Consider the following 71,933-nt stretch of genomic DNA (forward strand, 5'->3'; position numbering starts at 1 on the left):
TTAAAACCTAGAAGTCCTTGTTAATATAGATAAGAGGTTTAATAGTAATTTCAAGTATTAATAATATTGTTTAATGCTCAGAAGGATGAAAGATGTTCTCCAACTTAAGGTTTTTATCCTGGAAGATTTACTTATGTTATTAGTCAGTTATTCCTGTTGTCATACCACAGACTTTACTGGGACTACTTGTGTCAATTGGGCTTGTACAATAAAACACTCACGCTAATAATTTAAAAATTTAATTGTTAAAGGAATCTACTTGTTTTCCACACTTGGCATTTGTAATCATCCAAATGCTTTAGAAACTACATTTAAATACACTTGAAGATGGAGGCAAACCTATGATTATTAATTTTTTTTAGAATTGAAAAATACAACATACTTTGTAGAGCTTTGCAATATAATTATACAAAATATTACATCAGTAGCTGGTATGCCAAGGACATGTTCTAATGACATCTGTGCTTGATTCATATCCTGCACATAATAGATACAAACAATTGCAATGAAAGTTGGGCAGAAGTTCAGTTATCATGTTCACTGCACATGCAAGTGAGACTTCAAGTATGTCTATACAGTAATGTTAAGTTAGAATATAATACACAGATAATATAATAGCACAGATGAACATGGACACAGCTTCACGAAGGGCTAAAAATGAGACTATACACCCTCCAAGATTGCTGGATTGGTCTGTGGTTGATATTTTGTGATGCGTTACTTCAATTAAAGTTAGCGTGGACAACCTAGCTGTGCTACACTTGCTTCCACAAAGTGCTGTGTATGCCTATTTTTCCTGTAAGTTATGTTTTATATCCAGCACTTTATTTTGCTTACTTTCATGTCCTCCACTTAGACATCGGTATTATACAAGGATTTATAGGGCCAGAATTATGCCTCGGCCTCTGTATTGGTAAGAATAAACAAGTTGTAAATCTAATGCAAGACTTTTCAACTTGGCAATTGGGCGTGCATGACATCAGTCCCATTTACACTAAGGCCAGTTGTCAGATCAGATGTATAATTTTACACCATAGTGGAAAATTGTCCTTGAGGCCACATGTGTCTTGCAAGCTGTCAGCTGGGCAGGCTTTGTTTCATGCATTAGTATTTGTAACTCCACTTTATGTTACAAATGATAGTGTTTACATTCAATTCCTCTGAGAACTTATCTTGTATCACTTTGTGTTTGTGAGCATCAGATAAAATTCCAAGGTGATATAAGTGATTTCTTTAACATAGGACATACGAGCAGGTCCTATTGACTGAACATTTTTATTTTAAATATCCAGGGTGTTTCAAAAAGATGGACCAAATTTCAAGTCATAGTGATTTCAAGTTATATTTATTGGGGCAGTAGAACTTTGAGACTAATGCAGAGAACTGTTATGAAAAAAAAGTAAATGTAATCTTTTGGATGGTATTTTAAAATTATTTTTATTCTGCTGCAAAGAGAATAAAATAGAAAATTTCAGTTGTAAGGGACCTACAGTGATCACCTAGTCCAACTGCCTGACCACAGGCATTTTCTAAATTACCTTTAGCTATTTAACTCAGCCCTAAGATGTTTACAGGTGTTCAGCCAACTTTGTTTTATAGTTGTGCCTTATGTATGTGCTTCTAAGTTGGCATCAGTCAAAAAGCAGGATGCCCAGAGCTCCACACTGTTGCACATTCATGTAACTTCAATAAAATGATGTGACAATAGCCTGTGGCTGGTTTTATTTCTCTGCATTTCCAGTCAGCCTCTCTGAGAAGAGGGGAACAGCACTAAAACTTGACGAGACACAGATTTGAGAACTTGGCTTCATCATGATCCTCCTTTGACATTGAACAAATTGCTTATATTTCAGTGTTTGTGTTGTGGATAATTGCACTGTGGAGTAGTCGGCTGCTATGAAAGCGAGGGGGATGTTCTGGGAGACCATGGCACTTCTGTTCCTCCTGTGCCAAGCAGGCAAGTTTGTAGAGCAGGATGCAGAAGACACAGGACAGACTGTCTTCTGTACATCTCCCATGTTCCCCTTTCCTGTTGATCAGCTACAAAACAGCTTTCAGTATGAAAAATACTTATTTTGCAGCTGGGTACAACCTAGCTGGGAGTCAGTGCAACAGATCCAGGCTGCTCTTGAAGCCCCCGCACGCCTTGTGCAGGCACAAATCCAGGCTTAGTCCTTCCCCATTAGGGAAGTTTCTTTTCCCTAGGTTTTCTGTAGCAGAGACTCAGGTGTGGATTCCAGAAGCTCTTCTTAAATAAATAATTTATTTGCAAAGTATAGTGTAGAGCAGCTCAAGCTGGATGCCTCCTAAAGAGGGACCCTCAGCGGAAAAAAAATTAAATTATACCCCCACAACCCAAGCCCCTGCTCCCTGTGAGTCACTCGGGGCCAAGTGCAAAATCAGAGCCTGGCACCTCCCTGTTCTTCATTGGATGTCTTCATTTTTGATAGGCAAGCTGTCAAAGTTCTGACCTTTAGCTGCCATTTTGCACCTGCAGAAAATACGTTCTCAGCAACAGCCAAAACATTCTTCTATTAGGTGCTGTTCTGCGCCTTGACTTATCTCCAGGGACAAAGCTCCCCTTATCTTCTAGCTTGAAGACTATGAGGCCTTTTTTACTTAATGAAGCAGAAACTTCAAAGGTTTGCAACTTGCAGAAGTTATGCTAAGGAAACTTATGCTAAGCGAATTGTATTTTAGTAGCTTCTAAAGAAGTTCTATAAGAATCAGCATACCAAATCATTCAATAGGGTAAGGCAGACTATTCCATGATACCCCTGCCCTCTGCACTGCTCAGTGTCCAAGAGCTTTGTAACAGCAGCCATGGCACTTGCCCTCTCTGACCCACCGAGTCAAGGTGCTTTTCATCTGCCTGAGTAACTGACTGATCAACCCGGCTGTGGGTGCCACGGTACCTTGTGAGGGAGCAGGAACGGTGACCAACACCCGCGGCCTCGGCTGGGGCCACCAGTTACCTCAGTGAGCAGCAACACCCGGGGCAGCTCTGAGGTTGGGGTAACTCTGGGGATATATTGGTGTAAGTTATACTAAAACCATGGTGCACAGACACTTTGGCATTCGCAAGGTTTCAGGTTTTCCTTCATGTATAAGCAGATATCACAGAATCATTCTGGTTGGAAGACACCCTCAGGATCATGGAGCCCAACCATAACCTCACTCTGGCACTAAACCACGTCACTAAGAACCTCATCTAAACACCTTTTAAACCCCTCCAGGGATGGTGACTCCACCACTGCCCTGGGCAGCCTGTTCCAATGCCTGACAACGCTTTACATGAAGAATTTTTTTCCTAATATCCAATCTGAACCTCTCCTCGTGCAACTTGAGGCCATTTCCTCTTGTCCTATCACTTCTCTCATCCTGTCACTTGCTACTTGGGAGAAGAGACCAACCCCCTCCATGCTCCAACCTCCTTTCAGGCAGTCGCAGACAGCGATCAGGTCTCCCCTCAGCCTCCTGTTCTCCAGGCTGAACAGCCCCAGCTCCCTCAGCTGTTCCTCATCACACCTGTGCTCCAGGCCCCTCACAACGTCATTGCCCTTCTCTGAACTCTCTCCAGCACCTCAGTGTTTCTCCTGCAGAAAACAGAACTCCGGATTCGATGAATTACCAGTGCTTTCTACCCGAGGCGAGTACGACTGCTAATCGCTGCGCCGGCAGTGGGAAACCCGCAGTCGCCCTCCGCACTCAGGGGCCCGCCCTCTGCCGCCGCTGCCGGCAGAGGAGCCGAGGAACCGGCCGGGAGGACCGGGCGGGAGGCGCCTGCGCAGTCCGCCACAGGGGCCACCGGGACCACCGGCCGCCACAGGGGCCACCGAGACCATCGGCCGCCACCTGGGCCACCGGCCGCCACCGCCTCAGCCCGCACCTCTGGGGGCGGGGCCAGAGTTTGGCTCCGCCCCAAAGGGGCGGGAACGCCCACGCCCGGCGGCAGCGGGCGGGCGGCGGCAAACGTGTGCTCCTCCCGGAAGTGGAGGAGCGCGAGCCCGGGGCGAGCTTCCGGCGGCCGTTGCCAGGGTGACGCGGTTACCAGGGAGGCCGCGCCGAGCCCGCCGCCGTGAGGAGCGGTGCGGGTCGGCCCCCCTCGCCTGCCCGCTCCTCCAGGATGTTAATCTACTTGTACAAGAAGGTGCTCCTGGGGCGTGGAGGAAAGTCGGGGTGGCGGGGGACAGGCAGCCCTCGGGGCAGCCGGGGGAGCCCTCGGGGATGGGGAGCGCAGAGGCCTCGGGGCGCTGAGGGGACCCTCGGAGCTGGATTTCGTGGTGCGGCCGTGAACTTGGGCCCTGCCCGGAGTGCTGCCCTGCCCGCTCCTGCCTGCGCCCTCTCGGCCTGGGCTGAGGGTTCGGGTTTCCTTCGGCCTTCAGCTGTCTCCTCAGCCACTGCTCCCCCAGGAGAGTCTGGACGTGGCTCTTCAGCTGGAGACCAACTCGTGGCAAAGACCTGCACACTGTGTGATTCCTGTTCTGTTGCTCATGTCACCTTCTCTGTGCATCTTTGAAGATGTCCCGTTATTATTATTTACCACATATGTAGTAATTTCCCTTTTCTCAAGTGCTGCGTTGGAGTTTCACTAGAGCTTGTAATGCTAATTGTCTTCTGTGTCTTTTTGCATTACTGATCTGTCAATAGAAATTAGTTTGTTTCCTATCATAGGTGTCTTTGAGATGTTCAAGTACAATATTTTAAAATAAAACATGATTCTTACAACTATGTAGAGATACAAAATATTTCTTTTTCAGATTGCAATTCCTGGTAATGTTCGATTAAGATCTATTGCCTGGAGTAAGGACCAAGGTTTCATAGCCTGTGGTGGGGACGATGGATTACTGAAAGTTTTAAAATTAGAAACACAGACAGGTAAATGAAACTTTTTTTTTCTTTTAAGAACAAAATCCACCACACTTCAGAATTCTGAAAGCATAACTCCTTCTGCAAGTTACTTGACAATATTGCATATGTTTTCAATCTGTACATATTTGTGTATTTGCATAAACATCAAATATGCTCTCACTTTTTTTTTTTGAATACTGTTTTCCTCCAGCTTCTCTTATGTGGCACACATGGAATTTATCTACTTATTATTATCTGCTGAAGTTCTCTTATTTTTTTCAGGGCATATGTTTCATTGTTGTTCTTTTTGTATAGGCTTCCAGTTTATTTTGGAACTTATTTCATTATTTCTTGATTTCGTTTGAATGTTTTCTACCTTAATAATTTTAGGGAGAAAGCTGTGTAACTTTGTTTTTAATGAATATGTTTCAAGAAAAGGAAAATCTAACATGTTTTCAAAATCTTTTATACCTTTTTTTATTATAACAATGTGATAACCATGATTTTTGTTGTTGTGAGTTTCGTTTGTTTCATTGGTATTTTCTTCCTGAAATACTGCTGGACCATAAAGAGTATATGAATTTGGATGCCAGACACAATGAGAACACATTGAACTGAGGGGTGGAAAATTAATCCTGCAGTTACACTTTACATGCTTTTAGGTGAATAATTTGATGTATTGAAACAGTGATTAGAGCTGCAGTATTGATAGAGACATAGTAATATGTATACTTTATTAGGTTTATTTTATAGCTGTTTTTGTTATTTTTAGATGAAGCAAAAATAAAGGGAATTACAGCTCCTAGCAATCTCTCTGTGAATCAGAATCTTGACGGTCATAGTGGTAAGTGTCATTGGGCATTTAATGAACATTTAATTAGAATTTAAAAAATACAAGATTTTGTGAAGATGATAGCGTAATTTTGCTATAACTTTTTATCATGAGCCTGAAATAAAGATTATCAGTATTCAATTCAGGTATATAACAGCTTGGCTATCTGTTTTTACCAAGTTATCTGATGAAAGACCTACACTTACTCTTTCATATCTGTGAGTGAGTTTCTGGATGGAGAATCAAACTGATCTGGCCTTACCTCAGTTCTCCTGGCTGATACCGTGTGTGTGATGCAGAATGCATTCTGCACAAACCAAGCTCTGCTCTGCCCGTTACAATTTAAAGTTCGCTTATGGATTTTGCAAGGTTGAGTCTGTGAACTTTGATATTACAGCCTAACTTGTGTTTTGTATTACCGAGACTTTGCTTTTTCCAAATTACTTGGTCCGCATTCATTATCCTGAAAAGGAAGTATTGATTTCTATTTAAGTGGATGATGCTACTGTATGTGTTATTAATATATTATGGAAGGACTATTTTTTGTTTTTTTCTAATCGTGCAGTGCTTCTGGTATAGTACTTGTTAGCTCTGACTTCAACATGGTTAGTCTGGAAGTTCTAATCAGTTGCGTGGGACTGGAATATATTTTTAGATATTTACATAAAAGATCGTAATACATTTGCTCCCACACATTTGTTCACATACTGCCTTGGTAGATGACCGATAAAGAGTGCTTTATAGCAGAAGAGGAAAACTAAACTGATAGGCAGTTGATGATGGAATTGTTGAGTTAACTGAACAATGATGTTCTACTGTGTTTAAAAAGAATAAAGGAGAAAAATTTTATTTTACACTGTATATATAAAGTTGTACACTCTGTACAATAAGCTAAAATGAGAAATGAGATTAAAAGTTTTCTTAAGCATTTTTTTTTAGTGACAAGTATGTGGATAAGCCTGTGTTGTTTTTTTTTTGTTTTTTGGGGTTTTTTGATAGTGTCTATGAAATTTACTTGTATGTTATGGTGGCTTTACATTTTCTTCTGCAGAAGTAGAAATCAGTTCAGTAAACTTGATCTCTGTGTTAAATAAGTCTTTATTTTCCCTTTATTGGCAAATTACAGGATGTGTACTTAGTATACAGACAGACTGCAGTATAGTATACAGACAAAGTTTAGAGAGGTTAGAAAACAGGCTATAAGAGGATGGTCCATGAAAGTAAAAATTGAATGCAGGGAAATTAGACAGTGAGGAATTAAACTCTTGCGTGAGAAATGCTACATGGTTATCATCTGTGGACAGTGGGACGTGAAGAGGGTGCTAAAATCCTTACATTATTTGAAGAAAGCGTCTTTTTCTGAGGATTTGCAATTGAAACCTGCCAACAGCCACATTATTTTAGGAGCTTAGTTAAATATGATTGAAAGAATGAATCGTGAGGAATTGAGTTAGTGGATATTTTGGATGGATGTCTGCAATTCTGAAAAAAGATTACTATTGCCTTAAAAAATCCCTGACATTTGGGATATCTTCAATTGCATTTGTTGATAAAGTTTGTGACTGAAATGCTGAAAAATGGAAAGGATACAGAGGAAAAGGATGACTAGCGGCGAAGGCATGAAAGTGTGTGATGTTTCAAGTGGCCAAGTTCATATCCAGTGTTGCACTGATGAAATAAGATGCTGCTTAGAAATGATTTGAAGATGATTCAAGTCAAGTCAAATATTTATGAGTAGGATCCCACATGAGACTTGAAGGTCTGAAGGAATTGTGTGTAGAGTGCTTTTTTTGGTAATTGTGAGGGAGATTTTGTTTTAAAAGTGCAACACTACTGAGGATCAAACTACTAAGAGGAAGAAAAAGCAAAACTTCTTGTGATAGTAATGTTTCGTCAGCTTCCAAGGCTAACGTGTCAGAGGCGGTGAGAAACTGTGAAACTGTGATTTGAGTTTTGTGTATTGAAGCAATATTTGAAGAGGATGTTACTCGAGTGAGTGATTACAGAAGCAAAAGGAACTGTTTAGCAGAATTTTGAAAGAGGAAATGAGTGATACTGAAAGAATGCCTAAAATGAAATCGAAGTCAGCAGTGTATATTTCTGAAAAGCTCCAAGTTAATTAAGTTGGAAGTGGTGGTTTTTATTAACTTATTTAAATAATGTAAATGTAAAAAATGTGTATAATTTTCTAGGTTCTGTGAAAGTGGTGGCATGGAATGAACAGTATCAAAAACTGACTACCAGTGATGAAAATGGACTCATCATTGTGTGGCTGCTGTATAAAGGTATTCTACAGGACAAATTAGAAATGGGATAATATTCCATGTTGTAAGAAATGTTATTTCCTTTTTTTCCCAGCAATTTTTACAATTCTTCTTCAGTCTTCCGTAAAGCTCAAAATAGACTTAAAACAATTTCCAAGATTTTATTGTAATGCTTGTCTACATATTCTGACTGGAGCGAAATATAAAAAGGCATTTATCCTGCAGAACTACCTTAGGAAAAGATATCAGTGCTTAGCCACATACTTCGTGAACTACTCTAAATTTCTTATTTTCTTATCATTGTTACTTTATTCCCTTGGAGGAAAATAGTATATTGAACAACAACAACAACAAAGCAGTGTTTCTTTATATAGGTTTTGTTCTGGGTATCATTGTAATATTTAAATAGTTCTGCGAAGTACATCAAACGCAGACATATTGGTAGAACTACAAGAACTTAGCAACCCTGCTTAGAACACCAGTTAAATACTTTCATAAAAACAAATTTTAAAAATGTTTAATTAAGGCAGTGAAACTAGTATGATGAACCAGTATATTGTTGTAATTGGCTTTTACTGTTCTTGACCTTTTCACATATACATATACTTCCAAATTCATTTGGAAACCAGCAAACCTCTCAGTCAAATTAACCACTTTCCAACACGTGGGAAAGAAAAACAGAATAAACGGTTTTATTTTTGTCTTGGGGATTTTTATTTAATGAAAAATGGAAACAAAATCTGAGCTCAGCTTCTTATTTCAGGAATAAAGAATATCACTTGGTGAGTCTTTCTGCCTGATATGTGGTGGCTACTATCACATAAATCATCTCTTAGTTTTGGAAAAGAACCAGAAAATTACTTAATACATATTAATATCAAAGATGGTTGTTCCGTCCATTTACGTTTCCTAGTGTTTTCTTGTCATTTCTGAAATTACATAATCACAGATCTCTTCTAGGGCCCTTCTTGGACTTTGCCTCCCCTCTCCTTTTCCTTTATAGTCAGGTTCTTTTTGGAAATAAGTAGCTCACATCTGAACACTGTGTTACACAATAATTATGTCTGTGTAGTCTGGGGGACACTGTAGTGTAATCTTGCTAGAGTTTTACTGAAAAGGCAGAACAACTTTGTGTTTAATTCCTTTCCAAAACTTACTGCTTCTGTAGCTTTTCGTTGTATATTACTTTGCAGAGTCATATGTAACCTACTGTTTCATGTTTAGTTATCAGCAGACCATTCTCAGGTTTCTCCATTTCATTGAACACCTAATTTGATTGCTTGGTAATTTTTATAAACTTTTTGTGTGTATTTGATTTGATTTGATTCTTTTTTACAACTTAGAAATTCATACTGCTAAGAAATGTCATTATTATCCTATTTGCACATAATTTTACTCTTTGAATTCAGTGTTTTGCATGTACCTTGAATCCACCAGAGGATTATCAAATCAGAAGTATAACTCAGATTTCATTCACTACTAATAGGTGCTTGGTATGAAGAGATGATTAACAACAGAAATAAATCTGTTGTTCGAAGCATAAGCTGGAATGCTGATGGACAAAAGATTTGTATTGTATATGAAGATGGAGCTGTGATTGTTGGATCAGTGGAAGGTGAAATTTAAGCTCTACTTATTGTTGTTGTATTAGATAGCGTTTGTTTTCAATATTATGTACATAGTGGCTCTGTTTCTCTAGATAAATACGATTAATAGTTATTTTTTAATTGTTGCTTTGACTTTCTTTAGCTGGTTTTGTTTCCACATTGGTAACTTGCATCCTGTTTAAAATTTTGTGGTATGTTTATTAGGTTAAATTTATGTTCTGTTACAGGCAATCGCATTTGGGGAAAAGACTTGAAAGGTATCCACCTGTGCCACGTGGCCTGGTCCTCCGATAGCAAAGTTTTACTTTTTGGAATAGCAAATGGAGACATTCACATTTATGACAGTCAAGGAAATTTTATTGTAAGTTCATGGTGGTATAATAAAGATATTAACTTCAACAGGCATAAAAACTTACTTCCTCTTAATTTCTTTCATGTTCGTTTGTTTCATTGGTGGACTTCAGTACTGAGAACTGGACAAGGTCTTGTACACAAAGTTTTTATTCAAGATTTATACAACTGCAGCTTTCCAATATAAATATTTATTTATTTGTAGCTGACGGAATATCACATCAACTAATACCTTTTTGCCTTGCAATAGTTATTGAAAATGTACAAATATTTATGGTAGCACTAATTGAGCCCTCTTCGATGTGATCCAGGTGCACTCTTATCTTTCAGAAAAAGCCCTTACCTGTGTTACCAGATGTACAAGGCTAATTATTACAAAAGTAAACTTATTTAAATAGTATTCTAATTTGAACACTAATTTTTTCAAATTACTTTTATATATTATTCTAGAGACTTTTATCAATAAAAAGCAGACAAAAGGTTTCTTTTTAAAAAAATCTCATGGCCAGGAATTGTCTGAACTTAATTTTATTTTTTGCAAAGTTTCAGTAAGGTTCCTTGTGTATTTTCTTTGTTTTTAAGTTACTTTTGAAAGAATGAAAATGCCAACATTAAAGTACTTCTTTGTAGTTAAAATATACATTTACATATGTCTCATCTGTCTTTGAATAAGGAGGTTTTTCAAACTCTTAAAATTTTGAGAATGTGAAAATTTTTCTTGGCTCAGGAAAAAAAAATTGCATAGACATCTGATCTTTTGCAAGGTATCAGTAGGAATCTAAATTGTTCTACATAGCATGTTGTATATGACTTTAAATAATTAACCCTTCTTGTCTAGGTGAAAATGAAACTGAGTTGTTTGGTTAACGTAACTGGACCATTCGAGATCGCTGGGATACATTGGTATCATGGCACAGAAGGCTACGTTGAACCAGATTGTCCTTGTCTTGCTGTCTGTTATCAGAATGGAAGATGCCAGATAATGAGAGATGAGAATGACCAGAGTAAGTACAATATGAGGGCTGCTGGTTACTGAGCTACTCTTGACCCAAAGTGTGTACTCATGTTTATATTCTTCATGTTTATTTCTTAAAAACTAGATCCTGTTTTGATTGACACTGGTATGAGTGTCGTATGTATTCAGTGGAACCACTGTGGAAGCGTATTGGCAGTGGCAGGCTCCATAAAAGCATCTCCTCAAGATGTAAACATTGTGCAGTTCTATACTCCGTTTGGCGAGGTAAAAATGTTTAATATACTTATATAACTTAAATGTTTTTTTAATCTTGGTATGTTTTGTCTATGTGGTCATTACTGGTGGAATTTGGATACCAAAATGTAGGTGTTTAGTGTGTTTAGTGTTCTCTAAGGTATCTAGGATATCCACCTGAATCTGGAAAGATCACACAGGACCAGGTTCCCTTCTAGAACAGCAAGTTAGTGGCCAGCTCAAAAATCACAGAATCACAGAATGTTAGGGATTGGAAGGGACCTCAAAAGATCATCTAGTCCAATCCCCCCGCTGGAGCAGGAACACCGAGATGAGGTTACACAGAAAGGCATCCAGGTGGGTTTTGAATGTCTCCAGAGAAGGAGACTCCACAACCTCCCTGGGCAGCCTGTTCCAGTGTTCTGTCACCCTCGCCGTGAAGAAGTTTCTTCTCAAATTTAAATGGAACCTCCTGTGTTCCAGTGTGTACCCATTGCCCCTTGTCCTGTCATTGGTTGTCACCGAGAAAAGCCTGGCTCCATCCTCGTGACACTCACCTTTTATATATTTATAAACATTAATGAGGTCACCTCTCAGTCTCCTCCAGACTAAAGAGCCCCAGCTCCCTCAGCCTTTCCTCATAAGGGAGATGCTCCACTCCCTTAATCATCTTGGTGGCTCTGTGCTGGACTCTCTCCAGCAGTTCCCTGTCCTTCTGGAACCTTCCTCTGCTTCTCCATGAGAATGTGCTCCTCTATTGATATCCAGCTGCTGGGATACAGGAGGAGAGCTGTGAGGCAGGGTGCCGAGGTTGGAGGCACTGGGACATTAATGAGGTCACCCCTCAGTCTCCTCTTCTCCAAGCTAAAGAGACCCAGCTCCTTCAGCCTTTCCTTATAATCTGTATGCATCTCATAAGACACTAGATAATGAGGTATGTCTAGTATCTAACTTTGAACACCTAACTCAGATAGCTGAGTTCAGGCTGTAGTCAATGAGTGATTTGGAATGTTTAGACAGCAGTTAAGATGCTAGCTTAACATCTGGGTATCAAATCTGGAAGTATTTGTCTCTCTCCACTGGCTGTGTAGGAGACACAGGCATCTCTAGATTAGGAGTTTAAAAGAAGGCAGTGAATGCTGCTCTCTATTTTTATGGAGTCAGTAAAACTGAGAAAATGGCACCTGGTATTAATAAAAGCAATGTCTCAGGAACCTCTGAAAAGGTAAACTGTTTCTAATCTTTGTTCATCTGTTGGGGATATTGTTTTGAATTTTTTTTTTGTAGCCCTTCCTGTCTTTTTTACAAGATATTAAATGTTTAACAGTCGAGAGGCAGGTTTCCTGTATATTTTTGTTCATGGTGCTACTCGGGCCTTACAAAGTAATTTTGGGTAATTTCACTTTCCTTACCAGTAATGTATCTGGGAATCTATAAATTAATGTTGAGTATCAGAGCATGAGGAAGTTTGTTTCTTGTACAGAGGAAGAAGTCACCAGTCCTGCGGTAACTGTGGTAAGGACAGAGCTGTGAGCTGTGCTGGGGAACGGGTTCAGATCCAATGTCATCTCTGGGGGTTTCCTTAGTTGGAAGCATTAAATGGAACCAAAGGTTTTGATAGTTATGTTGTGACATCTCTGGTTGCTGATGTCCTTCAGATTAACTGAAACAAGTGTTCCAGATTCTGTATCTAGTGTTTAGAAGTAAATTCTTTAGATTTTTAGAATTGCTTTGTGATTTAGAATTGCTTTCTGATATTCAGGTACCAACTTAACTTTTTGGAAGATGGTATCTTCTGTCAACAATGTGTGATGAGTATTTGGATTTAGTATTTGCATCTGATCAAAGACATGTAATGGGTACTAAACTGTTTAAGTTCATTGATAACGGTTTATTTTGGCACAAAGTTATGCCCTCAAAAGGAAAGTTGGATCTAAGCATGAGTGTTCTGCTCAGTAAAAAGTTGTATTATTTAAAAGCCTAAGATTATGCTAAATCTTACAGTAAATAGTAGATTGATATATCATTTATTACACACATCTATATTATTTTCAAACAAAAAGCTTCCCACAAATAAGTGCTCCGTGGGACTAAGTTTATATTTTTTGAAAACATTTTATTTCAATTGTTTCCTTCATACAACTTCAAAATCTACAGCAAAATAAAGATATGAAAAAGAAGGAAAGTGTATTTCTTTGCTAGCTCTTGAATTGTAAATGGATATCTAACTGCCTTTCTTAGACTTTTTTTGAAAGGGAATAGAGAAAAGGAGAAAGTCCGTTGCCTCACTGCAAATGGTGTGCCTCTGCAGCTGATTCATTATGTGCTTCTGACATAGATGAGCTATATGTCTTCATCTGTTTAAACTATCAGCTGTAGTTTTAAGGGCATTATACGTCAACTGACTGATATACTTCCAGCATAAATGAAACTTGTGAGGCATGTCAGGTGTCAGTACGGTTGTAGTGTTTATTTTAGTAGTGACTGAATTTATAAAGGTGATTCGAATTACCAACCAAGAGAAAAAACATTTATGCTGTCATTCTGCATCTATTATTTATTTTTGTACGTTTGAACTATCAGTGGGTCCTATTTTTTCTTTCTCTCTGACAAAAAAAGAATTGAGGCAAAAGAGCACTTTATGGTAATCCTTGTTAAATATCTCGTTCACATGTGTATTGTAATTTGGGAGGCATCATGGAGTAAAGAATATTTATGTTTGGTTTTCATCAGTTATCGAAACTGTTGTTATGTATTTTAGAGTAGTTTTCCTATGATAAATTCAGAATATTTGTCTTTCCTTGTTTTAAACAAGCATTTGCGCACACTGAAAGTTCCTGGCAAACAGATATCAGCCTTGTCTTGGGAGGGAAGTGGACTGAAAATTGCACTAGCTGTCGATTCTTACATATACTTTGCAAACATTCGTCCAGATTACAAGGTATGTAGTAATGTGGCACCGTATCAATAAGTTTCCTGTTATTTATTCTCTTTCTGAATGGGTTGAAAAAGCATCTTTCTCTAATATATAAATCAATGCCTAACTTATGATTACTGTGTGATCAACGCTACTGACTTGAAGTATTAGTGGAATGTGTCTGTCTTGCTGATGGAATGAATTAGCCATTGCTTTTGTGATGAATTTGTGATTTTATTTTCATTATAAGGAAACATATGCTTCGCTAATAGTAACAGAATTGGGCGTGATTCTAAATTTGGTAGTAATTAGGGCTGTCGTGTTGTCACACAACATGGACTCCAATGTTTTCATTGCTGTTTGGTTAAACCGAGTGGGCTGAGACAATGGCAATTATTTGAGCCTTACTTTTACTGTCATTTTTTTGGTGGTGAATTGCTAGTTTGAACAAAGAATTGTATAGAAACCTAAACAGTAGATATGAACGCAACCTGATAGGTGTACTTTCTACTTGTATTTCAATTCTCAATGCACTTCTTACAAGTGTGTATTCAGCTAATTTTAAATAATGTTTACATCTTGCCTATCATATGGGAGGGTTTTATTTGTTTTTAAAGAATTAGGGGTATTTCACATAAATTTACAGTTTAACAAAGAAAGTGATTACTGCCCAGTCTATAGTATAGTGTACTTTTTTTTTTTCTCCAACACAGGATATGTTCTTTAATCATCAGTGTGTAACCACTGTGATTAAAGAGACAGAGAGTGTCATGTCAGGAACATGCTGCAGTTATGTTGAAATGTATTGTTCCACTCATTTGTGAAAAATCATTGGTCAGGGAGTTATAAACACAAATCTGCTAGGAAGCAAACTCAAATAGTTTGTTGTAAATCTGCTGGAAAAGACTTTGTAATTTTGAGCCGAAAATTAATCTTGCAGGACATGCTACCTAATGTTTATTCTGGGAAATGTGTAACAGCTGGAACACAGGCCTATTGCTTTTCCTTAAACTCATCAGTATCTAAGAGACCATGTGTATTTCAAGATCTGGCACAGTTTGCAAATGAATAATATTTTTGAAACCCTAGTTTTAGAAACTACATGTGTAAGCTCTGTCTTTTTTTCCTTTTGCATATTTAAAGTGGAAAAAGATGTGGTCAAATTAATTTATTTCTGCAGCACACAAACTCTTAACCTGTTGGTAGTATATTCAGTTCAAATGTTAAATATTTTTGTGGTGAATGATGCCTCTTGTCCTTCAATAAATAATACACATTACTACCTCTATGTTCTTTCCGATTATATCAGTAACTCCCTTTTAGGAATTGGATATTTTAAAAGGTGACACTTATTAAATGGTAGCAATTCAAAGCTGTCATTAGCTTAGTCTGGATTGGAATTAATGACTTGGAAATTAAGTATTAGTATCACATTAACAATGTGCTGAATATTCTGGTTTCCTGTATTTTTCAAGTGTTACCATAATAAGAAAAAGGAGGTTCTAAAATAATATGACAGTAAAAACTATGAATTGAGCTGATCTTCTTTAAACTATTCATAGTTTGCATCATTTCTTTTTGGAGTTTTAGTACTAATTTAGAGTCTATAGCTCTAGTTGCATTTCTTCGGGTGTATATTACCTTGTTCAAATCTACGTTGGATTTCACTTTATATCCTCATCATCTGGCATTCTGGCATCCTTTGCCACTTCTTGGAATCAGTTTTAGATTTGACAAACGTGATTTACAGTTTACTGACTTGTTACCTCATAGCTTACTCCTTTCATATAAATTTTGAATACTCAGAATAGTATAAGTTCCAGTTTGCATCTCTGGGAAGGGTCCTGTGGGTAGTGCTCTTGGTTGTCCAGAAACTACCTTTATTCCAATCCTATTATTTTTCTTTCTGCATCCAACATGAGCTTGATTTTCTTGAAAATCCAGGTAGGTCATATTAGTTGGGTCATCTTCATTTGCATGCCTCTTGCCTCTCTGATAGATGATAAAAATAAATGAATGAGGTACAACTTCCAAGGCCAAAAGCATAATGACTGCCCAATGAGTTGCATTTATCTACGTCCATCTAATTCCATTATATATATATATCTGTGTATATCTTTTTTACAACTCTACCTTGTGCGAAAGCTGGATTTACGGATTTGTGATGCCCAGAATCATGACGCTTTTTACATCTACCCACTTCTGTTCCTCTGACTATACTCCACAGCATTGTGTTCGAATTCCTGTATAACTCTACTTGAGTGAAAACCTTTGGGTTCTGACACTTTATTACCTTTCCGTTTATAAATCTACTCTAAAAGTTCTTTTACTGATACTTCGGTTTATTGTCTTAGTTTCATTCCAGGTAGAGTGTGGTAACCCTTCTGGCCAGCTCTCTAACAAGCTTTCTTTTCTCTCTAGTAAATACTAATGCAGAAAATTCTATTAGTTTTTCTACAATTGCATCATCATCCTTAAGTGGTTTGCTTTGTATCTTGATAATTTTTCAGCTTCACCTCCTTTCTGAGATATTTTCTGATTCTGCTGTGTTAGAAAGGGTTTTCATTATTAATTTCTATACTTTAAGTCAGTTGAATGCAATAAAATAGCATCTTCATGGTTTTTACAGTATATGGATATTCCATTTCTTCTTTTGCCTTTTTGCCGTTTCTCTGACTTGTTACATGAATAATTATGTTCTGCTGGGGGAAGGGAGCGTTTTTATCATCTTACTAATGTGGAAGAGGTGACGCGAGTTATTATAGTGCTCCAACATAATTGCCTATTTTTGTCTGCTTCAGGAATTGCACTGTTTGAGGTGTTTATTATATTTCCCTTGGAAAATGAACTTTGGGTTTCCAAATCAATAGTCATTGAGCAAGCATTTTCCTGGCAAAAACCATCATCACAGTGGGTATTTCTGTGTACGTGCTGAAAAAGGAAGAAACAAGGGGAAGTGAGATCTTGTCACATTGTGAGGTTGATCCTCCAGTTCCGATTGTGATAGGTTATTCTGCATGATGGGAAGGATTCTTTTGCCAGTTTAATAATATGCAAATAACTTATTACCAGAGCTGTGTTCACGTACTTTTAATAAGTCAGGTCATTGCTTGACACATAAAGAACATTGAATGCTGATTGTGTATATGAAATAAGCACTTTCTGTCATAGCTATGAACGTTTTGTTATTGAATTTCTTATAATTTCTGATAGGCTTTATCAAAATTTTCTCTCATGGCAGTGGGGTTACTGCTCCAATACAGTTGTTTATGCATATACCCGACCTGATCGTCCAGAATACTGTGTAGTCTTTTGGGACACGAAAAACAATGAGAAGTATGTGAAATATGTCAAGAGCTTGATTTCCATAACAACTTATGGAGACTTCTGTGTTTTAGCAACTAAAGCAGACGAAAATCAACCTCAGGTAAAGTCTTTCGTTTTTCACTTGAAATGCTCCGTGCTTCACAGCCAGAATAAGATGAAATGTAAAATTCTGAATCTGTCTCAGAGTGTCATTCAGTTGTGATTTGACAGACTGGCACTTGAATGGGCTCAGTGTTTGAAAACAAAGAACCCCAACAAACAACAAAGTAATAGCAAAAATGTACAGAACTGATTAACCGCCTCTATATTTTAGCTTCTTGTGGCTGTTAGTAACTTACTGAAAACCGCAGCCTTCAAGATTAATGTTTCTTCAGAAATATTTATAACAGTTTTTCAAAGAAAAGGTAAAAGCATCAGAATAACAAATATTTAATCAGCCAGAAGTGGAAAAAAGGGGAACTTTTTAGGTAATATAAATCACACATCACTACAAACTGCTCAATTTGTTTGTTTAGTAACTTATTTTAAATCTAATGACAAACGATATGATAAATTTATCCTTTGGATAATTTCTGTTTGGTTAGCGTGATGCTAACTAACTGTTACACAGTTTTTCTTACCGTGTTCACTTCTGAATTATTTTCTGTATCACTTGTATATTGCTTACCAAGGAGGAGAATGAGACGGAGCCAATTGGTGCAACGGTAAAAAAAATGCTTCAATACTGCATTTTTTGATTGTGCAATAAATGGTGTACCGTCATATGGAGTGAAAATATGGTATACATGGCCAACCATTTGATGAAATTGAGTGCAATAAAATGAGATTTTTATGGGTTGTATTCTTAAAGTAGGAAACAAACAGTAGAGGGACTTCAGTGTAACTTTCTTGATCATAAATAAGAGATTTAATTTTAGCATCTGAAAATTACAGATAATAAGCATATTTCAATTATTTCTAAATTGCTCTGGTGTGATTATTAACACTGGGGGGGGGTGAGCTTTCAGGAAATGAAGTGAACAAGCTTATCCTTTGGGTAGCAGTTCATTAGAGTTGCTTTCTAAAAACCAGGTTCGTTTTACAATAGCTTTTGGTTATTAGAATTGTGATTTCAAGATGGCAGAATGCACAGCAATGGCTGCTGAGGCAAAAAAGACTTAATTTCATCAGGAACTGTTTAAAGGTTCTGCGAGCGGATGGGAATGTCAGTAAGTTACGAAAAAATTGCTGCTGATGCCCATAGCAAGGCCTGAGCTTTCTGCTTTGATCCACTCACGTGATGCAAACTCTCTTGTCCTGGCTCATGCAGCCTCTTGCTTGGACACTGTTACTCCATCACCCTGTGGCAGTCCCTGAGCTACTGACTTAGAGTCTCAGAAATAAGTAAAAAGGGCATGAAAGAGAAAGTGGTTAAAGAGTGAATGTTGGGGTAATTTACCAGAGAAGAATTGATATAAACAAAATGGAAACAAACAATAAATAGTTTAAAAAGCCAGGTGTGGTTTCCTACAGATGTGGAGGCTCAATGTATTTTTTGGAAAAGAGAAATTTGAGAATGCTGGTGGAAAGTTTAACTCATGAACAAAGAAATAAAAAAACTATTTTTGAGAGGTGTTTATTGGTGGCAGAACCAGAAAAATAAATTATTTAATTAAAAGAAATCCTTGTTCAGATTCTTTTCTTTGAAAGAAGTAAGTTCATACAGTAGCTGAAAACCTAAATTCTACCATTCTCATGTGATTAATAAGCTGTCAGTCTGTCAGTTTAAAGGGTTAAGCTGTATAGTTGCTGTTGTCTGCTACCACAATTACATGAATTGTTCAGGAGTGAAAGAGCTATGAAGAACTAATCATCTTCCATTTCCTGGAGAGTCAGGATAACAGCTCTTAGGTGATACCAGTTTTGGCAGCCCTGTATTTTATTGTATTTTTTTAAATCTAAAGACTTTACAGTAGAATTTGCTTCTTCGTTTCCACACTTCTCATTCAAGACTTTCTTATTTTCCCATGCAGTCATCATAAAGCTATCTAATCCTCAATTTAGGTCTAAAAAAATAAATTTTGTCAGCAAGCATTCAGTTAAATAAATTCATCATGAAGCATTGGTGTCTAGATCAATTCTTGTTTATTTGTCTCTTCCTGAGTTTAACAGACCAATGTATCTGTGCTACCAAAGCCTTCCCTAGCAGGATTACAAGATGGACAAAACTAACAAAACTCATCAATTTTGTAGTATCTGCGATGGGGGAGGGATGTAGCCTTATTCACAGTTCTCATGTTGTAGCCCTCTTGAATGTTCAAGGAGAACAAGGAGAAAAAGCGTCCTAACCTGTGGGAGCTACCCAGGCGATCTGATACAGTTTATTAGATTATCCTTTGCATGAGCAGCTTGGAGAGAGTTGAGTCACTGAGAAATTGCTGGTGTATCCTGCTAGTAAATGATTGTAGTACAGTGTGAGCCCCACAGAGCCAGGGATGAGACACTGGCTGTCTTGCCCGCATGTTACCTGTGGACCCTGCTGGTGGTACCTCCTGTGTAATATTTTTTGTCTGGTAGATTTGCTCCTTCACTTAAAATGGCTGGTCATTTTCCTGTTTTGTGTTTGTCTTTGTTTATAGTGCTAATTGCCAAATGTCTCATTACTCTCATGCTTATGCTGCTTTATATTTACTGCAGTCACAGTCTCAGTTCTCTCTTGCTGATCAGCATTAGATTGTGTGAAATGTGGGTTATGAGATATATGTTCATAGAAAACCTTGTACAGCTTACTAATTTTCAAAAAATGTGATAGTAATGATACTTGCTTTTGTTTCCATACAGTATGTGCTGGTTCTCTGCAATTCTATTGGCACTCCCTTGGACTCAAAATATATTGATATTGGTAAGCAACTTGCAGTAGTCTTATCCGTTTGTTGTTTGTTTTTCCTGGACTTTATAATGAATTTCTTATGGAAGTCTGTTGTTCAATGAAACAAACACTGTCTGGTAACACCCCTTGCATCCAAATGTCGTGACCTTCCTTTCTATATGTGGTTGTAACTATGATTTTATATTGGCTTGTCACTTCTACTTGGACTCTCCCTAAATGTAATAAACATGTAATCAGGAGTTCCCATGTTATGAAGTGTAATTTGTGTTGGTAAGATAGAAATGATGGGGAAAGTAAGATGAAGAACTGTAAGACAAGGAAGTAACAACAATTCACAGAATAATATAGGTAGAGAGGAAAAAAAGACTAGAAAGAATAGAAATAGTTGAGATCATAGAGATTATTATTTTCCTCAACCAGTGCTACTAAACAGTTTCAGCATATGTTAAATAAGTTCCTAAGTGTCATTTTCTAGCATTGTTCAGTTTTTCAGTGATAACAGGAGGAAATCAGTGGTGAGTCAAATATATATTGTGAAATTCATGCCCTGTATCGTAGATCATAATGAAAATGAAGAGTATCCAGCTCTGATGAATGAGTTTGACTTGTTTATCCTGTGGAATGCGTATAAAGTATGATTGGTACTACTTAGTCTCATAATTTCTGTTTGTCAACTCTTGCTACCTTTTACAATAGGAGTGGCGCATCAGAATCTTAAGGAATAAATTGCCCAGGAAATTCAATACCAATACTTTTACAATTCATAGAGGGGAAAAAAACAAACCAAACAACAACTAAAACAACAACTAAAAAACCCAAAACTGAGCACTGAAGTAAGATGATGTGATGGATGGTAGTGGTGTGGGTGGGGTGTCTGTTGTGTCCCCCCAGTCCCTTCTTCCCTCCTGATCAGATGTCTACACTGCATGTGCCTACTGGTCTCCTGGACTTACTTGACAGGTGGGATTGAGGCAGTCGGAGGAGGATTCAGGGTCTTACAGGGAGTAGCTCATCTCATTTCTACAGCTGACATCTAAAATAAGTTCAGTGAATCATTCCCAAAGAGGTCTTTTTGCTCTCCATTGGGTACAAACAAGACCAGGGCAACCAGCTCATCTCTGTCAGAGATGTCTAAAATTAGGTGAGACAAATCCCACTCAAACAGTCAAAATTAGCTGTGCATGTACACCTCTAACTCTGTATTTAAACTCTTTTCTTTGCATTTTTGTAGTGTTCATGTGAGCTTCTGAAATCTAGCTGTGATAGTTTCATTTATTTACATTATAAACGAAGGTATCAGTTTCTTTATGATTACCCCATTACAGCCTGTCTCCTACAGCTGTCTGTACACAAGAAAATAATCTTCTCCAGTGACTGAAAACAGGTCATAGAATGTCCTGAGTTGGAAAGGACCCACAAGGATCATTGAGTCCAACTCCTGTCCCTGCAGATGACAACCCCACAGTTCACACTGTGTGTCTGAGGGCGTTGTCCAGTCTCTTCTTGAAGACTGTCAGGCTTGGGGCCGGGACACCTCCCTGGGGAGCCTGTTCCAGTGTCCAGCACCCTCTGGGGGAAGAACCTTTCCCTAATGTCCAACTTGAACTTCCCGTGGCACATCTTCCTGCCATTCCCTCGAATTCTGTCATCAGTTGCTAGACAGAAGAGCTCAGCGCCTGCCCCTCCTCCTCCCCTGGTGAAAAAGCTGTAGCCGCCATGAGGTCTCGTCTTTGCCTTCTATTCTTCAGGCTGAACAAACCAAGTGACTTTAGCCGCTCCTCATATGGTTTCCTCTCCCAATGCTTCACCAACTTCATAGCCCAGTTAAAGAGAAATGCTATTTAATTGAAAAATGCTGTTGTTGTTCCAACTGTATTTGAATTGTGCTGAAGAAATGAAACTATCTGGAAAAAGCTTCTCTTTGGCCTAAGCTTTCTGCAGTCTGCTCCTGTTCCCTCCAGTGTCAGAGGACCAGTTCAGTGCACAGATATACAATGCTCTTCCCTAGTGTGAGTTCATCTGTGAAAATCCTTCAGCCTCATAGATGGGCAAATACTTGAGGTTAGGAATATTTGCATTTTTGAGTCCTGAAAAACTTCTGTAGTCTCAGTAGTTCAAACATAACAAGCAAATTTTTATTGCTGTATAGTGAACACAGCCAAAGATTCAACCTTTATTTTTTAATATATGCATCCTGTAAGGGTCCTTTAAAGTTAGCCTGCCAAACTTACAGAAGGGATTGAAGGTGGAAGTAAAAAGCAAATGCCTGTAAATGCAACATTTTTGGAACAAGTTGTGCTGGTTTTATCATAGTTGCTTTCCTTTGAAGATATGACTTTATAGAACAACTTGAAATACTTATAATGTAAGGTCAATTTGTGTGATGTGTAGATACTTGTACACATTCAAGGTCTTAATGTACAGTACATCATGCTGTTCATCACAGCTGGAGCTTCTTTGCAGTAGGACATATAATTGTTCCAGTTTGACAGGGTGCTGAACCCAAGCAGCTGGCTGGCCGTGCTGAGGTCATAGAGAGAGGCGGCCTTGTAAAAACCTTAAAGGCAGAAGACTTTTCTGTAAGTTCTTTCAAGATTCCAGTTGGTGCATAATTTCTAACAAAAGCATTATCCTTTTGTCCTGTTTATAAATAAAAAAAATCAGCTTTAAATCAATTATCAGGTGAGAGTAATCATTAATAGTTTAAGATATAACCAGTGCAAAAGTAAAATTAACATATCTTTTACTTAAGATAATTGGAGGGGCATTATTGACTTAGGAAAAACACATTATCTGTCTGTGAAATTCTTTTTCTTCTTTCTACCGAAAGAGTTTTTCAGGCTATTCTCTTTTAGTATATGGAGTGGCTGGGGCATCCTCTCCTTGTGTTGCAGCTATGCTGCTACGTATAGCTTTAGGAGTGGAGTGTAGCCCAATGATTAAGCTTCTGAGGTGAGAAGGGGGAATAGAATATAATAGGATAGGATAGAATAGAATAGAGCAGATTATTTCAATTGGAAGTGACCTACAACAATCATGTAGTCCCACTGCTTAACCACTCCAGCGCTGACCAAAAGTTAAAACATGTTACTAAGGGCATTGTCCAAATGCTTGTTAAACACTGACAGGCTCAGGGCATCAACCACCTCTCTAGGAAGCTTGTTCCGATGGTTGACCATACTCTCTTTAAAGAAATGCTTCCTAATGTCCAATCTAGACTTGGATTTTAACTTTTTTTTTTTCCACAGGGTTTTCTGCTAGTATTCTTTTTGTATGTGTTTGTTTGTTTAATGGCTGTCCAGTATAAAACACTAAAACAATTCTAGAAAAAAATCCCCTATGTCCTGCTTTCATGCAATTGTTTAAGCCGTATAGGCAATTTTGTAGAAGCATCGTTTCCCACATAGATAGTGCTCTTCTAGATATGTTTTTGAATGGATCTGATCCTGATGATTGTGTCTGTGTGCTGTGTGTCCATCCCCTTGCGACTTCATATTTGGCTTAAATCTAATCATCGTTCAGCCTGCTGTTGCTGAGAAGGGAAGGCCCTGCCCTCTGTGCTGGCTGCTCATTCCTGCCCTCTCCAACATTTGTGATTTTCTCTTTAATCCAACTTAAACTAATATTTTCTTTATTTAATTTTGAGGTCAGTTAGATGAATGGACTGATCTAAATTATTCTGTGGTCAAGTTAGTGCTAGAACTGATATAAAGGAAGTGGCCGGAAAATGTATCAGCGATTGATACATGGGATTTTTTTGACAGCTACGATCAGTTTAAGTCTTAGGCATGTTTATAAAATGCCTAATTGATTCTTTTCCTTCGGATAAATCATAGATGTGTTGCCATCTTTTTTTGATCACATAAGTGCTTAGGTGAACATCCTTTTTTTCCCGGATCAGGATACTTTGAGGTGTGCACCTATGAGTAAGTTTGGGCTCCATGGAAGCCGTAGGTCAAATGGGGAGTCACCTGGTGAGTCTGAGGAATGCCCATAGCTTTCAGATGTGGGCTTGGTTTAGCGTTGTCTTGGAGTAAAGTGTTTAAACGTTGACTAAGCTGAGTTCAAAACAAGGCTTAGTACTAGAATTTTGTGATTTGAGCAAGACGAAACGTTATTCCCTCAAAGGTCAGGAGATTGTAATGTTTCATTTTTAAAGGATAAAAGCATTGATTATTCTGGCATGTACAGCTGCAAGGTAATAAAACAATAGAGCAAATACATAGAATTTATTAATGCTGTTAATAAAACAGAGAAGACTGCATCCCTCAGTTGAATGTGACTAATTATTGAAATGAATGTGTTATAAGTCTATGAAATACACTGAGTTGCATAGAATGTAAACAACTGTATTGCTCACATATTAAGCATCATCACTAAGCCTTTTTGTCCAGTATTTACATCTATACTAAAAAGTATTCTAAAGCCATCAGGTAGCTTATATAATCCTCTGGGTTTCAAAGACATACATTCAACCAGGCTTCCTCCATCTGTCTCTTGTAGTGCTGCGCTTCTTTATGGCAGGCTCAGAGCTCCCCCCAGAGTTCTGTTCTGTGCTAAGATACAGAAAAATTGAGAATCACTCTAAAGGATCAGATTTTGTGCTCACAGCGTGTTATCTGTATGACTTAGTGTTTCACTAACAGACTGGGCTACACAATTCTTCTGAGTATGCTTGTTTTGCCTGGTAGCATACTCATTTACTTGTAGAATTTTAAGACATTGGGGGATTTACTTAACAGGTTTCTACATTTTTTTTCTATGCCTTTTTATATGCATTCGGTGGTTTTCAGAAAGATGAAACAAAGGATTGTAAAAGGAGAAAAAAAGAAAGCCACAATACAGTCAAGACAATGTATTATAAAGAATGATCTAGTGGTTTGAGTGCATATATATATATTTTTTTTTTTGCTTTCTTCACCGAACATTACCAGCAGGAATGAGATACTCAAATTATTCACATATTCTAAATGGGCTTAGGCCTCAAGGAAAGAAAATGCCCTGCTTTCCTACACTGTGATCTTTGGATGCAATAAAGACTAAGAGCACACTTTGATAAAAATTTAATTTGCCGCCATGCAGATAAAGAATTGTTATTTGGCCCAGCTATTAAAACTAAGATACAAACAGCATTTCTAGGTCTTGTCTATCTCAAAATTTCTTAACTCTTTTAAAGTGGTGCAAAGAATCTCTTCTAGATTGTCAGCTTCTGAGTAGTCTTCCTTTTATTTATATTTGAATAATTACAAATATGTCAGATATGGAGGTATTTTGTAGATCTTGTTAGAGATTTGAGATGTTCTTGAACTGGTCATTAACCTGAAAATTTTTCTATGTGTATTTGATGTCTTCTGCATTAGAACATCCAAGTTTGCAGATATAATAGGGAGAAAAGTGTTAATTTTCGAATCCGAAGTTGTAAAGAATTTTTCTGTTCTTCCAAACAAGGCTACACGGCCTCAGTGAAATTTCTGAGCAATTAACGAAAACTGCTGCTAGGTTGTGTGTGGTGGTTTGGTTTGTTTTCATTTTAACCTATGGGGATATGGTTTCATCAATCTGGGAAAAAGTTTACAAATTAGCATCTAGTCCATTACTTGCTGCACTAATTTTACAACCATTTGGGTTTCGTAACAGGGCCCTTGTTTGTCACAATGACCAAAACACATGTGATAGCAGCTTCAAAAGGAGCATTTTACATCTGGCAATATCGTGTGGTCAAGAAGCTCACAGCAATGGAAATTAATCAGGTAGCACGGACCAGAAAAGAAGGCAGGGAAAGGTTTGTCTTCAGACTTTGTCATTTTTCTCCCTTTGTGTTGGTATCATTGATAAAGATGAATTCTCCCATGCCTAAAATATGAACTCCTGTCTTCTCATTTTTCTACTCTGATATGTTGACTTGCAGACCTGTAAGATTAAATACTACAGAATAGCTTTTCGTAACAAATGTTTGTTATCCAAATCTCTTAGACTTTTTGGATTAGTTCCTGTTCAGTGTCTCCATTTGCTCTCTGCATCCTTCCCGTACAGAGCTCTGTGTCTTGATGCTTTTATTCCTCCTCCCCTTTTTCTCCTCCATGCTCTCAGTTTCTAGGCAGGTATATTCCCTCGGATAACTTCAACTGCTTCTTGTGTGTCAGTGGCTGTAAGGACATAGTTGTCCATCCAGCTGGGTCTTCTCTAAATACACTTGTGTCTGATTGTATTTTTAACGTCGAATCCTGTATGCACTTCTATCTTCTAAAACTAAATAAGCCAAAGTCAACATCATCTTGCCTCCAAAATATTTCCTTCCCAAGTGGTAATTAGTGGCATTAATTTTTCTGTCACCTCCATAAGCTCACAACTTTATTATGATTTTCTTTTGTGTTCTTTTGTGTTTTCTTCCATAGAGACGCTATGGCATTTTTCTATAAATCTACCATCTCTTGTAACTATATATCCATAAGAATGAGTAATTATTTGTACACAGTAGAAATAACTTACATTGTTCTAGTACCTGAATGTCCTAGCCTTGGACAAGATTGTAAATTTGACAGAAATACTGAAAAAGTAAATAGTTGTAATTCAGCATAAGCCATTATTTTTAGCCTTCTAAAATCTTTCCTAATGCTACTTTTTAAGGCAAAAGAGAAGTTATGATGAAGCATTGAATCCAGTAATACATAAGTTTTGTGGATGAGAAGGTGAAGCTCTTCACAAGTTTGGAGAAGAGCCTGAGGAAATATGGAAGTGCATGTTTGAAAAGAGACAATTGGGGTGGTTGATGGTTTGCAGGAACTTCTTGTTGCAGAATGAAAGTTTATAGATTATATGGGAATAGACCGTCAGGGGCTGTGAAAGTGAAAGCAGGTACCATATTTTTATATGAATACAATGCAGGGTTATCAAAGTGGCTACTACTGGAACCTAAGAACAGGCATGGCTTTTATTATCTTTTATTCTCTTTACCAATTGCTATGGTTTCTTCTCCAAGGACTATGATATGCTATCAAAAATGATCCTATCTTTGGACTCACTTTATCTTCTAACTTTCCTTTTCTACAGGATTTATCATATTGATGACAACCCTTCAGGGTCTACAGATGGACACCTTGATTACAGCAGAGCTATTGTAGTGAGTGATGTTTTTAACTAGTTTATTGTGGTGTCCATGGCAGCTTGAAAGAGAAATAGTTAGCACGGCTTTATTTCTTTTCATAGATTTTCATTCATAGAAGTGGTCATACTTAAATAACACTTATGTACAAAAGTTAGAAGTAAAAGAAAGTTTTTCTTCTCTCTGGTTAGTGCGTTGTTGCTGTGTCATTATGTATTACTGGAAATATACACCAAACTGTAGGGAGCACAGAAAACCTGTACTCTAGGGTCCAATATGTAGACACCTGCTGTCCTCTTGGTGAAAAGCGGTGCCCCTTACTTCAACAAAGTGTAAGCTTGTTGAAACTAAGCAACCCTTGTAATCTTTTCTAGTATTTCCAGTCTTTTTTCACTTCATGTGTGTGTGCACGCCCATCCATGCTTGGTTTTGTACTCACCAATATACCTGAAATTAATTACAGTCCTCACAAGTCAGGGGTAGCTGCCACCTTGTGTTTTCTGTTAAACACCTGTTACATTTTGGGTTTCTTATTTTTCTGGAGGAGGGGCAGGAGAAGAAAGGAAACTGTTAATGTTATTATTGTCATGATTGCCATAACAAGGGCTACCAGTGAACTGTTTTTATTTTCATGATTGCAAAAACAAAGGCCACTAATATCATAAACCATCCATTTACTGTATGCTGACAAGGTTTGATAGCCCCTTTTCATATGGATACTTAGCAACATTCTTGTATATTTAAATAAAATTTATTTCTTTAGGAGTACATTCTTTCTGTGGCATTAAAACTGATATTGATATTGCTTGTATACTTTCAGGTAACAAGAGATCCAATTTGTGCAATAACAGCATCTGATAAGATACTACTTGTGGTAAGTTACATGATTAATGTAACTCCTGATTGCCTCTTGTGCTTGTAGGCAGGAGATTCTTCTGCAATGTATTCATAAGCAGTCTTAATTTCAAAATATTTCTGAATTTAGGACTTATACAGATGAAATCTCTTTCTAGATGTTTTCAAAGATAACTTTAACAGGTTCTTCCATTAACCTGGACTCTTACTTTAGGAGGGCTAATTCACTAAGAGCTTACAGTTTAAGTACAGACTGGTTGCCTGAGTTAGTTCTTTTACATAGGGTTTGATAAAGTCCAGGTCAGGACTTAATTCTGTAATCTGAGTTCTGGGAAGTCTCTTCTAGGCTCTATTTAAATGCACAAAGATTTACAAAGTTTGCCTCGTTACATATAAATGGTATAACGTATGAAGACAGACAATATCGCATGTATGCAGTATGCTATATACATAATAAAACATTTATGGATTTTGCATATGTATTATGCATGAGGTATTGTATCATGCCAAACAGCTCGTGCTTTTTTTTTCTGATCTGAAAAGAGTGATCTCATTAGATGAACAGACATACAGGTGGGCTTTAAAACAAACTAACTGAGCAGAACAAAGATAGAAGAACACTGTTTCTTCATTTTATCCACCTTCCCAAGAAAGATCTTGATGTTTTCCCGTTTTCCTACTGCAGTGACTTTTTTTTTTTGGTTGGTTATATCCTTTGACTGGATTTTACAAAATCAGTGGGTCACAGAAAAAAAAAAAAGAAAAAAAAAAAAAAGAAAAAAGTGTGATGGTTAGTAGGTGACTATGGAATTCTGTTTGTGCTTGAAGAATAAGAGTGAGAAAATGAAATTAAGAGGGTAATTAATCAGCGACTTTCGTTAAAAGGAAGGGAGGGAGAGTAAATACCTTTGAGACTAGATCTGGATAAATGTGCTGAAGCCGAATGCATAGTACAGTGGTGAGGTTTTCTAACTTCTGACCAAATCTGCTTTTCAGTTTCTAGAGTATACAGATGTGAAAATGTCAAAGATGAAAGGGGATTTATGCTGAGGATCCCAGGGGTGGCTTTGGAGGGAAAAAAAAAGAAAAAAAAAGAAGAAAGTTTGGACTACCTTAAAGTTCAATATGGACTCATTTCCAGCATAAGGGTTAAACAGTAGGTAAAATAAGCTGGGTTTGTTGTTCAGGCTACAGAAACACCATGAGAACATAGTGGCAGTGATAATTTTGATCTGGGATGTCGAACTCATTTTAGACTGTTGGCCTGGTAGTGTCTTGAAAGGGGGGCATGGGTGTGTCATTTGGCAAAATAAAGATAAACCACATTGCTACTTATATTTATTTACTGTTACTCAATAATTTGAATAACGAGGGTATTTTACATCATTTACTTTTGAAGCTAGGTCAGGACTTGAAGTAATTGGTGAGCATGCAGGCAGCACCACATGAACGCAGCTGTACTGCTTTCAGACCCGAGCTGATACTGTCATTTGGCACTGTTTGAGTGGATTTACCGGTGTGGGACACTGTTCTTTTTCTCTGTAATGCAGACCATGCCTGAGGGCTCAGGGGGAATTGTCAGGCTCCTGAAACTGTTCTGTGGGCTGTATGTGGACTATAGCTTTTCATTTTAACATCCCTGATCTAAGCAGATCTGTAAATTGTAGCATCCTAAGAAAGCATCTTGTTTAAATCGCAGAATTTGGAACTTTTAGGGTGATGACGTTCCCTCTCTCCACTTCTGCTGTAATTTATCCAAAAACTCTTTTGTCTAGGACAGTCTATAAATAAAGCCTTTTTAAAGAGTTTATTGATGGAAAGATTCTGTCAATAAGGACACATTGCTTTTCTCTAGGGAAGAGAATCTGGCACAATTCAGAGATACAGTCTTCCTTGCGTTGGTATCGTACAGAAGTACACCCTGAACTGTCGTGCATATCAGCTGTCTTTGAATTGCAACTCCAGGTAAGTTACAGATCTTATAATGGAGGTATCTGCTTTCAAAATAAACCACTACACTTTGTGAAAATACTAATTCTATGAATTCTATGATTCTATAATAAGTATGTACTAATTTTACTTTAATATTAAATATTTATTAATTGTTGCTGTTATTAATGGTTGCTTAACGATTTATTTATTACTAATTAATTACATCAGGCCAGTCACCAAATTGCTCTGAGACTATGTTAGTAAAGCTGTCTTATGTTTTAAACTCTTTAGGGTCTGTGTGAGAAGTTTAAGGAAACATATGCATGAAAATATCTTTGATTTGTTAGATGAACCAAACATAAGCTTCCTGTGATCATGACATGAATTGACAAAATTACGTCATAACCTGGAATTTTACATCTCTAAGGCTTCCTTATCTTTCTATGTCCTTCTAATGCCTGGAAACTTTGTTCATCCCATGTTAATTTTTCATCATTACAAGCTGCAGCTGCTGGCAATGTTTCTCGCAAGACTGTTTTTCCTAAGCTTCAGCTGTGCCAACGCTGAAGTTGCTTTCTACTTAACAGCTATTTTTTTGCAAGAGAGAGCACAAGAGTCTTGGCAGAAAAGGCAAAAATATACTGACTAAAGAGTACTCATAAGACAATTTTAATCACTTCAAAATAACTTTATAATTTCAAATGAAATTCATAATGTGTGTGTAGATTGCTCACCTTTTTAGGTATAGACCAAAAGTAGATTGCTTCACTTAAAAGGCAATGTGATCTAGTCAGAGCCTTGTTCGTTTTGTTTCGAACCCAAGCTGTTTCCTTCCTAAATGACTTTGTGCTAGTGAAAAAGGCTCAAATCCCTAAGTGTTCTGAAGTTAATTTTCTAAATTGCTTTTAAAATTTTAATGGAGATTAAGGGTGTCTAAATGCCTTTCAATATTTAGAATTGCTTTTAAAATGGCATTGTAGTAAATACAGGCAACTATGAATCACTTGAAGACCTGTGTAACTGGAAATTTCCAAATGTAAACCTTTAGAAATGGTATTTTTTCCCATATTGTAAATGACTTCAAAGATTAATTGGATTATACTTCATGTTGTCTGGGAAAAAAAACCTAAACAATACCCTTTGTAGAAATATAAGAAATCCCATTTTAGAGATTAACATCACCACACTGTCTTTTTAATTTAAGAATCTGCTTCATTACCTCCTAGTAAATAATGAAAAACAATTCTATTCGGTTATTAATTTTAGGCTCTGTCAAGAAAAGTTTGGTGAAGGGCAGAACCTGCAATTACTTCAAATCGATACCCAAATACTAAGTATCTTCAAAATGCTGGATGAAAAATGGGCTTATTTCAGAACTTTGCAGGGCCAGATCCTGTATGAGCAGATGAAAAACTTCTTTCTGTGTCTGTGGTCTCTCTGTGCTGTGCAGATCCATGAAAATCACATGCATCTCACTGAATCTATGGAATTATACTGGTATTGGATTAAAGGGGAAAGTTGGCCTGAATGTGCCAGTTCAGGGAAAGTATTTCAGATTTACAACCTTGAATGGTGTTATTCAGCTGTCTTATTTTTTCTTCCTCTGTTTTTCTATAGTCGTGTTGCTATCATAGACCTTTCAGGTGTTTTGACCTTCTTTGACTTGGACACACGGGTGGTGGACAGTACAGGACAGCAAGTGGTAGGCGAGCAGCTGAAACTGGAACGCAAAGATGTCTGGGATATGAAATGGGCCAAAGATAACCCAGATTTGTTTGCAGTGATGGAGAAAACAAGAATGTATGTTTTCAGAAACTTGGATCCGGAGGTAAACATTAACATACCAAAATTACTCATTTTACAAATTTGCTTGTAAGTTAATGGCTCTATGTTGAATAGTGTTAATCTTGTGCTTTCCATTCAATTAGGCAAGTGTTTATATAAATAAGCTTGCTTCTGGAAATTTCAAAATGTTTGTGGGTGTGTTGTTCAGGAACAAATAAGTAAAATGAACGATCAGTCCTGGAAAGATAGAAATGCTGTCGTATTTTTCTTAAATGTGTGAGAAATTTTCCAGAGCATATTGTTTTGTATGCTTTGGAAAATATAAACACAATTTTAGTAAATATATTTGTAAAACACAGCTCAGTTGAATCTAAATATTGGCAGGTGTTCCTTTTTTTTTTTTTTTTTTTGCATAATTTAGTTATAGAAAACATGGGGATTTTTAATTATGTCTGTATATGGAGTTGTCAATAATGTTAATGATTTTAGTATATGTTTCCTGTTGGAAATGCAATTAAATCCTAGTTCAGAGAAGAAGGAAGTCTCTTTATGGATACCTAATAGATTTGTTTAGGATTTAATCAGAAAGAAATACAAGTTAATTCCTTTATAACTTATTTAACTTTAAGGAACCTATACAAACTTCTGGATATATTTGCAACTTTGAAGATTTAGAAATCAAATCTGTTCTTCTGGATGAAATATTAAAGGTAAGTTTAATTAATTCTATTATGTAAGAAAAGTTGGTGTCTGTCTTAGTGATTTGTACAGTAGATGTGAAAATAAACGTGACACGGAATAAAATTATGTTTCTCTGTGCTTCATTATGTTAGAATCCCGAACATCCTAACAAAGATTACATCATCAATTTTGAGATCCGGTCATTACGAGACAGTCGAGCATTGATTGAAAAAGTTGGCATCGCGGAATCTTCCCAATTCATAGAAGATAATCCACATCCCAGACTTTGGTAAAATCTCTTTATAAGCCAACTTTGTTTAAACTTGTATTCTTTTGTATACTTTTCGTGTTCAGACAGATACAGTATTAAAGTACAAAACCTCAACTCAGCTCCATCATCTTTGCCAAGTCTTGGGAAATGGGAGAGGTGCCTGAGGACTGGAGGAAAGCAAATGTCACTCCGGTCTTCAAAAAGGGCAAGAAGGAGGACCCGGGCAACTATAGACCGGTCAGCCTCACCTCCATCCCTGGGAAAGTGATGGAACACCTTATCCTTGGTGCCATCTTAAGACATATCAAGGATAAGAGGGTCATCAGGGGCAGTCAACATGGCTTCACCAAGGGGAAGTCGTGTTTGACCAACCTCATAGCCTTTTATGAAGACGTAACAAGGTGGATTGACGATGGCAGGGCAGTGGATGTGGTCTACCTTGACTTCAGCAAAGCATTTGACACCGTCTCCCACAGCATCCTCACGGAGGAAGTGTGGACTGGATGATCGGGTAGTGAGGTGGACCGCAAACTGGCTGAAGGAGAGAAGCCAGAGAGTCGTGATCAATGGGGCAGAGTCTGGTTGGAGGCCTGTATCTAGTGGAGTGCCTCAAGGGTCAGTTCTGGGACCAATACTGTTCAATATATTCATCAATGACTTGGATGAGGGAATTGAGTGTACTATCAGCAAGTTTGCTGATGACACCAAGCTGGGAGGAGTGGCTGACACGCCAGAGGGCTGTGCTGCCATCCTGCGAGATCTGGACAGGCTAGAGAGTTGGGCGGGGAAAAATTTAATGAAATATAACAAGGGAAAATGTAGAGTCTTGCATCTGGGCAGGAACAACCCCAGGTTCCAGTACAGGTTGGGGAATGACCTATTAGAGGGCAGTGTAGGGGAAAGGGACCTGGGGGTCCTGGTGGACAGCAGGATGACCATGAGCCAGCACTGTGCCCTTGTGGCCAAGAAGGCCAATGGCATCCTGGGGTGTATTAGAAGGGGGGTGGTTAGTAGGTCGAGAGAGGTTCTCCTTCCCCTCTACTCTGCCCTGGTGAGACCTCATCTGGAATATTGTGTTCAGTTCTGGGCCCCTCAGTTCCAGAAGGACAGGGAACTGCTGGAGAGAGTCCAGCGCAGGGCCACAAAGATGATTAAGGGAGTGGAGCATCTGCCTTATGAGGAAAGGCTGAGGGAGCTGGGTCTCTTTAGCTTGGAGAAGAGGAGACTGAGGGGTGACCTCATCAATGTTTATAAATATATAAATGGTGGGTGTCACGAGGATGGAGCCAGGCTCTTCTCGGTGACAACCAGCAGTAAGACAAGGGGTAATGGGTTCAAGCTGGAACACAAGAGGTTCCACTTAAATTTGAGAAGAAACTTCTTCTCAGTGAGGGTGACGGAACACTGGAACAGGCTGCCCAGGGAGGTTGTGGATTCTCCTTCTCTGGAGACATTCAAAACCCGCCTGGACGCCTTCCTGTGTAACCTCATCTGGGTGTTCCTGCTCTGGCAGGGGGATTGGACTAGATGATCTTTCGAGGTCCCTTCCAATCCCTAACATTCTGTGATTCTGTGATTCTGTGTGCTGTGTGTGTCACGGTAGTGCGTATGGGGTACAGGCTCATGACACTTTTTTGCTCTGTGCTATATGAGCCCAAAACCCACAGCGCTCCCTGCTTTTAGGGACAAATAAATCTAAAGGAAATGAAAAAGCTGGCAGAAAGCTAACTCTAAGTTGGTTAAATTAAAATTCAAATTCATTGTAAGTTGAGAGAGTATTTATTTATTTACATATTTTATATGGAACTTTGATGACAAAGAGCTTAAAACCCAGTAAAGGGAACACATGAGAATGGTAATAAGATGAGAGCAGTTGACTGACCTCGTAGCATTTTGGACTGGCCAAAAAGGACAGAAATGAGAAGGGCTGGGTGTGTTAATCATGTTATAAAGCAGCCTCTCAGCAGTAATCCGAGAAAAGGAGATGTTGGCATGTTTAAACTAAACATGGACTCAGCTATTAAACTAAACTTGAAAAGCCGGCACAGCACACATGTAAGGGTAAACTCATGAAAACAGCAGTTCTGAAAATCTATTTAATACCCTGTATCATAAGGGCTGGAAGAGTAAATGCCTCAGTAGATAATTTAATGAAAAGTCAGTAGCAGAAACTAAAACTTCACTGACAAGTTACTTGTTGAATGATGCCAGTTCTCTTTAACTTTCTGGAGGCTATTTCTCAATCTGGCTATGTTTTGAAGCTGATTTCTTGCAGTATTGGATATCTGGCTTGCATCAAGGTGGGTTCAGAGCTCTCTGTTAATTCTCACAATTCTGAGGGGAATTTAGAGTTGCCGAAAGGCTGGCCAAAACAACTTGCCTTCAAAGTTTGTCCCAAAAAGCGTTTCTTCCTATTCAGTCATGCTTTCATCTGTAGAATGTACATTCTGAAAAACAAGTTTTAGTAGCCACATGTTGAAAGTTTCTCTTATAGTACTGTAATTTTACTCGTTTGAGTTTGAAGGGTAAAAGTTAGTTTTGTCAGTCTTCATTTTTACTAATGTCTTGAACTAGCTGAAGATATTTGGAGTTTTGAAATCATTCATGCTTTTCGCTAGTACCATCTATTTATTGAATATAAAATGACTATTGGTTTTGAAAGTCTGTGTCTCAGTAAATGTTTTATGTCATAAAATCACAAAATGTATGTCAAATGCTGTTCACCTTGCTCCGAAATTGCCATGAACTTAATTTTCATTAAGCAAGGAAACATATGATATGTCACATGTTTATAGAGAAGAGATGAATTAGAAGCACTGGATATAAAGCAAATATATTCTAGATCAGAACGGGACAGTGCCCTTAATGCTAGAACGCAACAAACAGGATGATGTGTGTTGCAGATCGATTAAATTTGCCATACTGGTTTTCTCCTGGTTTCGCTGGTGTCGATATTGAGCACTTGAGTTGAAGTGATGCTAACCTTCTCAAACTGATTCAAAAATACTGAGTTGATACTGCCAAAGCATGGCTTAGGTCACTGAATACAGCAATAATATTATTGGTTTTGTCAGCGCCCAACTGGACTGACTTTGTTTCACAACATCAATCAGCCAGTCTAAATTTACCTAGCCTTAGTTTTGCAGAAAATTCTAGAGCTCATTCAAGCACCTGATGGACGTAGATTGGCCTGAAGGTAGAAATTCGCTATTTGCAGAACTAACAGATGAGGCAGTACCAGTACAAGGTTTCTCAAACTGGCCTGCTCTCCCAGGCCACTGTCCTAACTAGACAAGGAACATCCAGATGGATTAGAAGGACAACTTATTCTTCATGGCCAGTTTAGTTGAGACCTTCAGACTGAGGCTGCCATCAAGGCTTAAAGTTACGATATACGCATAGATAGAAATATCTAAATGGAAGTGCATTGAGATCAGCAACACGTTTCACATAGGACAACTGTGATACTCAAACCCTACCCATTCCTCCCAAGCCAGTGTCCATTTGAACAGCTGAACAAAAGAATATTAGCAATTATTTGAACATCTTTCCCTGAGCAAGTACTGGATAGATCACAAAATGTACTGGGGACAAACATACAACTGCATTATGATTAGTTAGTAAGCAACACAACTGAAGTAACTTGAATGTCTCCTTCAAATAATGACTAGTTAAATGGATCCTCATTTAATTTACTTTATAAGCTGCTTTTCCATCTGCCATGTTTGTTTTGCACACAGGCGTCTCCTGGCTGAAGCTGCTCTTCAGAAGCTGGATCTACAGACTGCTGATCAAGCTTTTGTACGTTGCAAAGATTATCAAGGTATTAAATTTGTGAAGCGTCTGGGCAACCTGCAGAGTGAGTCAATGAAGCAAGCAGAAGTGGCAGCCTATTTTAGCAGATTTGAAGAAGCTGAAAGAATGTATCTGGATATGGACAGAAGGTAATTGCAAGTAGTCAGCAGCAAATTTTAAAAAAAAGTTGGAAAAAAAAATGCTTGCCTTAATAAGGAATGGCTGTTTTAGCACTGAAGACTCTTTACCAGATTCTGGAAAGACAGAAAAGGATCAGATGGAGAGAATTTTGTGGTATCCATAGATAACCAATTCTGTATGTAAATCAGTGCATTCCAAACTGTTTGCAGAACCTCAGCTGCTCGAGGTAGTTCTGTATTTCATAGATGTTTTCGCAAGTATTTTGCCAGTATTTCAACTGGGATGCCAAAAATACAAACAGACAATCTTAACTAATGCTTAATTTATGTACTGTTGCTCTTAGCTAGTAGCCAAGTACACATTCTTTCCAATTACATACACAAACAACAGAGTTCTTAATGAACTGTAGTCTCTGGAGAGATAGAAAGGACTCTGGTTGAAACTGTGGACCAATGAATGCAATTTTTGCTCAGGAATGATAACAAACAAAGCAAAATTACAGTATTACTGGGAAATATAAATTAGAGCTAACTAATTAGCTAGAGTACTGTCTTTACTGAAAAAGGACAATGAGAAATAATAAGCAGCAGTTGTACGAGGTAGCCTGTAGGTGGTGGTCAAACATGGAGAAGCATGAATCACCTATGCACATGTGAAATTTTTAAGCTTTAATTAATAGAGCCATGAAAAAAGTAGGGAATGGTAGAGAAAAAAAAAATATTCTTTCATGCTGTAAGAATGAGAAACCTTCCTATTCCTCAGTAAAGCAGGAGCTGGGGAGAGATGCACCTTAGAGCCTGGTAATAGAAAACCTTCTTGCACATAATTAACTAGCCCATGGCAGCATGCTGGTTTGGAGAGGTTGACTGCACTTGAATCATACTGCAACACCAATTTTTAGATAAGGCATATTCATTTTCGCATGGCTGAAGAGGAATTTGGCCATTATAGGATTGCAGACATCAAAGACTTTTTTTTAAATTTTACTGGCTTCTTCAACAGTCGAGTATCTTATTCTCCAGCTACAAGAATACGGGATTCTGTATTGACCTTATGTGTTTCCTCACAACTAGCAAAAACATGATAAGAACCTACTATTAATCAGGCTGAAATAAACCTATTTTTCAAATATTTTTTAGATAGATGCTCTTATTTAGCTGATTGCACTGACTTGCTATGGCCTTCCTTAACTCACTTGTAAGTTTAGGGCATTTTTAAAAGAAGTGTACATATCTCTCCCATTTATTTTCTATGCACCTGCATAACTATTTCTGTATGAAGTAATACAGAATTATTCTATATGGTGGAAAAAACATGCCAGACACACACACAGTGGGTCATATGCATGCATGAATAATAAAAAAGAGAGACTACTTCTGAGTTTTTTCTCCTTCATCCCAAGTCATCTTGAATCTGAAAGAGAAGTCTCTGAAATCCATTTTATTACATCTCAGCTTTAGGCTCCATTATTCATACTCCTGCTCCCTGGCCTTTCCTCTCATCCTCCTTCTGCTTGTAGCCTTTTGCAGCTGCTGCCATCTATTGTAGCAGTCAGCAGTGAAAGATATGGAATGGTGTACAGAATAAGAGGAAACCTGAAGTAGCATCAGCCCAACAGTCTCGCCAGCTGTTCCTTTAACTCCTCACACAGGAGTGTGGCTACTAGGGAAGTGTACATGTGTGACATTACCTGTGAGCTTTCTGAGCATTAGCTTTTGTGGAATACTGTTTCAATTGTAAACAAGCTATCTGGGATTATTGTGATACCTGAGATGTAGATTATGAACATGAAAATACTTTCAGGTGCTTTTTGCAAGACTCTTGTAAGCTATTTTATTGTCTTTAACTTTTTCCTGCTATTTTCTGTTTATATTAGAGATCTTGCCATTGGATTACGGATAAAACTGGGAGATTGGTTTCGAGTGTTGCAGCTATTGAAAACTGGCTCAGGTGATTCAGACGATGCCCTTCTTGCACAAGCACACAATGCTATTGGAGATTATTTTGCAGACCGTCAGAAATGGTATGTTCTATAGAAGAAATTACAAAGGAAATTATAAAACTGATGAAAAGACTTAGGAGAAGGGACAGATGTCAAGAAAATGTCAGGATGGGATAATTTTGGAATGATGAGATTTAGCTCAGACCTTTATGGTTCTATCACTGCATGTACCTTTAAACAGCGAGCTGTTGATAAACTGTCTAAAGAATGAAGGTGATAAAAATCTCAGTTTTGCCAGAAGTCTGTTTGCTTCAAAGGAGGGGGCAGAAAGAAAAATATCTATGCACTTGTATTAGTCTGGGTATAGAAAGTATTCAAGATAGAAAAACAACCAACCAAACAAAACAGTTAAAAAAAAAGTAGGAGAGAATTATTAAACATCAGTGAATTTCAAAACTAACCACAAACTTTCTAGAATGCTTAAACCCACAAATATTTGAAAAGGTCCAGAGGTCATTCTGACCTGGATTTGCCTCCAGCTATTGCCCAAACTGGGCAACCAAAGATGATTTTAGGAACAGTGAACGCATGTAATGGTATTTCTCCAGAACACATTTTGCAGTCAGGTACTTACTGAGCCAGAAGTGATGTCTTTGTAGTTAACAACTTGAAGAGAAATTTTCTTTCATGAACTTTTCTTGTACTCTTCTAAGCGCACGTAAACTTTTTAGCATCCAGAACGCTCTGTCTCACAGAGTTCCACAGCTCCACTATGTAATGCAATTACCCAAACTGTATTATCACAAAGAACCTGGGGCCCTAAGCAGTTAAGAACTTGTGATTAGATTTTTGCAAGTTGATTTTTAGATGCTTTAGGTAACTTTGGAGAATGGTCTTGGAGATCTTAGTGCTTGTGTTTTAAAATACGGACGCACAACACTAAGGCCTTTTTCTAAAAGTTTAGTTAGTTGTAAGTTCCTGTCCATTCTCAGCCATGATCTGTGCAGATGTGGGCACACAGTTCTAAGATTCCTTGACTTCCCAACCTTATGCTAGTCAAAAAATCAATCTTGCTACTACTTCAGTGTAATGATCTCTGAAAATTAAAACTTCTAGTGCATTTTAGAAAAACAGTGAAATTCTGGCTACAAAAGCTCTCTCAAGCAAAGTTACCTGTTTAAAATAATATTTTAAATTTACAAATGCAAAATGCTTATAGAATGAGAAGCTTCACATGCGTTTATATATCAGAAGCCACCACTTTTTTTTTTCTTATTAGGTTAAATGCGGTACAGTATTATGTACAAGGACGAAACCAGGAACGTTTAGCTGAATGTTACTACATGCTAGAGGACTACCAAGGACTGGAGAATCTAGCTAACTCGCTTCCAGAGAATAATAAATTGCTTCCTGTAAGCAAAAAGCACCTTTGTATTTCATTGTCTTATGCTCAACTATATATTTAAAATTTCCCATATTGGGAGGTTTAAGAAAGAAAGAGAGAAAGAATGCAGCATATGACCTACTCAAGCATAATGGTGTTAATTTGGCATTGATCTGTAGTATTACTGTTGTTTGCATACTCCATCATTCTTCCTTTCCTGTATTGTCCAGGTTCCCCAGAAAAACCTGATTATTCATCATGCTTTATGGCCACATGGCTAAGTCATAATTCACTGCTTCCTTCCCCAAATGGTGGCATTTCTCTCTATAAAACAGCTATGCTTTATTGAGAAGTCATGGCTGGAAACTTACTTTAGCTTTCATTTTGTTGTCTAGTCTACAGTGGGGGTTTTTTGCCCCATATTCTTCCTGGTTGCTATGCCTGGTTTAACTTCTTACCTGGATGGTGGGAATGCAAATGTACAAGGAAAATTGAAGCTGCTCTGCTGAAAGGAGGGAAAGTAGGTGGTATGGCCTGAAATGACCTACTGAGTAATAGCGAATTTAAAACTATGATGTGGTTGATTAATGCAAAATGCTTGAAAATGCAAAACAACCTCATTTAATGCTATTTTCAGTTGTTTGAATGAAATAAGACATAGCACTTTTTTTTAACATCTTCCTAATAGTGAAGTTGCATGAAATACTCTAAATAGTAAGAACACAGTCTTTCTGGTATGATCTGATTTGAAAGAAAAATTTTTAAATAGCTTTTTTTTTTTTAAATTTAGAAGCAGCGTGTGAAAGGAGGACACTGTTCTAAAGATTTGCAACAGTGTGCGTTGTCTTCACAGAATCCATGAAGAAAACAACTCCTTTCCCCCAAGTTATTTGAATTAAATTAAACAAGAATATAATAGTATTGCAGTTGTTACACAACGTACTAAAAATCTGCAAGTGAATTTAACATGATGCTGTTGCTTTTTGCAGGATATAGCTTATATGTTTGTAAGAGTGGGGATGTGTGAACAAGCTGTGTCAGCCTTTCTGAAATGTAATCGACCAAAGGATGCGGTAGATACCTGTGTGCATCTCAACCAGGTAAAACAGCAGCAGATAATCTGCTTGACTGATACCAATTTAACAGTGAGATTTCTACCCTAATGCCCAGATAAATACAATACCTTGTTAAGTGTGTGATGATTCGTCATGATTTCTGTAAAATTCATCCTTCAGTGCTTAAGGCAATTATCTGGTTAGATATCTGGGATTAGACTACTGGAGGGACAAACCTATAAATATATGGAGGGAGTCCAGCGGTGGGTTACGAAGATGATGAGGGGTCTGGAGCATCTTTCTTATGAGAGATAGAGAGAGCTGGGTCTGCTCAGCCTGGAAAAGAGAAGCTGAGAGGGGATCTCATCAATGTTTATAAACATCTCAAGGGTGTGTGTCAAGAGGATGGACCAGACTCCTTTCAGTGGTGCCCAATGACAGGATGAGGGGCAACGGGCACAGACTGAAGCACAGGAGGTTCCATCTGAATATGAGGAGAAACTTCTTTGCTTTGAGGGTGTCAGAGCCCTGGAACAGGCTGCCCAGAGAGGCTGTGGAGTCTCCTTCTCTGGAGACATTCAAACCCGCCTGGACGCATTCCTGTATGATCTGCTCTGGTGAACCTGCTTTAGCAGGTGGATTGGACTGGATGATCTCTAGAGGTCCCTTCCAATGCCAGCCATTCTGTGAATCTGCGATATGCAGCAGTGCTACTGCTGTGTGTGTGTGTGGTAAATGTGCTCAGCCTACAGAGGCTGTGCTGTCTCCTGATGAAAGGGCAAGAAGGCTGAAGAGTTTCTGGCTGCTCATTTTCCACATCCCTCTCCTTCCTTGTACAGATGCAAATGTATTTGTCATTACATTAGGGTGTAGCTGGAAAAGAACTGATCTGAAAAATGATCTCTATGTTTATAGCTAGGGCTGTTCCCCACTATGACTTACCTGTGCAAACGTTTGTGTCAACACAAGTAAGAGAGACACTGAAGGTGGCTATGAGGAACATATGGGAATGGCAGGCCTGGCCAGTGCTGTCTTTATGTGAACAATTTCCTAGCTTCTGGATCTGAAGGGCTATTAGGTATGAGATTCAGCTGAGTTTCTCAGTCCTGCCAAAGTTTTGATCTGGGGCAAAAACAAGAGCCAAACTGATGAAGATCAGGAAAATTCACAGACAAAATGAGGTGTACAGGACAAAGCATAGTGTTATTGTTTGTGCCCTAAGCTTATGGGCTGAAGTCCTCTTTTAGACATGCTTTTGAGAGTCTGGGTTTTAGTAATGTCAGAAGTGTTGAAATCCACGTGTCCAGCTATGAACAGCAATGAAGTGATTTTGTGAAGCTTTTACCAAAGCAGAAGCAAGTGCTTTGTATGTGGTTTTGGACAGAGGTCCAGCATTTGTTTCACAGGCCTGCTGTATCACACGATTGGCAATGCTGTTAGCATTTGTATTCTCTTGATTTTTACTTTAAATTTATAGTAGCGTGGTTCTAAATGGTTATGAAGTACTGCACACAAGTGTTGCAGACTATTCATGGATAACCAGCTTGTTCTGAGAATGTATTTGAAAAAAAAATGAGGTTGATAATCGTCTGCTTTCATTTCTAGTGGAATAAAGCTGTGGAGCTGGCTAAAAATCACAATATGAAAGAGATTGGATCCTTGTTAGCCAGATATGCAAGTCATTTACTGGAAAAGAATAAAATCCTTGACGCTATAGAACTCTATCGTAAAGCAAATTATTTCTTTGAAGCTGCAAAGCTCATGTTCAAGGTATCGCAGGTTTTATTTTTATGTAAAATAACTGGGGTTTTGGACTATCTCATTATTTCCATACTATTTTTATTTTCTTGGGGTTATTTAAGTGTTAACAATGTCCAGGCAATAAGCAGATGTCACTGTACAGAACACTGCAAAGATGAATCCAACTCCTAAGTTGAAGTATCTCCATCTGAAATAGTTACCCTGGATGTCCCTTGAAGCCAGAGAAGACTCTTGGGACACAACCCATCAGATTTCTATTGAGACTCACTTCAGAACAAGATGAACTGCACCTCAGAGAAGGTCCTGTTGCCCCACATTGCCAAGTAAAGGCTGACCTGGGTGCAATGCCCACATTATTTTATACATTGTGTGGATTAGTTTTATCTCTTTTAGTTTTAAAAATAGCAATGTAATTAACTAGAAGTTAAATGTATTTATTCAACCGGTACCTTCAGTTAGAAACTGCTATGGCGTGCTTTTAAGATAAAGATTTTGCTTAGATTGGGTTTCGCTGCAGAGATTTCTCTACATAGCTTACAAAGTCTGTAAGAGTGATATGGAATTTTTCCAGCAAATATTTATAGTAAATATAGATATAGGTAGATATATATATGTATGTTACTTTCAAAAGCCACTCTTCTTTTCTGGGAAAACCACCAGACCTTATTGAAAGCTATATATTTCTTAAACTTCAGTGTTTAAAAATCGCTATTTTCTTAGTTTATTTTTATATTAAGTCGATGGACTTATATATGGTTAGACTGATTTATCTTTCCCGAGAATCTGGCTTTATATACTTGCTAGTTAAATAAATATAGAATAATATGCATTCTTCACTTTTACATTTTCATTTGTAGTTCTGCTTGCAGTCAAAATTATTACATTCAAATGCAGAACTGTTTTTTGGCATGATTTCCTAGGTTTGTACAAGCATGCATTTGTCCAAGAGAATGAAGCAATTCTTGTAATATATATTTTTTTAAAATCTACATTAAATTCCTTGATTTTGTTTTTTAAGATTGCAGATGAAGAGGCAAAGAAAAGGACAAAGCCTTTGCGAGTTAAAAAGCTTTATGTATTATCAGCTTTACTTATAGAACAGTGCCATGAACAAATGCAAAATGCACAAAGGGGAAAAGCTAAGGGTAAAGGTTCAGAGGTACAGTATCTCTTTTATTTTTTTCCCTCCCTTTCTGAATTCTGATATGTGCTACCTAGTCCGAATGAATAAAGCTATCTTTATATGAGGCTGTTATGCTTTTTAAATAATGCTTTTTCCTGCTAAGAACAATGCTTTCCTTAAAGCAAGCCTTCCATGAAAACATATCACTTAAAGTACTATTTTAAAACATTTAAATCATATGTATTAATAGATAGTTTTCTTCTGAAAGTTAATGCGTTCTTCTTGATGTTTTCACTGTAACAATGAAAGTCATACTAAGAAACTCCAGGTTGTGTTGTGTTGTGTTTTGTTTTGTTTTCTTCCCGTGAGACTCTCACTTTCCTGTCATTTAGAAATACGTCTCAATCCCAAAGAGAGATCTGTGATTAGATTAAGCTATGTTGGCTATAATTTAGCAGGGAGATGGCTCCAGACATGGGGGAAGCAAATGGAAGAATTTTTCTGCTTACACTTTCATCTTCGTATGCACAAATGAGATAGTTTAAACAATTTTTAAGAGATCTGGTGTTGAAATGCAATACTAATCCAAACTATGAACCAGTCTGCAGATGTGCTCAGTATATATTTGTTCACATGTATATGATATTTATCATTGAAAATCTGCACCATATGTTCTGCCTGTACACTGTATAAAATATCTAACGATGTTCACTTTAGGTCCATGTATTTATATTTTCCTTAGTTAACACAGACAGTGGTGTAATCACCAAGTGCAGAAAAGTTCTCTTCACATATCCCCATTTCCTGCTGTATCTGTTTTATATAAAACTTACTTGTGATACTGCTTTGTTTTCAGGCTGCTTCAGCTTTGGCTGGTTTGCTAGAAGAAGATGTTCTTTCTTTAAATGATCGCTTTGCAGACAATGCTTGGCGAGGAGCTGAGGCTTACCATTTTTTCATACTTGCACAAAGACAGCTCTATAAAGGTCCTGTAGATGCGGCACTTAAAACAGGTAGGACTTCATTTCTAACCCTGTAAAGAAAATGTTCTGATTTTACAGACCTGCACAGCACATAATTTCATTTATAGTTGGCGCATTTTTCTATTCTTGCTAGATCCATGGAATTTAAAACAAAACCATATAATGAATATGGCTGCAGTCAAGACACCTGGAAAGTATTTTCTTGGAGGCAGTGCAAATCTAACTTACCAAATATCACCTGGTTAAATTGGACAATCTCTGTAGATGTTCTCTTGACTGTTTTGTTTCATTCTTTAGAAACAAATGCCTGAATTTACATCAGACCTCCCTGTAGAGTTTCATAAAATATTTGTGGGAGTTAGAGAAGCAATAGTGCCTTATACTTAGTGTGAGTAATGAAGGTCCATTTCAAATACTTCTAACGTGTTTTTTAAAAAAAAGCTTCTCAAAAAGACACTTCAATTTCCCAGTCAAATCCTCTTATTTTTATTTACTTTTAAAAAGCATTGACCCACACATGCCTCACAGTCAAGTCAATGAAAAGACTTCGGTTCATTGTGTCTAATTTGTAAGATTAATACTGTCTACTAGTAGCTAATGTATCATACAGATGCTTGCACTTCTCAGAAGACATAATTTCCTGGGATTTTTTTTTTTCCATTTCTTAGCTCTTCATTTGCGAGATTATGAAGACATTATCCCTGCAGTAGAAATCTATTCCCTTTTGGCACTCTGTGCATGTGCAAATAGAGCATTTGATATTTGTTCAAAAGCCTTTGTTAAACTAGAATCCTTGGAAACTCTTAAGCCAGAGCAGAGGCAACAGTATGAAGACCTTGCTCTAGAGATATTCAGGAGACATTCTCCGAAGTCTAACAAAAAATCTGATCTGGATGACTTTCTTGAGAGGTACGTTTATATTTATAAAATACTGTAGTAACACTGGCATTTTTTTCTGCTATTGTCTGTATTTTGAGTTTTAGCAGGTTTTTAGTGACCAAGTTAATTAGATGCTTTGCTGCTTAAATCAAATATTGGGCAAGAACAATGCAGGTGTTAGCCAGTTTGCAGAAAGGGTAACACAACACTATTTTATTTGGGAGAATAGACAATGACTGTATGCGAGGAACTGGGCATAAAGATATAACTTCATCTTAATTTGAAATGCATGTGGACAGAGCACAGGAGCTTTAGGGCCTTTGATACAGTGTCACGTGTCATTAATGTTGCTGTTTGCGTCACTATTGTGGTGTGATGCATATGTTAATGAGTGAATGTTTAACCATTTTTAACCAGCAAGTCCCCAGTGTTTTGTGAATTACCTAAATTTACATGGTGTGAGAAGATGAATATATCAGGTGAAAGAATTAGAATATGAAGGGCACACTTAAGGCGCGAGTCCTTGGAGTGGCTGTACCCACAATGGTGTCTTTGACATGCGTTTCCTGCTAACAGCATGGAACTTGTGAGTGTGGAAACTGATTGTGAATCAGTTTTATTTTTCATGAACAGGATTTTAACCTGTCTTGTTTTATTCTACTTTACTGTACAGATGTGCTGGATCTTACAAGTTGCCTTCGTGCTGACTCTTCAGAGCAATAAATGGAATAGTAGTGCATGTGTCTAGTTGGACCTTACCTTTATATGGCCTTCACTGCTTCTTTTTAGTTAATCTTTTGGATCTATTGGTTCTGATTTATTGACTGTACAGTTCTGGGGCTGTGCATTCTGTGAGGTGTTACGTGTTTTAATAACTTCTAGTAAAAAAGTGGTGCACATATGAATAGAGAAGGAACATTTTACAGATGAGCATCACAAGTTTTGTAACTAGCTGTAGGCACACAATTAGGTATTTATGCTGTTTTGCAAATCTCTACAAAACAAGTCTTTGGTATTTTAAAACCATGTTTTCATTCTTTCAGCTTTATTTACTCTTTTTTTTTTTTTTTTTAAATAGTGGAGATGGGAAACTTCCTGTGTGTGTTGCAACAGGAGAGCCTATCCTGGAGTATCGATTCTGGATGTGCAGTGTGTGTAAGCATTGCATGAAAGCCAAAGAAGCAAGCAATTATAACTTCTGTCCTCTGTGCCACAGTACGGCATAGCAGAGGAGAAAAGACTGTGTATCCTCATATCTGTTTTGTCTCCTAAAAATACTCTTTAAAATGTTACCCATGTGCTATGTTTTAAAATAAAACTCAGGTACTGTATTGTAACAGGTAGTGCCACTATTAGAGAAGCATTTAAAAAAAACCCCAAAAAACCAAAATCCCCACAAGAGAAACCTTTACTGGTTCCATTTATGTGAAGAAATGACTGTGCTAATAGGCTAAAATTTTTTATTATGTTTTTTACGAAGTTTTAAAGTAAAAGGATTCTTTTCTAATTGTAATTCGAACCTTGTTTCAAAACCATGCAAATTGAATGTAAGTTCATCTTAATGTTTTACTTTGAGCAAGCTCTATTTTTTTTGTTTTTATAATTCCATAGCAAATGATTTGGTTTTCTCAAAATTCCCGATTTTTTGAAGGATGTAATTCCTGAGTTGAAATGCCACAGTAGTTGTGATAGTATTACTGTATATGTTTTTCTACTACTGCTTTACTAGAGTGATGGTACCAGTTTAGGCATACAACTGTTTTCTTTTTGCCGAGTGTATTTAAACCCACCATAGCAATAAAGGGCTTGCAAACACTTAGCAATCGGTGCCGCTGGTCTGCATCTGTGTTCCCGAGCTTTGGTGATGTCTTCAACCAGTTCAGGAAACCTCTATGAACCTTCAAACTGGAATCTGGTAATGAGCTGGGGATTTTTGGTGTTTTTTTTTTTTTTTTTTTAAGTAGCTTGAAGCGAGCAGCTGACATCTGTCGAACAGCTGTCAAGAGCTGAACTCTCTTCCCTGTTAGACATGAAGGTTTAAGGAATGTTTTACTTAGAACTGAGCTGTTTTATTCCTGGATATCTGCTGTGCCCTGGTGAAGCTGCATCTGGAGTACTGTCCAGTTCTGGGCTCCCCAGTTTAAGAAGGACAAAGAACTAGTGGAGGGAGTCCAGCGGTGGGCTACAAAGATGATGAGGGGTCTGGAGCATCTTTCTTATGAGAGATAGAGAGAGCTCGGTCTGTTCAGCCTGGAGAAGCTGAGAGGGGATCTCATCAATGTTTATAAACATCTCAAGGGTGGGTGTCAAGAGGATGGACCAGACTCCTTTCAGTGGTGCCCAACGTCAGGATGAGGGGCAACGGGCACAGACTGAAGCACAGGAGGTTCCATCTGAATATGAGGAGAAACTTCTCTCCTTTGAGGTGCCAGAGCCCTGGAACAGGCTGCCCAGAGAGGTTGTGGAGTCTCCTTCTCTGGAGACATTCAAACCCGCCTGGACACATTCCTGTGTGATCTGCTCTGGTAAACCTGCTTTAGCAGATGGGTTGGACTGGATGATCTCCAGAGGTCCCTTCCAACCCCAGCCGTTTGCGACTCTGGATTTGAGCCCAAGTGCTGAAGTGCTGCAGGTCGTTGTGGGCTCTGAGCTCTCCCCGCGGCCCTTGACATTCTTGTGGAGGCTTAATTCCTGATAGAGAGCGCGGGGCCTCTTCCGTGCCGCCCTTCATGGGAAGTGGTGCCTCTCTGTTACACTTGGGTGAGAATAATTATTTTGGACATAAAATATTAAATATTACATAATTATTTTTTCTGTCCTGGTGTTAGGCTGGACGGGGCTCTGAGCAACCTGACCTGGGTGAAGATGTCCCTGCTCATGGCAGGGGGTGGGACTGGACGAGCTTTGAAGGCCCCTTCCGACCCAAACTGTTCTGTGACTCTATGACTGAGCTTTTTTTTTTCCCTTCGTATCAATGCGTTAGGGGGCTGTGCCAGTGACGTCATTCGGGCTGTGCCAGTGACGTCACTCCGCGCAGACCGTTGGCGGGGGGGGAGGCGGGTACCGGGTAGCGCCCTCTGCCCGTCCCCGTGACGTCACCGCGCCGGAGGCGCCGCCATGGAGCGGGAGGCGGCGGAGCTGCTGGCGGCGGCGCAGGCGCAGTTGGCGGCGCGGCGGCTGGCGGCGGCGGAGGAGCTGTACAGCCGGGTCATCGCCCGCGGCGCGGGGCCGGGGTACGTGCCGGGGCGGGGGGCGGGGCCGCGGCAACGGCCGCTCTCCCGCCGGTAACGGCCGCTCTCCCTCTGTCCCCGCCCAGCGCCGGCCGCGACCTCGCCACGGCCCTCAACGACCGCGGGCACATCAGGTACCTGCGGGTGGAGTTCGCCGCCGCCATGGAGGACTACACGGCCGCCATCCAGTGCCAGCCCGGCTTCGAGGTGCCCTACTACAACCGGGGCCTGGTGCTCTACCGGCTGGGTACGGGCCGCAACGCCCTCAGGCCGTGGGGCCGCTCCCCCGGGTGACCCGGGCAGGCTGACCCGGGCAGGCTGACCCGGGCAGGGTGACCCGGCGTGAGCCTTGGCCTCCCGCCTGCCCGGGGCGGCAGCTCCCCCGGAGCTGCAGAGCGATCCCCTTGGTTTTACAGGTGGAGGGACCTCCCTGGCGCTGGCAGGGGAAGGACGTGGCGCCAGAAGTCAAGGGTGACACGTTTGTTCTCAAGTAGTCGCAGGGTGTTTCAGCTGCGAGCCAGCCCTGTGTGTGCAGTTAGATGTTCCAGTTTGCAGATGTGTCAACTGGAACAGCACCGTTCAAGGAAAAATGGGGAGGGTTGCAGTTTCAGTTTAGGAAGAAATCGCGTTAGAGGTAAAACTAGGCAATTCTGAACACTGCCATTAAACCTAAGATAAAGCCGCTCTTTAACAATATTAAACCTAAGATAAAGCAGGTGCACCCATAATGAAGGACAGCCTCCTCGGCTTACAGTGGTCTGTCAGCCACCTCTGGGGAATTTGCTGCCTGATTTTTTAATGTGCCAAAAGAAGGTGACACCGCTGCTCCTTCTGCTGGACCTTGGCCATTGCAAAGTCAATACCCAGAAGCTGAGGGACTAGAGAGCAGTAGGAGAACAGAGCCAGACCCAGAGTGGCAGCTGGGGAGCAATATGCCTGGGTTCTGGGTTTAAGGCAGCCTGGCTACTAGTTAGTTGCCTGAGCACGTGCCTTTTGGCTCCTTCTCTTGGAATAAACTAGGTGAATTGAGCCTTAAGCCCATTTAAGGCTCAAAAATAGGCACTCTGGCTCTTGCTCTGATGACCTTTGACTTCCACTTGGGCCTCTGGAGAGTCCAAATGTAGTGGGTCCAGTAAGTACAGGTGCTGGTTTTTGTTAGTGAAAGTATTAGGAGTCATTCTTCACTTGTGGTCTGTGAGTTTGAGCAGTTACAGAGAGATAATTCATTTTTCCTTTCTTTTCTTTTGGGACAGGATGCTTTGATGAGGCGATGAAAGACTTCAGGAAAGTATTAGAGTTAAACCCCCAGTTTGAAGATGCTGCTTTGAGTCTAAAACAGGCTATTCTTGATAAAGAAGAAAAAGAAAAGCGAGGTTATTGAAAATGCGGCTAGTGGTGTGAAAATATTATGCTGAACGCTTATATGATTCTTGTTATTGATGGATGAAACACAAGATTGTTTACATTTGTTATGACTACTGGAGAAACGTCATTGTTGGTTAGATAAGTTAAAAATGGATGATGATTGCAAAGTCAACTATTTTTGGATATTGTTAGTGTTCAGGAAAAGCATCATATTAGGTCTGTGAGATACTTGTACAGATTTTATACAGAAGTACTTGATAAAAGATGTTGGAAGCTCAGTAACAACAAAGGAAGTCTGTAGTTCTCTTATTAAAACTGTGTTTCTATACTCTTTCCCAGATTGTTTTAAACTCCTGGGGAAGAAAAGTCATTATATAAAACATTTAAATGCTTGAGATTTGAGCTTGTGAGAAGGACAGTGATTTCATAATGAGAGATTTTGTCCACATTTAAATGTAAATTTGATTTAAGCTGAAAGTGCAATTCTTAATTATAAGGTGTTGTCTTTGAGATGCTATGGTAACTGATTTTCTTTTCAGAGTGTTTCTGTATTAAAAAACACTTAAAGAAAACACGATCTTTTTAGGTAACATCATCTGTACTTTGCAGGAGGAATGTGGTATAAGAATTCAGTCCATACGTTCATTGACTCCTAGAGGTAGTTTTACATTATGTAAACAGGTGGGAACAGAGTGTACCTATTTTTTTGTAATCCCATTGTGAAAGTTTTGGACAGATTAATAATTGAGTGAATGAAAATGAACATGTACTTTATATCTCACAATTGTCTGCAAAGAGCTTATGGTAGAGATTGTAGTTGGGCTATTCACAGTACGAATTGTGACTTTTTCCTTTTTACTGAAAAGGTTGATTGCTTGAAAAATGCAACATGAAATCGATCTGATTGAACTCAGGCAGCTTCATTTCTCACATGATAGGAGGTACCATTGCTGAAATCTATAAATCATCAATAAGAAACACCCTTGAATGTTCAGAGCAATGCAAGTTCTAATAAAGGAAATACTCTGGTTGCCCACATGAGCATTATTTTTTTTAAATCAATTATGCTAGTGCCAGTTCAGCTTCTTAGGGTGAGTTTCTTTGTGGGTGGTCCCGGAGCCTGCACAAGAGCAGGGCCTGGTTGTGATGGTGGAACCCTTTGAGGTGAGTCATGAGAGCAGACATGAGCCTCTGAAGACTTCCCGTGCTGGCCGCTTTGGGGTGAAATCGTGACATTCATGACAGCAGAATGTAACAATGTACAGTTTGGAAAGCAGGCTGTGATATCATAACAATGGCCATTTTTTAATCAAAAGTGTAATTTTGGACTTCTCTGGATATATTAAGCACATGCTTTGTTTCCGTTTTTATATCCTAGTGGTCAGTTTCCAAAACAACACTGATAATTTAAGGACTTGGCGTGTTTCATGCCACCTCAGTTTCAAAAACTGAGAAAGTGCGCTAGAACTAAACCTGTTCCTGACTTACCATGCCAAGAAAATTAAAAAGACGGTCTATGCAGTTAAATATGACCTGTGAAATTTTACTTTGAGAGGAGAGATCACAGCTGTGGTTCTGCATAGGACATACTAAATTACAAGATGCAGGTAAAAATCGAATTATTAACAGCGAATAAGTATTTTAGAAAACAAATACTGGTAATAATATCCCTCCTTCCAAGCTTATGTTGTTTTGTGAATGTTGCTCAATTAGTTATAATGCATCCATTGTTGGCAAGGAAATATTTCACTGGACTGGGAGCAGTTTTATAGCAGATTCTCCGCTGCATTTCCTTCCCTCATGTAAAAGGATGAACTGTCACGGTGCATTTTGTCATAAACTGGAATTATGTCAAGGTAATCTTGGCTAGTGAGGTTCTCACACACATTTTCCCCTTTCACGTGCACATATGAGTCACTTGGTTCTCTGGCTTTCTCACAAGACTAATTGGGATTTTCAGTCTGAAATAATTAAATAGTATGGTGTAGTGTTCTTTCACTCAGGCCTGTTCAAAGGGTATAAACCACCATTATTGATATAAGAAAACCCCAAACTTGAAAAGGAGGATATGTTTAGTAGCTCCCCTTGTCCTTCAAGGTTTTCTGTTGATAATCCTTTAAAAATTAGAAGTCTAATCAAGAGTAGTAAAATTCTCTTTATGTAGAGTTTCCATGTGAAATTCAGACAAGCTCTTGGCTTGTAAAGGGTGCCGGGGCTGTGTTCTTCGGATGCTTCACAGTGCAGCGGTACTGTGGCTTCACACCTTCCCCGGGTTTTAGGGGTCGTCTCTGCCTGAAAACAATAAACCTCTGCAGAGCGTCTGGTCCGTCCTGTGTCCTCGCCAAGTGTTTGCTGGTCAGTCATGGCCCTGTACCAGCAAGTCCAACAGGTGGTTGATGCTGATGGGCATTGATTGTCTCTTTGGCCAGAAATGTTCCAGACGTGAATAATTCACAGCCACTTTCCCAAGGTTTCCTACCTGTAAACCTCCTTTCTGAAAGCCGTTGACTCTTCCCTTCGCACAACCTTCGCTGGCAGCCCCTCTGTTTAGTTTGTTCCCTGTAGCTGGGATTCATTTGGCAACAAGTAACACTGTAACCCGGTGATTAACCTCTACATTTACAGAAAACACCTGATTTCCTCAATACAGAACAGGGTGCTTTTTTCTTCAGTATCTGGAACAACAGTCTCTAAGATCTTGCGCAGTGAACAAGGCAAAGAGTAACATCATCACCCCTGGTTTTTGCCTGTTTGTCCTGCTGAGACACAGGAGGAGTTGGCAGAAAGGCAGGAGAAGATGACAAAAGCCCAGGTCAGCAGAGCACGGGGCAGTATGGGAAGTGTTTCATATACATTTAGCGTGAGATGCAGCTTGGAGGACGAGGAGAGCCATTCCAAAGGGGAAAAGGGCTGGCTTGTCAAGTGGCCAGAATATGTTCTTCTTCTGCTTTCCCTCCGATTGGACGACAGAAGTAAGTCAGCATTAAAAACCTGACAAATCTTTTGCTGTTACAACTGAGGACTGTGCTATGAACTGTTCCGTTTAGTAGCTAACCTTGGTAAAAAGTAAATTACTAGTGAAAGGTGCACTATTGAAATGCTGTGGGGAAGGAACATCTTTGTATCAGTCAAGCTCAGCTCTGCCGGTTGTGCTCTCCCCTGACTACCAGAAAGGGAAGGGTTCAGAAAGAGGCAAGAACAATGAAGATGACTAATAGAAAGATAATCTATATTCTTTTGTTGGTCTGTCTAATCTTTTTAATAGAGACAGAGGCTGGATCAGTAGAACAGATGCAACCTCAGCCTGTGGCTTTTGTCCATGGTGGAAGGCCTGGTTGCTTTTCATGAAAAAGTTTGCTGTGAGATCCAGTCAAGGTGGAGACCCACCTGGCAGCATGCTGTGGTCATCTGGGTTGAACTCCAGTCTGTCTCTGAAGATTAACTGCTTCCAAGACTTTCCTTGTAGGATCCCTTTAGTCCACGAGCAGGGATTGGATGCAGCCACAGCATCCCTTCCTACAGCTCATCATGATCTGGTTTTTCATCATTTATGTCTTTGTGTTGCACAATAAGCACGTGAAATGCACCTGAAGGTTATTTTCATCTCCCAGCGAGGAGCAGCTGGTCCAGCCTTGCCGCAGACATCACAACAGTAGGTTTCAAGTCAGGTTCACACTGCTCCTACGGGAAAGGCTGATCCAAGGTGCAGTGCTTTCCAGGCTTGTCTGGGGACTCCTGTGTGCCTGGATCTGTGCATCTCTTGCACCTTCCTATTTCATTTTCTCTATGTTGGCTGAACAATGAAGGCTTCTTCAACTCCAGCAGTATGACCAGAGTGGTTCCTGAAAGCCTAATCCAAGGAAGAGTTTAAGCCCATAGGCCTGAAAACTGGGATCTGGGACATGAGTTAAGTGTAGAAGCACCTGAGAGGAGGGAGTGATCTCAGGAGAACCTAGATGCAGAGCAATATCCCATGCAATAGCATGGCTGAATTATAGCTTGAGAAAGACACACTTAGAGCTAAACAATTAATGCTTAACCCTAACAGATTTGTGTGAAAAAACATCATCTGCCGTGAACAGGAACCAAGATAGGAGGAGGCAAGAAACAATGTGGAATTTTTCTGGCTTATCTATGAGAATGTGTGAACCTGGAATACTTGTGGAAACGGGAATGCAATTATGTCTCATCTCCTCCCTTTCACTCTCAAAGCATTGAGGAGAGAAAGGTCTCCCCATCTGCTGGGTAGACAGGTATGGAACACTGCTGGACTCATTCCTGGCTTCCTAGGGTGAAAGGGAAAAATCCGGGATATCCCACTTGCTGCAGAGGAGTTTACTTGAATCTGCTCTGCAAGACTGCAGAGGCAGCGAACCTTAGTGATACAACATCAGACCCAGTGCTCATCTCTGTGGAACGGGACAGCGTCCCGTGAGCACTGGCAAAAGAAAGGCTAGCATTTAGTCATTGTGGTTTAACCTTCGTCTCAGTTTAGAAATGCCAAAAGGACTGCTTTTTTAACAGAACGTTAACCTAAACCGGTGTTTGTTAACATTAAAAGCGGGGAATGTGCTGTCTTGGAGGATGTGCAGGAGCAGTGAGCTGCATTGGCTCTGCAGTGTTGGCCACGGTCAGCAGAGTGCACTGCTCGTACAGCAGAGACAGAGGCACCTCCCAGGCTGCTGCTGGGGGGTCTCGGGATCCCAGTACCCTCCGGATTCCTTTTTACAAAACTTAGTTCTTCAATAGATACAGCTTTAAGACTACGTTTATTCAGCAATCACCACAGTCATGACTGCAGCTTTTGGGAAGCGTGCCATGTACAAGCACTGATCGATGTGTGTCACCCGGCCGACCTGTGGGGACACGGGCTGTACGAGCTGTGCGAACACACCAGAGACAGCACATAGAATCACAGGATCACAGAATGGTTGGAGCTAGGAGGGACCTCTGGAGATCATCCAGTCCAACCCACCTGCTAAAGCAGGTTCACCAGAGCAGATCACACAGGAATGTGTCCAGGCGGGTTTGAATGTCTCCAGAGGAGACTCCACAAGCTCTCTGGGCAGCCTGTTCCAGGGCTCTGGCACCTCAAAGGAAAGAAGTTTCTCCTCATATTCAAATGGAACCTCCTGAGCTTCAGTCTGTGCCCGTTGCCCCTCACCCTGTCGTTGGGCACCACTGAAAGGAGTCTGGTCCATCCTCTTGACACCCACCTTGAGATACTTATAAACATTGATGGGATCCCCTCTCAGCTTCTCTTTTCCAGGCTGAACAAACCCAGCTCTCTCAGTCTTTCCTCATAAGAAAGATGCTCACATGTGGTTGTTATCACTCTACATTGGCATCCATGCAACTGCCCCCTCCTCACCTCTGTTGAGCAGCTACTGACGCTGCAGGCACACCTTCAGTTACAGTGTGAGCACATCCCGAGAGCGATTACAGGTGGTCATGTGTCTGGTTTGTCCTTGATCTCTAGAAAATAACCCTTCTGGTTTTTATTCTCTTTAAAAAGTGTTTTCTGTGGGCACAGGAAACAAGATACCAGGTGAGTTGTCCGTTTTACTCATCTATATTCTCCCATTTTGTGGATTAGCCTTTTCCATACTTGGGCAGGTGAAAGTGAGGAACTAACAGGTTTCCAAGGAGTTCAGGTCGATGTAATGTTAAAGACAAAATCCTGAATTAATTGGAAAAAAAAAGTGTGCTGTTGTGTTGCATGTGGAAGAGGCCCTAAGTAGATGATTGCTTGGCTCTTTGAAGCCAGTGATGGGGTACCAGATGGTTACTGTTGCCCATTAGCATGGAGATGTTCTGCACTTACATTACTTTTTATGTATTTTTATTTGACTTTTCAGATCTGCACTTTACATTCACATGGGAGGATTGGCAGTCACTTTATGAAATATTACAAGAAGCAGCCGTGATCAGGGTTGGAATAATTTTAGTGATCTGCAAGTCCATATTTCAACAGCTGGAAGAAACAAGAAACGTTATTTTGCAGCACTGGGTTGTTTTCTGCTAAGTTTTCTTTTGTCACTGCTTCAGAGAGGAACAGGTTACAACATGTACTAATCCTGTTAGCAGACCCTGGCACTTTCCAATGCTGTAGTGCTGTCCTGAGTCCCATAGTCTGATCTTTTCATTTCAAGCAAGATTCTTCTGGTGGTCACTGGAAGAGGTAGCTCCTGTGTCCAGTTGCACCATTTAGGAAGCATCCAGCACAGCAGAACCTTCAGGTGCTGTTGGAGACACACAGCGCAGTGAGGAGCAAGGCTGGAGACCAAAGGCAGAAAAAGCCATAGGGTAAACCCAAACAGTTTGGGGGGTTTAGACCTTTCAGAAGAATTTGGAACATGGTGGTGATTTATGCCTTATTGTTTGTTTTTTTAAAAATTTTGAATCCATTTTCTTTCAGCTGAATGGTGAGGAGTGCTGGGGACAGTCTGTTTGAAAACCTGTTGAAATAATGTCTGGTTCCAAAAGTGCCTGCTACAGCTCAGCTCCAACATGCCCTGCTCTACTGCTGGCATCTTCTCCACAGCCATGCCACCTGTGTTTGGCTTGGCAGGTAGCTCTCCTTCTTCCCTCTGTTATGGGCTCAAACTTTGAGCAGGAGACTGCAAACAGTGCCTGTTCCCTAGTTCTTGTCCTAGAACTTACTGTTCTAAGGTCTTGAAGGACAGGCTGTGCATCACTTCTGCCACAAAGCACGGTGACCTCTCTAGGTGAGCACACAGGGCCTGGTGTTCTTACCAAATTCAGTTTACATGCGTCATCTTAGTTCTGGATCAACAATCCAGACTGGTCCAGCAAGTACATAGCCCTGGAGATTGGCTGCACGGTGACCTGGAAAGGCTGAAAACGATACGCAGTGTATTTGTTTAGTTTTTCAAGAATATATAGATGCTGCACATTAAGTGCCAATGTATTAAAGTATGAGCTAAAGGTAATTTTACACAATCCATGTTCAAGGCATTTCAGATGCTAAAACCAGAGATTCTAAATCCCTTAAAAACATCAGGTCAGGGGTACTCTACTGAACACCTACCCTTCCTCTCCTTGCTTGAGCTGCACTGTCCTCTGCAGGGGCTGGCAGGTAGTATGCTGGTAGGAGAGCATACAGACACCAAGCAGTGCACGTACATCTGAGAAGAAGAACAAATACCACTTGGTTCATATCAAATCCCTCTTTGCAGAGCATTGTTTTATCTTTTGTCCACCTTTTGCAGAAGTTAGAGATGATTAGAGTTAGGCTTGTCTGGACACTTGCATGTGGCACCTTCTAGCTGAAACTGCTTTGAATTTCAAATTTGGTGTCAAAGAAGCCCTCGGGCAGTATGGTAACTGAAGAGGCTGAGACGGGAGAAGTTAAAACCTCACAAGCTGCGGTGAGGCTATGTATCAAAGCCAGAGAGAAACTCAATCTAGTGCTAGATGCAGCTGCCCACTTCGGAAGCAGCACAAGCCAGAATTGCATCATGTTCACTTCTATAACAGCAAGTTCATGAGTTGAACTGCTTATGAAAGGCCAAGTAAAAAAATTATGTGGTTACTTAAGCTGCCCAGGCAGGGGTACCGCCATAGCTCGTATCAGTGCATGGAAGCATTTGGACAACGCCCTCAGACCCATCGTGTAAATTTTGGGGTTGTCACATGCAGGGGCAGGAGCTGGACTTGATGACCCTTGTGAGTCCCTTCCAGCTCGGGACATTCTATGATTATATGTGCTGGAGTCCACTCAACTAGGTGCAGAAGGAGCAAAGCTCAGGTGACTGTCCTGGGTTCTCTTTGCTGTTTTTAAACTTGTCAGAGGAGGACAGAACCTCAACAGTATAAGGCCAAACCCACATGCATCTTCTTCTCTGCCCATTGGGCTGGCATCTGAGGAGATGGCTGAGTGGCTGGGACAGATGGCGGACAACAGAGCTGAACATCATGGGGATGTTATGGCGTATAAGCTGACTTTTTTGTTCTAGACATTTGGAGTTGAAGCGAAAAGTTTGAAACACCATATAAAAATTGTATTTACATACCAGACCCTTTTATTTACTCCAGTTAGTGCAATCTCAAAACTGTGTTGCAGAGCAGATTTGAGAAGAGAACTAAATTAAAGTCGCACACCAGTCAGGCTGCTTGGGTTGAGTGCTGACTAGGTCCTAAGGCTGCAAGGAGTTTAAATTGGCTATTTTTTGAACGGTTTTGAGAAGTTCAGAGGATGGGGTCCATGAGGGGGAGGTGAGCCTTTGACTTAATCTTACCTGTTCCAGTCGATGTGCCAGGGTCCTTACTGCTAGCCTTTTAAAATGAGAAGGGTGTCTCACCCTAGGTCCAACAGCTACCGGACAGACCTCTGCAATGTACTCACTGCCTTTTATCTCACACCTAATTGAGAGAACAGATCAGGAGCTCTGGAAGAAATCAGGGCTTTGCTGATGAACGCATTGGTCGTTCAATAACTACTTGCCCATCCACAGTGATGTTCCATCTTGGGGTATTGTTGAAGTCCAGAGAGCCAGTTACCCAGCAGTTTTCCAGATATAACTCAGCGTCGGGGCTCTCATCCTTCATTTCCACCTCGAGAAACACAGGCTCCACAGGTCGCTTGAGTATTGCCACATTGGGCTCGTAGAATTCCGCAAAAGAGTCATCTCAAGAAAATGTCAAGGGAATTTGTTTTTGTTTAATTTTATTTAAATAAAAACATATTTGGAAAAGTTCTGATTTTCTTAGAAGGAAACTTACCTTTGGACACTCTGGAAACTACATTCAGGGCTTGTCTTATCCTTCTGTATGCTGCAGAAAAGGAAATGTTAGCGAGGTTTTCTAGTAGGAAGCAGGGCATATCTTAGTGAGAGAGCTCACAATTGGAAGATTCACAGAAGTTTAAAAATGGATGAAGAGAATTGCCTACCTGCAGTGTTTGATCTTGCTACCATTGTACCGGAGCCAAAGGGAGGCGATGTGGATGGATCACTAGCGAAAGCACCCAGCACTATGGTCTCTTTTGCTCGATAGTAGCACAAGACTGTTAATCTGTGATAGAAGAGATGATAATTTTTTGTGTTCACTTTTCAGCTGCGGTACCGGTGTCAGTGAGCAGTAGCTCCTACCTGTAGTCTGGATCTCTTGTGATTGTAGGTACGCTCTGTCCTGGAAGAGTCTCTTTTTCATACGAGATTTCATTTTCATAAACAATGTGCTCACCTTCAAGCTGTGCGTATGGGAAGCTCATTAAAGATTGAATCTTCTCAGGAGCTGGGGTAGGGGAACAAAAAAGAAAATGCAGGAGAGAGAGAGAGACTTTGAGCAGATGTATCTGCTCCAGCCATGGGCTTACCCTTGCTGAAGTGCCACAGGTAGTGACGTGGAATTTGAAGAAGGCATGTCCTTCATTATACTCTCTAGGCTTGCAAGAGCTATCCCTCAGTTTGGTTTTACTCATATCAATGGCAGGAACTGTCTTCATTTGGGCAGATACCATTATAGTACCATCTGGGTGGCATACTGAGAAAATCAGAGAGTTGGTTATAAACTCAAGGAAAGAATCACAGATCTTTTTATTGATTGATCACTTGTATAACTTACTTATAAATGCTGAAGAATTAAAATTGCAGCTAACAGAGAACATCTGTAAGGTCTCCATTGTTCTCACTTTCCTTAGGGCAACATCAAACCTTGCTTTAATTTTCTGAAAGGACACGTCCTGTGAAGGAGGTGATGGAAGAGGTCTCCTGTTAAGGCATGTGATCGATATGCACAAAGTTCTGCTCTTTAACTTGTGACACTTGAACACTAACAAGTCACAAGAGTTAAGTAAGTGTGAAGACTCCAGCCTGTTGCAACATGGGGGCAGATGTTTTCTGGTATAAATTAATTGGTCACTGTCATAGAGTTAAATTTTGGCTGATTATTGTAGAATAGTTCAGATGTTTATTACAGCATCAATTTTCCCCTGCCATGTCTTAACATTTCTACAAAATGTTCCTTTGAAAGAGCTTCTTTTATAAAAGCTGTATTGAAATATTGTTTCTGGCTCAGTGCAGCTGGGACATTTTGCCTCATCTTACTAAAAATACTGAGGAGTTTGTTTTTGAAGACTTGGGGCATATCTTTTAGAGGCAACTTAGCACTGCAGATTACATAATACATGGCATTACCAGAAGGGTCCATGTCCGATACCTCTCGTCTTACTTGCACTGGCTTAGAGCCCTTCCCTCTGGAGGTTTTCCAGTACATTTAATACTGCAGCACTACAAACTGCACCTTTAAGACTGTGGATGCATGAGCAAACAGTCCTACATGCTTTAAAGAAAGCATTGCTATACAGTTCGTGTACCTCATAGATAACTCCCGTGGCAAACAGTGGTATTTGCAAGATGAGGTGTGTAGAATTGGTAGCTGCAAGATACCCATTGGTAAGCACAACGTGTCGGTTCAGGAGCTTGTTACCAAGATACAGGTTCCAATACTGGTGCAAGCCAAAAGTAGGGATGGCCAGATACAGGTTTTCTTCATCACAGTAACCAGCTGCTTCTGGTAGTTCTGCGGGAAGAAGGTGGGATGAAGTTAGCAATGAAGCGGGGCTTGGGTGGTGGTGTTTGGCCCCAGGCAGGGATTTCCATCAGGGGTGAATTTTGCAATGGCACTGCAGCAGCACTCTTAAGTGCGCATTGGCATCACCTGCAGGGCTTTGGATGTCTTGTGGATATAGCAGCTCACAACTGGTGGGATCGGGAATCCTCACGCTTTAGCAGTGGCCTGCCAGCCTGCTTTCAGGACTACTCCTTGTTTCAGTAAGGCAAGCTGAGCTAGGTGTGTAAATATGGCTTTTTGGTCAGCCTTCTTTGGGTTGAACCCAGAACTATTTCAAACATAAAATAAGACAGTGAGGAGACTCTGTCACCTTTGTGGCATCCAAAATCTAAGAAGTCTGAGAAAATACCAATCAGACCTCCTGACTGTTTCAATAACTTGCTAAGGACAGCTCGCAGTGGATGATTGTCTCCTTACAGAAATGCTATCTTCGGAGTTCACAGCAATTTGTTTGTCAGTTGCGTTCTACCCTGGACGCAGAGGCAGAACTGCATTGGAGGACAAACTGAAACTCGTAGCAATGTCTGAAAGTTTTGCCAGTAGATGTATGTTGAAGTTATGAGGCATCTTGTTCGCTGAGTATGCAAGCCAACTTCTTTTACACACTCATTTTTATTGCTCTCAGTGTCTCGGGTGCAGACTGTCTTGCCAGTATGCAGAAGAGCTGCCATCAGAAAAGCAGCAAATTGGCTATGTTACCAATAATGAGCTATTGAAGGGTGGGGTTTTCCCAAAAGCTCTCATCCTCAGCCTAAAGCCATTCTCACTGAATTCAATGAAAATCTGATCCATGCTGTTGACGCAAACCAGTTAATATCAAAGGAAAGCTTACCGATATCAGCAATCACACACTCCACCTTTGCAGAATGATACCAGAGTGTCATCTCCGGACCCACACTTATAGTGTAGTTGACAAGGAGAGTGTATTTTGTTTCATTTCTATTCACATACTGAAAAAGACAGAAATGTAAGGCTGCAGTAGCAATGGCTTCCAGCACAGACAGGAATGTATATCCTGAGCAGCACTAAATAATTATTCCAACACCCTCCTCTCCCCTACAAATAGCTCAGTCTCCAAAAACATCGCTTCAGTTGGCCTAAAATTATTCAGAAATCTGGACTGGATTCAGCAGCTCTTTTGGCCAAACATGAGTTGTGGAGAGTGTCGTGCCTGTTCAGAAAATGGAGGTAGAAGGGAATACAATGGTGTTTTCTCTGTAGCCCACTGGTGAAACAGCTCGTAGAGGGAGATCTGGGTCCAAATTCTTATTCTTCTTTACTCACAGCATGGGCTGAACCCAGGAAAGTGAGTAATCAGTAAGACAGAAGGCGTGAGGAGATGCTATGAGAGATCCCTCTCAATATCGTCATTTACTTCACTAAAAGTTCCCCCAAAGCAAAACCTGCTGTTCAACCTGAAAGAAATACTTCTGGAAATTTTTGACTTGCTTTGATCCTTAATGCAATTTAGCTGTGGTTTGACTGCAGCCTGAAAACTATTTGCACAAGTTCTGATCCTGTGTGTTCACAATGTTGTTCCTTGTAAGAGAAAATAGCATCGCAGCTTGGTGGTAGAGGACTTGCAGTTATGCATCCTCCCACTAAAATGAGAGGCTGAATTCCCTCTGTGAGTTTATACTTTTTACAAATATTTAGATTAGAAATGGAATGAAGCTTAATAAAATTACATTTAGAACATCCTGAGCCTGCCTGTACATGCTTGCATGGTGCATGGTCTGTGCCAGTGGTCAAATGGCCCTGCATGAACAGTGGGTTCAGGAATTAACTGGTGTTTGCAGGATTGCAATAACTGATCTATTTTTCCAACGCACTTGTGTTTCAAGGGACAGCACTTAACAGAGATTTGACAAACCTCTTACTGCTGGGCACGCGCTCGGACATTAGCCACGCTGACGGACACTAAAGGAAGTGATATCTCCTACCAAATAATCACATTTGTTGCTGCTTGTCTCCCAGAGACCTTGGGAGGGCTAGGTGGGGACATACAAGCCTCTAATCTTAATTCAGATGAGCTCAGACTCATTGACACCTTCATGATCAAGGAGTAGTTGTTGGTTAATAAAAAACAGACTATGTTCTGAAAAGGGACTGCCCTACCTCGTCCGCTCAGCTGCTGAAGTGATCTGCTGTATCTTACCTCCTTTAGGATATATGGATCATCAAAAGAGACTTCCAGGATAAACTCTTTCATTCTATTAGAAAAGGGAGTTTCATAAATCTTAAACCCATGGTGCTGTGCTTCTCTCAGAGTAAATGGCACATTTCCTATTGCAATTGCCACCAGAGAGACATCGGGAAGAAAGCGTCCAAATGCAATGTTAAATAGCCTTTCCTCTGGCAGAGTATCTGTAGGGAGAGAACATCAAATTACTGCTGATGTGGATCAAGTAACAAAGATGGCTGGGGTGGCCTCCCAGTCAAGTTCCAGGAAACTTAGCCAACAGCCATCGCTTTAATGGCTCTGATTAATGAGTGTTTGTGTTCTAGTCAGATCTGAAATACTCTGAGTACATGAGAATTGCTTCAAGCTGGAGGAGATTAACAACAAATACATACAACTTTATAGAAAGTGGGTTCAGTAACTTTCAAGAGGTGCACTATGATGTGCAATGACTTTCCTATGAAGAAATATAGAATCTAGTTCAGCCACATAAAATATGGAAAAGATATCATCATGCATGTTAAGAGGCTCCCTTTTCTTTCTTTATCAGTTATTCAGACCGCTCCAAAGATGTTTTGTGTCTTAATGCATTGGAAAATATTATTTAAATAATATTACCGCACCACTGGTTGGCACAATTATTTCAGTATGCTCCCAAGATAATGAATATTGGTAGTTTTGGGGAGAAAATGCCATCAGTGAATACTGTCCTCAGATGGTTATTCTCCCCAGTGTGATACTTGCTCAACACATCTTTATGCCAGGGTCCCAGTGCTTACTGGAAAAATCTGGATGTTAGTGTGGAAGAAATGTTTATGTTCTTGTCAGCAAATTAGAATTTTCATTTATACCCAGAATGACAAGTGATATAATAAATGGTACATCCATTAAAGCTAAAGTTGGGTGGGTTTTTTTTGTGTTGTTGGGGTTTTGTTTGTTTGTTTGGGGTTTTGTTTGTTTGTTTGTTTGTTTATGATAGCTTGAATCTTGACTTTTCTAGCAAATTGAAAGTGGGAGTTGAGTACATGATGGTCAATGTAGGTGTGTGGCAGAGGTCAAATGGAGCAACGTATAACACAGCAAAAGCAAGAGATCAGTAAAAGTCAATGAGAGGAATGACTTACTGTTGGTAATAGTTGGAATTTGTGGCATGAAAGGTGTGGTGATGGATCTGATGACAGTATACTTTGTGGTTTGCCAGTCTGCATCTGTCCATGTGTGCTCCAAGAACAAGTCAATACTGTAAATTACTCCATATACACCACCAGATATGGAGCTCTAGGAGGCAAAATTTGTGATTAAGTCTTAATTCCAGTAGCTCAATAAGGCAATGACTGAATATGGTTAAAATTCTTACACTAGAAAGAGAAAATGGTATTCTAGTACAGTTTGGGATGAATTTTGCAAGGAGAGCTTGTTTGTTTGTTTGCTTGGCCCACTTGTCTGGTCCATGTTTGGCTCAGGTACTGCTGAGATTCTCAATAAGGAAATATCAAGTTTGGGGAGGGTTTGTGTCCTCATTAAGTTTAGTAGGTAGACATATTTTTGCATTTATTTTTTTACAATCCCTGGACTACCAGTCATGTCTCTCATCCTGTCCCATTTCGCTTGGAAAGCTTGTCAGTGCTTCCAGCAGTTCTTCAGACCCAGTCTGTCTGGTGTTACTGTACATATAGTGATGTAAGTGTCCACTGATATACAAAAAAGTGAACTTCTGAAAGGGATAAGTTGAAATCACACAAATGTCACCTTCACAGATGGAACTGGTAAAGAGCCTTGTGACAATATTGCCAGCTCCTTTCTGAGTGTTCAAAGTCAGGTTGGATGCAGTTTTGAACAATCTGATCTAGTGAAAGATGTCCCTGCCCATGGCAGGCGGGTTATACTACATGATCTTTAAAGGTCCCTTCCGACCCAAACCATTCTATTCTGTTCTACTGAATATTTCTTTTGACACTGCCTCTGTACCTGTAAATGACAGATTGACAAGGAATCTACTATGTCCAAAGCAGGTGGCTGCACCAAATCTACATGCTGGGAACCTGTCCCATGCTGAATCAAGCTGTCTGCCTGGAAATTGTCTGGGAAATTACCCCTTGACCCAGGCCAGAAGTTTACCAGGACCAGTTTCCTAATGTAACGATACAGAAAATTTAAATCCATTGCCCAGGAATCCCTTTACTCTTAATTTATTAGTATATCTCACAGATTATTAAAAGAAGAAAGTCTCTCGCTTCTATCACGTTTTGTAACCAGAGATACTTAGTTTCTGAGTGTTTTCAAAACAGAGAGAAAGAATGTCTAAGTCTTCAAATATTTCTTTTATCCAAGAATTTTAAGCAGCAATCAATCACTATTTGGAATGATTTGGAATGATTGTGATTGAGAAATGTCTTCTCTCGTGCAGGCCCTCAAATGTGTTAGTGTGTGACAGGTTTGTACTAACCTTTAGCTGCCCTCCTTCTGCTCCGATAGGGATAGTTATTCTGATGTGTGTCTCGTTGTGCTCCAGTAAGTAGTTCTTCTCCTCTGGGTTTACTATGATTTGACCATCGACTCCCATTAGGATGGTTTTAGACAAAAAGGTGGATTCTTGAACCACTAACGTGGGGATAACACTTGGCACAGTCCATGTTAGAGCAGTATCAGTGAAACTGGTGCCATCTGTTGAGTTAGATAGACAGTTCCAGAAGGACGGGCAATTGGAATTACCAGTGACTCGTCACCATGCAGTGGCTGTTCCCTGACTCCTTGTCACCAGGGTACATTTACGGCTTTCACTACTGAAACGCCCTGTAGGATATTAGCCAACTGATGGCTATTTTGTCACAGAAACCCTGGTGCTCAAAGTAGACTTGAATTGTGTTGGACGAGTAATTTATTCAGAAGGACTGACAGTCATGCTCCCAGTTACCTGCTCTGTTGTCCTTCTGATCCCAGAAGTTTTGCCTTAGTGGCAGAAGAAATGGGGCACAGCAACCTGTTTGGGCCTTCTCCTTGAAATATGGGCCTCAAGATCATGACAACATAAAACACCCTGCTTCCTCATCAGTTGTTCAAATTAATACTGTTCTGCAAGAGACAGAAGGTGCAGCCACTACTGTTCTGCAAACAACCAGGCTAGTTCTGTCTCTCCAGAGAAGAGGAGAAGAGGACGAGGTGAATCCCAGCGATGCAGAGCTGCATCCCCCGCGTGCAGTTACGTGAGGGCCAAGGCTGTGGGGTTAGACCAGGGGAGGCTCCCTGGCCCTTCTGCAGCAGTTTTACTTGTCTCCAGTTCGCTGTATCTAACGTTGAGAAACCAGAGATGAGGCACAACACTGCATTGGGAACACAAGTAATGTAGCATCACAGCAGGGAACATGTTTGTCCGGGACTAGAGCCACGGACTCTTAGCTCATGTTGCTCCGAGGGCAGCTTGTAAACCTCTTCGCTTACAGAGTAGGTCACAGGGAAATGCGGAGACTGTGCTTTCGACTAGCTTCTTAAGCAGTTATTTTTGGTGAACAAAGAAGAAATCCTTACCAACAGGACAGGAGACAGTCGTGTCAATCAGCAAAAGCAGCCACCGCTGCCTGTACATGGAAGTGGAAGTCACCATGTTCATATTTACACCGCTGACCTGTTGGGATGCAGGCAGAAAAAGAGAACTGTTGTCCTAGTGGCAGTGGAAACAGCACAGTTTTGTGTCTGGTTGAGTGCAACAACTCACCGGGCTGACATCCGACTCGTTGCTGTGGTAGGGCGCACGGAGGTACACTCGGGACAGCGTATTATTGAAGCTGTAGCCCAGTTTTCCTGCATCGCTTACCGTTATTCTCTTTCTCCCTGATGGAGAAACAAACATCAGTTGCCACAGCTGGTATGCAACATTCTGAGTCTGTAAAAGAGAGATGAGCTGCATGAGATCTCAGTCTAACAAAGTCTCTTAAAAAACTGTGAGATTTCCTTTTAGAAGCTGGGGTAACTGGAGTGGCACTGGACACTAGTAGTCCACTGCAGCCAGGAAATACCTTTGATATATATAAAAGTAAGGATTCTATAGCTCTTTAAGGCATCTTTACAGATAGTCTTATAGCAGCCCTGGAAGAAAGTTAAACTGGTGGCATGGAACAAATCCCCTTGGACAAAATTCCTGTGCTGTTAATAAAATGATTGCTTTCATGTCCGTCGATTGCTGGAGCAGTCCAGAGGCCAAATGACAGACTACCTTTTATAATACATAGCCATATTGTGTCAAACATAAGAAAAGAGATACGTCTGTACTGATGTAGAACAGAGTCTCCTGTAATGATAACCATTTATGAGGACAGTCGAAAGGAAAAATGGGTATAAGGAGCAAGTAAGACATAAGAAAAAGAATACTTCCCCCTAATACTTTCCAGCCTCAAATAATTTTCAGCTCAGTGACTCCTGAGCTATCTGTAGCTTCTTTGTATTTTGTATGTCTTACTGGATTTCTCTTCGGTCAATTTTTCCAGACTCTCCTTGAGATCAAGCAAGCTTTTAGCAGCAACAACATCTTTTGGCAAGGAATTTGACAGATTCACTACCCATTGTGTGAAGAACCACCTACCTTTGTTTGTCTTGAACCCAGTTTCCACTAATGTAACAAGCATGTGTCTCTGTTCTCCCACCTAAATGTCTTTTTGCAGTCTAGAGCTCTAAGAAAACTTGAGAGGCTTTTCAGTACTTGATGGCATCTATGCCATCTCCCTTTTTTTTTTGTTAGAGATGGACCTATGCCCCACGAATGACTCATGAGATCAGCAGAAGAGGCAGGCTGGGAACTGTTAGGAAAGACTCGCCGTCATACCTCTGGCAGCGCTGACATCCACGCTACCGTGTAGTCATTTGAAACTGCAGGGACATCGGTCTTCACTGACACCTGGGGACACAGAGGAAATTCTTTGGGAACAAACAAATCTTTGGCACTATTACAGACAAGGGGAGCAGACAGAGGGCTTTCAGATTTCTTATCCAGCATCTGTCGGGATTTAGCAATTTACATTCACTGGAGATAAAGTGTTTCCAAAAAAGGTTCTCGATAGTGGTAATTTCTGTGACCTTAAAATGAAGGTTAAAGCCATGACATTTGTGGTGGTGCATGTACAGTAGAAGGAAAACTGTATAACCAGGTAAATCAAAAGTCCTGTTTCATATCTGGTAAGCTGTAAACTAGATCCTACCGAGGAGACTTTCAGGACCATATGGGTCTCTCCACTGGAGGCAGAGAGAAACAGGCTATTGGCTTTGACAGGATTGATTCCCTCTTCCCATGCAGGCTGAACACCTGAAAATGCAGGATCCCCAGTAATTAAGGTAGGTGCTATGGTTTAATGCTTGCCAGCAGATGCTGCAGGTGAAGCAAGCTCTGGACACTGAGCTGGGAGTCAATGTTTGCCCCAGACATCTGTACCACGGTTTCAGTCTGTTGCAACAGCCAGACGTGACTACACAGCCTCGAGTCCTAGTAGGAGGAATATGTTTTCTTTGTCCTGCCTCTAGCAGATGCATACAAAAGGCAGTGGAGTTTGTTTTGTTCAGTGCCTTATTTCTACATTAGTGTGTAGATGCTGGTAGCAGGCTGGACAGCCAATTCATACCTCTCAGCGGGAGGCAGGTTCTGTCTCACTGGTGATGTCTGAGAGTCGTGCGACACAGCAGGGGTGCAGCTCTGCAAACTCCAGGTTTTATTATTTCAAATATAAGGATGACTTTCTCACAGATGCTGCAGCACTTTATCACATAAAAATAAAGCTCTCATGAGCTAAACAGGTTGGCCTGCCTGGATGCTGATTTGCTTGTAGTGGCTTGACTTACATCATCTGTACAGTTAACTGAATTTCACTGCATGCAAAATACCTATAACATCTAAATCTGTTAGTAATAAGCATCTTCCCTTACACCCTCTGCTGAATATCATCAGGTTGCTATTATGCCTGGTACATAGTGTAAAACCAATTTCTGACAGGAATTTATGGAGGTCGTTGTGCCTGGCAGGGAGCTTGGATGTAGCTTCGCCTTCTGTGGGAGAGCTTTTACCTCCATGTAGTTTTCTTCACACACAATTTCTCTTGAAGCCCAGGAAGAGTAGGAGCAGTACATAGGGTATGTGTAGGTTACGGCTGCCCTCATGCTTGAAAATGAGGAGACCTTGATGTTCACAGTCAGTGAAAACAGCTTGTCTGCCTGGCAAGAAAAAACAGGCAATTCAGCAGATGGTGTGAAAGGTCCCAGGAGGGGCTGTGTGGGACCATCCATCCAGTGTTCCGTTTCCAGGAGGGGTTTACAAGGCTGAGAACATGTTGAGAGCTCTAGTGGCAGTTCCTCCAACATCCCACCCTGTCTTACTTAAGTGGTTTGTGCTCAGGGGCTTTCTGAGCCATAGACATGGTCTCAGCACTTACGGCCTTTGCCTCAGATCAAATCTCAGCACTATTCTTGCCACAGCATTAAGGAACAGCTATTCAGGGGAAGATCTGGTCTTCCTCACTGTGTTGTTCGCATTCCTCCCATTCATGACTGCAATGTGCCTCCTCATGGAGAGACAATACTGGAGATTTTAGTTTGTTGTAGGTAGTTCAGATCTGTCTTACATATGCTATTTAGTGTCTATCTTGACTAGCTTCACTAAGAGCTCCTCTTGGTCCTTCTGGCTCTCCAGGAGCCAAACATCAAGCCATGGACTGAGCTTCTATCTGACATGGATGTATATTTTTCTACAGAAGAAGGCAAAACCTTTCCAGAGAAATTTCTAGTCTGGAAATCCTGGTCATTGCACAGCACACTGTACACCCTCCGTTCTTCTTAGCATAACCTCTGCCCATAAAGTTTTACCTTATTTTTTCTGTGGGGCTTCCAGGATCAACCAGACTAAACATGGACAAGCAATGAAGTTTCTACTCTGATATGTTCTGTTTTTAGGTTCATTTCATCTCAACTAACATTTAGAAATTAGAAATCCAGGCCACACTTTTATACATATTTTAGGAAGGGGTGAATCACCTTCCGGAGATGCCTGTTTCTCTCCATTGACTATTGTGGAAGCATAAACAACTAGTTTAGACTAGACATTATCTTTTAGATGGCTAAAGTTACATGAGACAAATCTGGGTCTAATAGATGTGTGTGATCTACGTTCCTAGGCATGTGTTAACAGGCACATTACCACACAAATTAAGCCAGGAAATGATCTGCCAGAATCACACAGCAAATGTTGCTTTTTCAAGCAGATGCCTACTTCTTTCCAGAGAGGCTTTCAAGAAACTCTCTGGCAAATCAGCAGCTACAAGGATATGCTTGAGAACTGGCAGTTAGTCAGCAGCATTAGGCTAAGTGTCATTTCATGGAGAGAGGAAATCCCATGTCAGTCACTCTGAACAAACCTCATACTGGAGAGCCATTGCTTGTTCGTTTCTACACACCGTCAACACTAACTCCTTGAGTTCACTGCTTCTTGAGTTCTCCAAACATGCCATTGGAATGACATATAATATCTCAGCCTTGTCTTTTTGGAGAAGATGTACTGTCTGAAGTTGTTTTCAGCCCGTCTCTGGGTCTTACCTCGTTGGTGACGTGACAGCCAAGCACCGATGCGCGGAACACGGGGTTGCCCCACACATCTTCTGACAGGACATAGCCGCAGCGAGATGCTAGTCTCTCATCCAGCAGAATGGGGCCAGCATAAGGATCTACAGAAAAAAGGAATGACACGTGGGATGGAAAGCTCAGGGCATGTCATGTGGCTCTCTTCTGGAAAGAGGTCCAGCTGGGCTGGGGGCTCTCCAGCGATGTGTGCTGTTAAGGAGCTGGTGTAGCTGTGCTGGTGTGTGTTAGAGCGGATGAGACAGTCTCAAGCTCACCCACATTATGTTCACTTTAATACCCATTTCCTTGTGACCAGAAGCTCGTGCCACAGCCACCTTGAAGTACTATTATGGAGAGTGTCTCTGAGGCATCACACACGTCTCCCTCCCTGATTTTGCTCTCTAGAAAAGAGTTATGGGCTATTAAGCTCATCCATTTCTAAAAATCCTCAAGTCATGCTAATCTGCTGCTCATTCTGATCAAAGGATGCAGTCATGAACTTCTTTTGGATGGGCACTTCTACAGATTGGTCAGGTTTCTGCTCATCTCTGCTTGGCAAGGCACTGCCTGCTCTTAAACCTATGGAGGAACCAAGTAGAGACACGATGGGAGCTGGTTGTGCTTAGCTCTTGCTGCTGGTAGAGTTAATAACATCATATTCTGCCCTCTGATTAAGGAATAATTTCAGTCTTGGGTTAGACACAAGCATCTGTACAAATAGATAGGGTTTAACTAGCTGACATTGTAATTTCTAGATTTGTCTGTCATCTTTATATGTTGAACAGTACTAAGAACTGCTGTTTCAGTAGATGTATTCTTGCAGCCAGGATAGACTAAGGAGATAAGTGAGAAGAATTTTGGAAGACGAGGGAATAGCTTTTATGAGACCAACTGATAGAGCTGGAAGAAACAAACAGCCTTTTTGTGCCTGAAGGCTGGTCTGTTTTTTTCAGCGATATCAGTTGCTCTCACAAATGCTATCACTTCCCCCCACACCCTTGCTGTACTTGACTTTTTCAGTTCTGCCTCCAAATCAATTGAAAAAACCCAAAA

At 40.0% G+C, this 71,933-nt stretch overlaps 2 protein-coding genes across 2 annotated transcripts; both read left to right on the forward strand.

Annotated features, from left to right (window-relative positions):
• Positions 1 to 3,997: 3,997 nt before the first annotated feature.
• WDR35 (WD repeat domain 35) lies at positions 3,998 to 47,716 on the forward strand. Its single transcript, XM_065630859.1, has 27 exons — positions 3,998 to 4,150; positions 4,761 to 4,878; positions 5,624 to 5,695; positions 7,876 to 7,968; positions 9,434 to 9,562; positions 9,782 to 9,915; positions 10,744 to 10,909; positions 11,006 to 11,145; positions 13,931 to 14,056; positions 17,274 to 17,459; positions 20,180 to 20,240; positions 25,866 to 26,010; positions 27,279 to 27,348; positions 28,151 to 28,204; positions 30,041 to 30,150; positions 31,735 to 31,945; positions 32,532 to 32,612; positions 32,736 to 32,872; positions 36,595 to 36,798; positions 38,667 to 38,813; positions 40,012 to 40,144; positions 41,106 to 41,216; positions 42,777 to 42,941; positions 43,951 to 44,091; positions 44,912 to 45,068; positions 45,707 to 45,947; positions 46,996 to 47,716. Exons 1-27 carry the CDS (start codon positions 4,127 to 4,129, stop codon positions 47,141 to 47,143), a joined length of 3,504 nt encoding a protein of 1,167 aa, XP_065486931.1. The 5' UTR covers positions 3,998 to 4,126; the 3' UTR covers positions 47,144 to 47,716.
• Positions 47,717 to 48,939: 1,223 nt separating this feature from the next.
• TTC32 (tetratricopeptide repeat domain 32) lies at positions 48,940 to 51,542 on the forward strand. Its single transcript, XM_065631799.1, has 3 exons — positions 48,940 to 49,150; positions 49,234 to 49,394; positions 50,401 to 51,542. The coding sequence occupies exons 1-3, from the start codon at positions 49,035 to 49,037 to the stop codon at positions 50,526 to 50,528; spliced, it is 405 nt and encodes a 134-aa protein (XP_065487871.1). The 5' UTR covers positions 48,940 to 49,034; the 3' UTR covers positions 50,529 to 51,542.
• Positions 51,543 to 71,933: the final 20,391 nt, after the last annotated feature.

Source organism: Caloenas nicobarica, chromosome 3 (assembly GCF_036013445.1).
Source record: "Caloenas nicobarica isolate bCalNic1 chromosome 3, bCalNic1.hap1, whole genome shotgun sequence".
Taxonomy (NCBI): domain Eukaryota; kingdom Metazoa; phylum Chordata; class Aves; order Columbiformes; family Columbidae; genus Caloenas; species Caloenas nicobarica.

Bases quoted from the DNA above. Each gene is read 5' to 3' on its own strand.
- WDR35 (XM_065630859.1), top strand. From the start codon at position 4,127: ATGTTAATCTACTTGTACAAGAAG. The intron at 4,151-4,760 runs GTGCTCCTGGGG...TTTCTTTTTCAG, and splicing joins TAATCTACTTGTACAAGAAG to ATTGCAATTCCTGGTAATGT. The intron at 9,916-10,743 runs GTAAGTTCATGG...CTTCTTGTCTAG, and splicing joins ACAGTCAAGGAAATTTTATT to GTGAAAATGAAACTGAGTTG.
- TTC32 (XM_065631799.1), top strand. From the start codon at position 49,035: ATGGAGCGGGAGGCGGCGGAGCTGCTGGCGGCGGCGCAGGCGCAGTTG. The intron at 49,151-49,233 runs GTACGTGCCGGG...GTCCCCGCCCAG, and splicing joins GCCCGCGGCGCGGGGCCGGG to CGCCGGCCGCGACCTCGCCA. The intron at 49,395-50,400 runs GTACGGGCCGCA...CTTTTGGGACAG, and splicing joins CCTGGTGCTCTACCGGCTGG to GATGCTTTGATGAGGCGATG.